This window comes from Gossypium hirsutum, chromosome D02, assembly GCF_007990345.1.
Source record: "Gossypium hirsutum isolate 1008001.06 chromosome D02, Gossypium_hirsutum_v2.1, whole genome shotgun sequence".
In the NCBI taxonomy this organism is placed as follows: domain Eukaryota; kingdom Viridiplantae; phylum Streptophyta; class Magnoliopsida; order Malvales; family Malvaceae; genus Gossypium; species Gossypium hirsutum.
Genome location: NC_053438.1, coordinates 61,527,827 through 61,599,915, shown reverse-complemented (window position 1 = coordinate 61,599,915; position 72,089 = coordinate 61,527,827). Strand labels below are relative to the sequence as shown.

Here is a 72,089-nt window from a genome sequence, read left to right as displayed (position 1 = left end):
CTAATTCATGCAAGCAGTATATCATCATCTATCACCCAGGACTAGGATGTAAAAACTCACTTTATTTCCTTATCCTTGTCGCAATGGCTTGCCCAAATGCTAGTGTCTCATCAGACTTGACACTATTCCTTCAATATTTCTCCTTCTTGGACATCCATGCCTACGACTGCTGTAGTATGCAGAGCCTCCCACAGTTACAGCCTCTTCTTCTTCAAGATGACTAAAGAAGAAGATGATTTTGACGAAAAGAATGTGTAAACAGGATTAAGGAATCCCCCTTTCTCTTGTCCTCCTACCTACATATATATACCTTCATGGCGCGATCTTCACAGACCGTCATTACCACATAGTCCTAATTATTATGTTTCTGACCATGTAACTAGCTAGTCTTAATCTAACCAAACCAGATTTGGAGTCTAACTTTCTCCTAACCAGCCACTTAACTCTCTAAATTTCTCACTAATACCCCTAAACTTTCCATTACTATTCAATTAGCTCCCCAACTCCTCCCTAAATTTGAGTATTTTGGAAATTCGGGTGTGACAACCTTCGCACCTATAAACAAAATTTCTTCCTCAAAATTTTTTCTCGAGGTAAATCTAGAGTAGTCTTTAGGAAAAATTTTCATTCCTTGGACAACCCACTCTTAACTTAGAAGAATACATCCTTATTCCTCAGGTAGCCTAGCATGTTCCCAACATTTTAAACCACTCCGCTTGAGTGGTAGATCCGGACTTTCCGTGAGTAGAGGTCATCCCTCAACAAGTGATTTCTCGACTGCCTAATGGACCATTTAGTGTATAATATGGCAAAGTCACAGGACAAAGTCTATTTAAGCATGTATTACTTTTGACGTATACTTAATAAACGTTTAGCTCTAGCGGACATTTATACTTTTCCCAATTATCAAAGGGTTTAAGAAGAAATTATTTTCGTCTTGTACAAGTGTCAACCACAAAGTTGAGGAATTTGAATCATCTGATTTAATCCAACCAAATTTTCTTTGTACATTTGCCTATTTAAATCAAAGCATGAAGTAAGGAGGTGTCTTGCTTGAAATTCTCCCTTCTTTGTTAATTAGGTTATTTTGAGTTTTTCCATTTACTTATACTTCTCTGTTTCCCACTTCTGAATTAGCTTCCTTCTCTCCTTGATCATCTTTCATAAGTTTTTAGGTAATTTCTCGGCGCTTTCTTTTTTTCCTTTTATTTTTTTTTGTTATTGCCAAAATGGTTAGGATTAAACATAGTCATCGCAAGGGGGTCAGCTATCGCAACAGTAGTAGTAAGAAGGGTCATGGTGGTAATGATGAGGGCAATGGTGTTGGGCCCAATGCCAGTGGAATATATACTCCGGTGGAGATCGTCCCCTTCTGTTGTACTACATCCCATGAGGAAATACGATGTTATTTGAGCATCTAAGGAATTCAACTTCCCAATTTTATCTATGATTGCAGCCTTGTTCAAGGCGAGTGTCGACTGAGCAACTCTTCCAATGACATCCTTCTTTTGTTTCATGTGTTTGAGGTCAAGTTTTATCTCCCCCTTAATTATTTCTTTATTTTTTTTCTTGATGAGTATGGGATCGCATCTAGGCAACTCACTAGATTTTCTTGGTGGACCCTAGTTGCCTATTTCATCGGTTGCAGCCTGAGGGGTAAGCCACCCCTTCTTATTGTTTTCCAACGATTATACTAGTTAAAGCTGAATTCTTGGGGGCCTATAATAGCCCACCCGGTGGAGACTCAATATTCTGTTATTGCTTGGCATATAGATGGTAAAGTTAAGGGTAAAATTGAGTAAGTGAAGTATTTGTCTTGGCTAAAGAGAGTATTCTACGGGACTCGCCATTCAGAGAACTTCTAGGTTGGGAAAACAGTAGGCTTTGGTGGACTCTTCTGTTAAGTATCCATCTACCCCAGATGTTTTGGGTGAACTCATTATGTTCACAGTTTTTATAAGCTTAGTTTATTTACTGCTTGACGACTTAGTTAATCATGTTGGGATTTAATTGAGACTTAGTTAGAATCGAACTAAAATATTGTACATGATTTGACCTAAAACTTGTTAAGTGCGTTTAATCACGGAAATCAAGGGCGTTAGTGGAATTATCTCATTTTTCCACTAAACCTTGTCTCCATGCATGAGTATATAAGGTTATAGTTGGCCAACATTAGTGACCCTTGTATCTTCTTCTTCCTTGAATTTTTCTGTAAGCTTCTGAGAAATCCTTAGTGCAGAGAGCTTCTTCGAAGAGAGTTCGTAGAGTTTAGATAGCATCCACGTTAGTACCAACTTGCTGGTAATTTTTGGTGAACCTTTAGGTTATTACTAATGTAATTCACGTGTTTATTGAATGGTATGCATAGACATTAGATTTGCTTGTGAGGAAGGAAACTTCCTGATTTTGGGTCATGAGTTTCTGATTCTTGCACGCATGTTAAGTTTTAATAGTTTAATGATTCGATAGGAATAATTATCTTTATTTTAGCTCGAGAAACTAACGAGGGTCCAAGTGACAAGGGCAAAGGACCTGCTGTGTAGATCATTGTACTAGAGTTTTCTGGTGAGTTCCTTCTTACTTCCACATGTTGTAATTCCACTATTATATAAATTATGAAAGGTAAGTATTCTCTCTCAGTAACATACGAAAGGTATATGTGTGAGTAATGATAACAGTGCCAACAGTCTGAGTCAGTCTATTTGTGTTACGAAGTAAAAACCATCCTTCATGCTCAAGTCAGTACCACTGGTTTGTGATATATGAGATGTGATAGGTGGTGATGGAAGAGAAGATATGTTTGTGACGCCTCCGGTAGGGTAGCTATATTGCAAACTAGACTGACAGATCACGAGAAAACATGTTATTCTAAATGAAAATTATATGAGGAGTTAAGGGGGAGTATACATGTGAAGAAGACTATAAGATATGCTTCTGATTTTGAATTTTGGGTACAAGGCTGGCATGAGGATGAGTTGACTATGTCGTGTTAAGTTGGCGTGCATTAACTGCCCATATGTCATGTATATTGGCGTATTAAATCTGTCTGTGTTCTAGTATGCCATTAGGGTATTATGTTCATCCTGTGTAACACCTAAAAGATTTGATATTGAAGTTGGAATTAATAGTAAGACTTATATGTACCCATTTATGTTTTGGAACTCACTAAGTTCGTATGAACTTACTCTGTTATCTCTTCCTTCTTAAGCTTGTTAACTGAAGGAAGGATTTCTGTGAAAAGACTACGTCAGAGCACTATTGATATTGTGAGTCATCTGTTTGGTCTTGTATCATACATGATCTTCTGGGGGTCGCGTGTAATTTTTATTTAGAAACCAACTTGTATAACGATCAACTATTTTGGCAGGATACTATTTTATAAGGATCTTTATAACTTCAATGATTGGATTTAAGTTAATATATTTTGCTCTATGATTACCATATTGAACCTTTATGCCAAATGGTTTAATTATCGTTTTAACTACCAATGACATACATTGAAACTTTTGTAAAGTAATAGGCCTTTTCACAATTTATACTTATAAACTTGCAAAGTTTTACAAAGCCTCCACTGAATAAATTGTATTAAAATTTCTTTATTTAAATTCTTTTGATTTTAACTTGTGATATCATACTCAGATCCTATTATTGGGTTAGGTAAGGTATGATACAGGGCCTCGATTAGGTTGGCCCATTTTAGTGTTCATCAAGGGTATGAGCCCATAATTAAAAACTGGGCCTCCAACCTTCATCTCAATAGAAACAAATTTATTCGAGTGAGATGTAAACTAAGGGGTGGGTTTGGGTTCTCGACCCAATGGTCTATTCCTTCAGAGCATGTTTGTAATCGCATGCAACAACTAGATAATGAGGCCACAGAGGATTAGTTCAACCACTTAAGTTGGGACACTCTTTCGTTTATTCCAACAACTGTTGCAACATGCAGAACCTCCCACGGTTACAACCTCTTCTTCTTCAAGATGACTAAAGAAGAAGATGATTCTGATGAAAAGAATTTGTAAACAGGATTAAGGAATCCCCCCTTACTCTTGTCCTCCTACCTACATATATATACCTTCATGGCACAATCTTCACAGACCGTCATCACTACACAGTCCTAATTATTATGTTTCCTACTATGTAACTAGCCAATCTTAATCTAACCAAACCAGATTTGGAGTCTAACTTTCTCCTAACCAGCCACTTAACTCTCTAAATTTCTCACTAATACCCTCAAACTTTCCATTACTATTCAATCAGCTCCCCAACTCCTCCCTAAATTCGAGTATTTTGGAAATTCGGGTGTAACATGACACCTAGAAGATAGAAACATAGATGTAACATACTAGACTGACAGTATATTGGACAAGACCCAAGTAGGATATACCTAGAAGATAGAGACATATATTTTAAGATGTAACTTAATTATAAATTATTAAACCCTTAATTATATATATTTAATTGATCCTTACGTTACCTTGAGATAACTAGAAACGAATTACATGTAGAACAATAAATGTGAAATGAATGAAAACAATGAAATCAGATAAACAGATCACATGCATCGCTAAGTAGAAAACTGACATTAGAATTAATTTAAGGTTCCTCAAATTATTATTTTATTAATTATAATTAAAAATAAAATAAAGTTCAAAGATGGAATTAAATTAATTAGTCATTAGTATAAATGTAAGAATGAGTTAATCTCGGATCAATCAATGCATAAATATTGTTTTCAAGGAAAGAAAATTTACCTATTACAATTTCTAGTAGATCAGTGTCTTCTTTTGCCTTCATTACATACGCTCAGGCGGATACTCTAGAACTTGACTTAATAAAAATTTTCCTTGGTGTTCCTTGCACTAAGCCAGACTTTGTTGTAACTCAAGAACTAGCCTCTTGTTGAAACTTTCGAAGCCCACGAACTGGTTGTTCTATACTTACCTCTATTCTAGAGGGACAATCCTTAACCAGATGATCCTAGAATCCACATCCAAAACATGCTCCAGAATGCCTCCAACATTCCCCTCCATGGTTTCTTCCATAGTGCTCACAATTAACATTTCTCATTACTCTAGATCGACCAGAGCTTGCCATCGAAATAACTGGTCTACTAAATCCTTCACGCCTAAAATCATAGGCTATGAATCTCATCTTGATGTTGAAAAGTTTGATCTCTGGGCTTCTTAAAACTTGTTGGAGGTAGAGGGCTAGACAATCCACACTTCATTCTTTCTCTATCAAAATTCCTGCTTCTGTCTCAAATAATTGTTTCCATTTTATGAGCTTTGGTTGTCATAGCTATTAAACTTTGACATTTTGAAGCTGCTACTAGAGCCCAAATTTCATCTCTTAAGCCCCACTTGAACTTATCACACATTTCTTCCTCTTAGTGGAACATGGTCTTAGCATAACGACCGAGTCTAAGAGACTCTTGTTCATATTCCATCACTGACATCCTTCCTTGTCTAAGATACATAAATTCTTTCTTCATCTGCTCTACATACATTTGGTTCACATACCTTTCTCTGAACTTCTCATGAAAGAACTCCCAATCAATCATCTCTTCAAGGGTCACACTAGTCAATTTTTCCCACCACTGGTAGGCTTCTCCTTTTAGCAATGATATGGCACACAAGAGACTGTCTTCTGACGTGCATTTCAATTCATTTATCACTTTGCAAACTCAAGAAAACCACTGCTCAACCATAATGGGATCACCACCTTTAGCACCCGAAATTCCTTAGCACCCCTCTTACGTATTTCTTTCACAAGGTCTCCGTTAGGTGGAATTACAGTTGGTACTAGTGGTGCAGGTAGTGCTAGGTGAACCACTTCTGGTTGTGCTTGCTGAGGCTGTTGAGGTTGGGACACTTGAGTATTCCTCATAAATTGGTCAAACATTTTTGCCATCATTGTAAAGAAAACATTTCTAAAAGCATTTCCAACTGCTCCCAAGGCAGCTACAAGTCCTTGTCCTGGAACAATAGGCACATGACTTTCAATTTCTTCATCGATCACTTCTTTGGGTGCTTCAAACATTCTTATCAACACTACAAGAAATTTCAAATTAGTTTAAAACACATGGACTAAGTCAGAGTTGTATCATGCATGATGAGGTGTGACATGGCCTTCAATTTTCCAAGAATCAGTTCAACCTTGGCTCCGATACCAAACTTGTAACACGAAAAACTCGACCCTATGATAGGATTTAAGTTTGATGTGTCACTAATCAATATCGAACTAGCTTATAGAAAATCAATTTGGTGAAAGCTTTATAAAATTATTACAAAGTTTTACATATAATCATATGATAGTTGTGGTTTTACTGAATTTTGAATGAAATCATTAACATTTTGAAATAATGTTCAAGTCATTTGACATATAAGTTCAAATATAATTTCATTAAACAAAATTCAAATATTCAAATCCAGACATTGATACTTAATATAAATCTTGTACAAACGGATTCTTTTCAAAATAGAAGTTCTTTATATAGATCATTTCCAAAATACATTTATACGCCACCCCCAAGAGTCATGAATGATACAGAACAAAACAATCAGCTCATAATAGCAACAGCACTCTAGCATAGTCCTTCTAATAAAGTCTTCCTTCAGTCAGCAAGCCTGTGAAGGAAAAGGTAACAGAGTCACTTCATATGAACTTAGTGAGTTCCAAGAAGAAATCATACATACCATTACTTATAACACAACCGAACCTTTTAGGGACACTTACATATAATGAACATAGTACGCCCAATGGGGTATACAGAACATAGATAGACTGAGTATGCCAACTTACTTAACACATGGGTGTCTACTGTATGCCAACTTAACATAACTTAGACAACCCATCTTCATGACAGCCACATATCCAGAATTTAGAATCAGAAGCATATGATACATTCTTATTTTTCATACATTCACCTCCTTAACACCTCATATCATTTTCATTCAAAATAGCATATTTTATCATGATCTGCGAATCCGGTTTGCAATATAGTTGTTCTACCAGAGGCTACACAAACATATCTCCTCTTCACCATCCCCACAAATCAGATCATATCAAACATATCATAAGAAGATGGTAGTGGTTTAAGCATGAAAGGTGGCACTTACTTCATATCACAGACTGATTAAACTCAAACTAATGACTTTAGATAACCATTATCCATACCTTTCATCCATTATAGATAAGGATTACTTACCTTACACGAATTATATAAACAAGAAATTTACAACACATGGAAGTAAGAATGAACTCAACAGAAATTCTAGCATAATCTATAAAGTAGGTCATTTTCCTTTATCACTTGGACCCTCGTTCGCTTCTTTAACTAAAAGAAATATATTTATACATATCAGATCATCAATTTATCAAATCTGAACATGCATGTAAGAATAAACAATACTGAATCTAGAATCAGGAAGTTTCCTTCCTTACACACCATTCTAACATCTATGCATGCAGTACAAAAAACACGTAAATGAATTCAATGATAACTTTAAGGGTTCATTAGTAATTACCAGTGATTTTCTACTAACATATAAGTTAGCTAGATACTGCAAACCTTCACTTTGAAGAAGTCCTCTAAACTTAAGTTTTTCAGAGGCTTTCAGAGGAAATTAAGAAAAAAGAAGATGTAAAGGTGTTCAGAAAGACCACCACTATCCTTATATACTTAAGCACGAGACAAGGATTACTGGAAAAATTAGATAATTCCACTTTCAATTCACGTGATTGACTACACTTAACAAAATTTAGGTCTTATTGTAACATCCCGATTTTGGGCCCAATCGGAACAGTGGTTTCGGGACCACAAATCCGATGAGAAAAAAATTATTTTTACTATATTTTTATTGCCTAAAATTTCACGGAATGATTTCATGAAAATTTGTTCAAAAATTTTGACATTTGGGCACTCAATTTAGTCAAAAGGACTAAATTGTAAAAAGTGAAAAAGTTGAGTTACACATGTTAGAGGTGTCCAATTGTTATGAAATTTTAAATTGGAGGTCTTTATATGGTAATTAGACCATTGGTTAAGTTATGGACAAAAATGGACATGAGATAAGTGAAATAGGAAATTTTTAAGTTAGGGGCATTTTAGTAATTTGGTAATTAAAATGAATTAAAAGGGAAAAAGATGGCAAATTGTGGTCATCTTCTTCATTTAGCCGAAATTAGCAAGGGGGAAGCCATATTTAGGATTTTCAAGCTTCCAATCTCTATAGTAAGTGATTCCAAGCCCCGTTTTTAATGCTCTTTACGTTTTTAAGCCCCCGTAACTTGATTTAGCTTATTCTAGCAATAATTTAACCTAGGGTTCATATTTGGAAAAATACTCATAGGTGAAATGTGTTTATTTTGATGTTTTATGGTAAAATATGAATTCTTAAATTATGTTAAACAACTTTTGCTAAGCGATTTTAAGTGAAAACGAGTAAAATGACATATTAGTAAACATACCTAATGTTCATAAGTAAGTGTTAGAATGGGAATTTGATGTTACCATAGAAGGGAAAAATGTTCAGCATGTTATAAAACATAATAATATGGGATGAAGTTTAATTTCCGAGCTTTGGGGTAAAAGTGTAAATATGTAAAAATTTAGTGGCAAAATCATAATTTTGGAAAAGTTAGAGTCGAGAGCAGTTTTGATAAATGTGAGTATTAAATAAACTAAATTTGCTATTATAGATCAAGAAGAATGAAATTCAGGGTTAGACCGAGGAAAGAAAAAGGTTGAAGACTAAGTTGATAGATTTGGCCATATTTTGTACTGAGGTAAGTTTACGGTAAATAAATGTAATATTTCAATAATTATTATTAATGCTGCTATTTTCCAGTAATTATGTATTTATTTTATGAAATTATTTAATGTTGACTCAAGTATGAGATGATAAAGAATTAGTGTTAAAAAGTCCGGTTGAAACATAAGGAATATATCGGATACAAATGTCATGATATTTGGGTAAAGAGATCCTATGTAAGACCATGTCTGGGACATGGCATTGGCATCATTGAGATTATGAGAGGTCCCATGTAAGACCATGTCTGGGACATGGCGTTGGCACCGAGATGAGAGGTCCCTCGTAAGACCATTTCTCGGACATGGCATGGGCACCGATAAGGGAACTCCCATGTAAGACCATATCTGGGAAATGGCATTGGTAGTACAAGAAACATCTCATGTAAGACCATGTCTGGGACATGGGTTTGGCATGTTATTATCAAAAAAGAGACCCAAGTATCCTTATTATTCCAATGTGACTCAAAGGGCTAGTAAACAAATTATGTTCCATAAAAGTTCAGGTAAAAGCATAAATAGCAAATTCAGGTGAGTTATAAGAGTTAAGAACATATTATGTTATCAATTGAGAACCAACATTTCAGCAAGAGAAGAGTAAATTATAATCATGAGTTATCTAAGTAAACAAGTAAGTGAACGAGTAAGAGATTAAGTAAAGAGAAAATTAGAGATCATGACACTTGAGTATATTTATTTGTGTTAAATGTTGTTATTTATTTGCTTGTAAACTTACTAAGCTTTATGCTTACTTCTTTATTTTCCTTCTTTTATAGTATTGCAAAGCTAATTCGGGGATCTTAAAGACGTCGGAGAGCGCTCACACTATCAACAACAGCAACTCGGTATTTAATGATGATCAATGTTTGAGCTATGGCATGTATAGGGACTTAGTCATTTTGAATGTATGTCCTTATGATATTGCTAAAGGATGATGTGTAAATATGTGATAATTTTCAGCTATTAAAATGGCTAAGTAAGAATATGTTTGGTATTATGAATGCCTAGGTGATAGTTTATACCTATAAATTATGAAAGAGTAAAAACAATTTGCAATGAAACAGTTTTGGAACAACGGTAATGATGTGACTTTGAAAAATCACCAAGGATAGTATAAAATGAATTAGAGAGTGACTGATATATATAATTAAAGCTTATCGAGTCTATTTTCATAAAAAAAATTACAGTGTGGGTAAAGGGAATTTATATTCTGAGATATTTGAATTTTGGTTAGACAGGGTCAGAATGGTTTTTGGAGTCCTCTGTTCTGATTTTAGAAAATCATTAAAAATTGTACAAAAATTATTATGAGTTATAATTTATATGTATAGATTCCTTAGTAAGTCTACTTTTTGTAGAAACAAGTGAGAACACCATATAAAAATCATACGATGAGAAAAGTTATTTTTAGTGAATAAAGGTCAGAACCATCAGGCAGTGAAACAGGGGAGACTTTAATGAATAAACTGTACTAATTGGCTTAACTAAAAATTCTAAAAATTTTATGGTAAGATAATATATGAGTCTAGTTTCAAGAAAAATTTACAGATCTAAATTTTGATATTTGTAACACGAGTTATAATTAAATTAGTGACTGCTGCGCAGGTGCACAACATTATGGTGAACAGTGAAAAAAATTTTAAAAGCAAATTTTTATGCTCCGAACTAATAAGTTAAGTCAAGTAACGCCCCATGCTCAACTCCGGCAACTAATAGTTTAGTTCTGTTCTAACTAGACCTCAACTTGACTAACCAAATCACCATACTAAAATAATAAACAAATCTAAACAACTACGAACTTAACAAATTCGCCCAAAGCATTTGGGTTGGGCTAATACTTAACAAAATAGTCCATCAAACCTTAGAGCTCACCCAAACTAGAAGTTCTTCAAATGACGTATTACACAGAATTATATACTTAGCCAAAACAAATACTTTAGTTACTCAAATATATCATTAATTTACCATCTATACGCCAAACAGTAAATAAATACAGAGACTTCTTCGGGTGAGTTATTTCAATTCTCCTCCAATTAGAAAATTTCATCCTCAAAATTCATACTAGTGAATAGCTAAAGATACTGCTCTTCCATTAAAATTTCTCTTTCCCAAGTAGCTTCTTCTGAATTATGATTTCTCCGTAATGCTTTCACCAATGGAATCTCCTTATTCCTTAGCTCTTTCACCTCTCTTGCCAAGATACAAATAGATTTTCTTTATATGACAAATTTGGTTCCACCTCTAAATCTTCAAAGACCCTTCTTAATTCATCCAAGAAGTGTCAAGATGTATTTAGATTTGAGAAATTTGTACTAGTGGCCTAGAATGAAGAAAGAAATAGCATAATACGTTTCAACTTGTTTGAGTTGCCAACGAGTGAAGGCAAAGTATCAAGTTCCTTCAGGTAAGTTGTATCCTTTGAAGATACTTGAGTAGAATGGGATAAGATTACTATAGAGTTGGTATCTGATCTTCCTCTTAGTCCTTCAAAGAAGGCTACAGTTTGGGTTATCGTAGACCGGCTCATTAAACTAGCTCATTTTCTGCAACACCCCTAACCCGTATCTATTTCCAGAATAGGGTTATAGAGCATTACCGAAGTTTACAAATTAATTTACAGACATTTCATTTCATCAAGCATTCATATTTATAACCAGTCAAAATCAAAACATTAATGAGCTAACATTGGCCAAATTAATTTATACATGCCATTATAACCATAATCAAAACATCCAAAATTACCGATAGAATTAACGGATAGTTTGATAAACATTCATACATCCATTCAATGCATTATTCCCTTTTTTATCAAATATATCAATGTTTCATCAATTTTCATACAATGAACATTCAAATCATATTCACATCAATAACATACATTTCAAGCATGTAAGAATATAATTCAAGTTACACGAACTTACCAAACTAAATTGCAGAAACACAAAAATTTAGGAACATTTTGGTAATTTTTTGTTTTCCTCAAATTTCCACCCAATCTTGATCTAAATTAATATTTCATTCAATTTATTAATTTAAATAATAAAACAATTCATTTCATGCAATTTGGTCACTTTTTGACATTTTTACCAATTTTACCCTTAAAATATTACTTTTATTCAATTTAGTCCATGAACCTAAAACTTGCAAATTGGTCATTTTTAATGAATACTCATGCTAGTTGAATAATCATCTATTTTCCTCCTCCTCATCTCCATTCCACATCCTTAATGTATAATATGCTTATATGTAACATTATCTATAATTCCACCATTTATTTATATATTCATTCAAAGCTGTCCACTCGAGTCATAGTCACTAAATTATTTATATCTTGAGCTACAGAACTCCACATTAAGATCTGCTAAATTCCCATGAAACTATACTCACATATCTTCTTACCATAAAATTTTCAGAATTTATGGTTTAGCCAATAAGTACAGTTTATTCTTTAAATTCATCCCTATTTTGCTATCTGACAGTTTCGACCCTTCTTCACTAAAAATTAATTATCTAATTGTAGAGAATTCAGATGATGTTTTAGCTTATTTCTCTTGAAAATATACTCATTCAAGATTTTATACATCTAAATTTAAGCCCCTAATAATTTTTCTCCAATTTTTTATGATTTTCCAAAGTCAGAACAGGAGAACCCAAAATCATCCTGACCTTATCTCACAAAATTTATTATAACTCATGATTTATAATTCCATTGCTTACACCGTTTCTTCTATGAGAAACTAGAATCAATAATATTTAATTTCATATTTTTTTCATCCTCTAATTCAATTTCTACGATTTTTTGTAAATTTTCAAAATCAGACTACTGCTATTGTCTCAAAACTCTTTTAGTGTAAAATGTTGATAACTAAATTATCAACACCTTCCTTTCCTTTCTCTTCAATCTTTTCCATCACTTTCTCTTATTTCCCTTTACTAACATAACAAGAATATAGAACCTTATATAATGAAACTCTACCTTAACATTAATTTCCTACTTTTTCAAAAATATCAAACTCAAAAGTATATAAAAATCTTGATGTTCTTACCTTGTGCTATTGATTTCAATCTTTAACTTGATTTTCTCTCTCCTAAAACTACTATTTCTTTAATCTAACTTGATATTCTAGCTCCCCATAGTCTCCTTGTTATCTTTCTCTCTTGATGGCTATGGAAATTCTTTTGATTTTTAAGTGAAAATGGTGAATTTTTGGTGAAAGGACCAAATTGTAAAGAAAAGAAAGTTTCTTTCTTTCTTTTCTCTTCATACGTTGGAATGCATAGGAGAAGATGATGATTCTTCATCTTTCTTTCCATATATATACTAAATAAAATAATAATAAAATAATAAAATGTCATTTAAAAATCATATTAAAATATTAATAAACTAATATTTATTTATTTAATCTAAAATATCTCCAACATCATCATTATTTTCTAGATTTCTCTTTTTTCTAATTGACCATTTTACCCTTTAGATCTTTTAAAATTCCATCCTTAAGTCATCACCTAATTTGGAAAAATTACGATTTAATCCCTCATAATTCTTCACCTATTCAATTTGGTCACAATTCATCCATTTTCCTTAATTTCTAGATTATTCCACCCTTAAAATATTTACACTATTGGTCCATTAAATTTTTCATATTTACACTTTAACCCCTTAAATTTTGAGTAATTACTCTTGGGCAACAAAACTTTTCTCACTTTTGCGATTTAATCATTTCTTGAAATAATATGTCATAATATACTTCCCAATGTTGACATAACTCAAAATTACCCTTTTTATCACTTTATTTCCTTATTTTACCATACGAGAGATATTATCTTACTTTCTTACTGTAGTAATTTTCGGGGTATTACATTTTCTGCTAGTACACATCACTTATTCACTGGAAAATTTAGTTAAGCTCTATGTCTATGAAATAGTACGTCTTCACGAAATTTCATCATCTATAGTTTCAGATCGAGATCCAAGATTTACATCATGGTTTTGGAAGCAACTATAAGGATCATTAGGAACCAAACTAGAATTCAGTATTGTCTTTCATCCTCAAACAGATGGTCAGGCTAAAAAAGTAATTTAGGTCCTGAAAGACATGCTGAGAAGTTGTGTGATTTATTTTGGGCTAAATTGGAAAAGATATCTTCCTTTGGCTGAATTTGCATATAATAATAGCCATCACGCTAGTTTGGGTATGTCACATTTGAAGCTCTATATGGAAGAAGGTGTAGATCACCTACCTGCTGGTTAGAACTTAATGAAAAGAAATTGGTAGGTCCTGAGTTAGTTCGAGAAACGGAAGAAAAAGTTTATATTATCAGCAATAATCTAAAAGATGCTCAAGATTGTCAAAAATGAATTTATCTCAAAGAGATTAAGGATATCCAAAAAGGATAACACACTTATGACAAGGTCATTAGATGAGTACTTATTAAGTAGCTTCCATAATGGTATATAATAAAGGATTACTCAATCATGATACTTTAGTAGAATGGCTTCATGATTAAACAATGCTGTAATTAATAGGAATAAGCTGGAACTTAATTACAAAATATTAAACCCTTAATTGTATATGTCTATTTGATCCCTATGTTAGCTCGAGATAACTAGAAACGACTTGCATGTAGCACCAATAAATGTGAAATGAATTAAAACAATGAAATAAGATAAACAAATCGCATGTATCACTATCCATAGTGAATGCATTTTCTCGCTAAGTAGAAAATTGACATTAGAATTAATTTAAGGTTCTTCAAAATATTATTTTATTAATTATACTTAAATAATTGAAGTTCAAAGATTACATTAAATTAATTACTCATTATGAATTTGTTGAATAAGGAAATTAAATATATTTTTCTCAGATTCTATTACGATAAAGTCGCTATAACTTTAACGAAATTAGAATTAAGCTGAGGAAATTATTTAATTGAGAAACTAATTTAGTTAATTTAATTGATAGATTAAATAAAATAATATTTTAGGTAATAGAAAATAAATGTTGGGTTGGATAAATTATAAGTGTTGGGAAAAATTTCAAGAAACACATATAATTAAACTCAATACAAGAAAGGCCCAATACGGCCTATTGTAAACACAATGGGGCAACAACCCTAGTATTTCTACAAGGATGTTTCTACTCCTCACTCTTACAATTAGAATAGGAGTTGTATTTTCTATTAAAATTTTATTATTTTTTTGTGATAAAAATGTTATTATTTAATCATGCCTAATTCAAACAAGATTCTTGTACTTTTCCCTATAAATAGAAACTGTCGTTTACGGAAATTACACGCATCACATACATCGTTGTTTTGCCAGAAAGTAGTAGTAATTTATTTATAAGAATAAATTATATTTTCTAGGATTATAAAATAGTTATCTTTTTATAGAGAGGACTTATTTTCCTATTGAAAGTAAATAAAAGTTTTCATTTTGTGACTTGGTTTGTGTTGCTCAAGCCCATTGATCTGCCACAATTCATTGTAGCAAATTAGACCCAATTCTATACTTAACAAGCTGGTCTTATAGCAAATTAATATGGTTTTTATTAAGTTTCCCTTCTATACCTAAGGGAATACTAACATGTTGATTAAGTGTGCGGGACATCATTCGAGGGCAAAAACACAGTGAATTGCTCTCAATGATACAGCACGGAGTTGGGATGTCATAACACGGCAAGTAGAAAACCCAAGGAGCAGTCTGCCAAGGATGTTGCGGCACATGTGAGATAGTGTCACGACATAGCCCTGAAGACACCAAGAAAAAGAAAACTGCCTTCGATGTCGCGACACAGGCTTGAGGGTGTCGCGACACTGCTGCAACGAGGCCAATTTAATGAGCAAGGGTGTTTTCATCTACAAAACCTAAATTAACATGCTTAGTTGTCTTACTTGACCTAATTAGGTCATAATACATGCGATCTATAAATACTTGCTCAGAACAACACATGAGGGGGATTGATTCTTAGGTTTTTATTTCATTCTTGGTTTTTACTTAAGTTTACGTATTTCGAAGTGAGACTTTTGTGAGTAGAGATTGTTCCGGAGCCACACTTTCATTGAAAATTCCATTGAGCATCTCTTTCCTTTATTCTATTCTTTATATCTCTTTCTTTAACTTTGTTAATTGAATGTTTGTGTAAAGATTAGAATCATTTTATGCTTTATACATATTTCGCATGTTTCAACTACTTAACTGAATTTATTGATTGAAAAGTAGATTTTAATTTGGATTGGTTGGATCTGATTGAATGCAATTAAACCCTAGGATTTACGACCCTAGAAAGTCATTTAGGTAGGAATGAACCTGAAATCGATATTGTCTACCAAGCATCACTCAGCAGATCAGTGGTTAGGGAAAGAAGAACTTAAACCCTAGCTTAACGACCCTAGGAAGTCATATAGCTGGAAATTAACCCAAAATTGGTATTGCGTCTCCGTGAAAACCTTACCCTACCACAATCTAAACTATGTCATCGAAAGGTGAGTAGTTCTTATCGACTAGTTAAGTTAGTAGAAGGTTGAGAACCCCTGCTAGGTTAATTAGTAACCAACTATTTAGAACCCTACATTAATAATTAATCAGGTAAAAACAATTGAATCTAGGCTAAAGGAACTCGCATAGTCAAAATAAGGAATAAGAGAAGCCGATACATGAACTTAAGAGTAGATTTAGGTTTAGTTCAATTCATTTAGTTTATTGTTACTATTATTATCATCTTACATCTAGATTAACACTACTAATTCGTGATTCAAGTAACTAGTAGTTTTTTTTTTTGTAGTTGGCTTAATAGCAGTTTTCCCCAAATTGCAATCCCTTAGGTACACTCCTCAGAGTACTTACTATCCCTAAGGTACGATCCTCGGAGTACTTACTTTGTTGTAACTATATTACAACTTAATTTGTATACTTGCGAAAACCGCCTAACTCTTATATTTGGTTGCAGTATTCATACTCTAGACGTTAGTAAGTCCAAAAGTGGTCACCCACACTCGAGGCTATTCGTGGTGTGAGGATAACAAAGACTTTACCTATAGTTGTTGTTTACTGAATAACATAATAGTTAATGGAAGTGTTTGACTGCAGTGACCACTATGGCTTGGCATTGCGAATAACTATGCAAACAATAACCCAAAGAACACCAAGGTTTGTTTACGCAATTTGGTTTCCCTATGTCTACAAAGCCTAGTTCAATGAGTAGTTCCGCTATCTTTAATATACAATACAATAAGTTAATCACACTCTATCACTCCAAAAGTATAGATATCTCACCTTTGTGCCTAAAGACTAGAACACTCACCTCTAAATCCTCCCCCTATGAATTTAGGCAGTAAACACTAAAGGTTTACAATTCAGTTTGCACTCTCACACAAAACATGTCACATCCCACATTTTTATTATTAGTGGCACAAAAATAAAAATAAGGAAGTGAAGGGGTCAAGTGGCTAAGTGCTCTTAAGCTATCCTAGAGGTCCTAATTTCAAGTCCCCTTGTTCTCATCTTTTTATTTAATTTTTTAACACATTTTCCCATGTGCATTATATGCTTGCCGTCCACCCATCTTGTTACCATGCGAGGAGGATTCCTTCCTCCACCATGATCGACCCTATCACCACCAATCACCGCACCTCTAAGCCATCATTTCTCCTCCTCTTTATCTTTCTCTTTCCCGTCGCCGCCCATTGTCGCCATGACCACCACCACGCCCCACCACGAATTTCTTGTAATGACCCAAAATTCACAAGCACCCGAAAAAGTACATTATCGGGCCTCCGTCTTAGTAAATTGAGTTTGAAAATAATTATTAGAAATATTTACTAGACTAGCTGTGTGTTTAATTAAGTTTTAGATAGGTGAATTTAGCTTAATTAGGAATAATTAGCAAAAAGGGATTAAATTGCAATAGAAGTGAAAGTTTAATTATAGATTAAAAGAAAATAATAGGGACTAAATAGATAATTATGCCAATTGCCAAATTTGAGACGCATAAGTATAAAAATCTGAGATTTTTATGTGTTAAAAAAATTTTATTAAATTATTATTATTAAATTAGTATTATTAAATTATTATTATATTTTAAATAAATAAATAAGTTGACAAATGTATGGTGCATATGAAGACATGTGGAAAAATGAAATACATATATTAGTAATTATTACATATTTACTTATCATTTAAGTAAATAATATTAAAATATATTCTTATTACTATTATCATTATTATTATTATTATTATTATTATTATTATTAACTAGGAATAAAGTAAAAGAAAGAAACAAAGAAGAAAAGAAACAGAATAGCTAGAAAAGAAACAGAGAAAGAGACGAAAAACAGGGGAAGAAAGAAAGGAAACAAAAGAAAAGGGGAAATTGAGATTTTTAAGCTTCAAGTTAATTGGTAAGCTAAATTTGGTCCTTTTCTCTTCATTTTGATGTTTTTTTTTTTGGAACCCTAGAGTGAAATACTCTTGGATTTAAGTTGAAATTTTGAAAGTTAATAGATTTTTTTTAGGGTTTATGTTGAATAAATGATGGAATTGATTATTTATTTGATAGAGTTCTAGTTAGAATTGATAAAAGGATTAAATTGTGAACTAAACTATAAGTTTTGAATTTTAGGGATTAAATTGAGGGAAATTTGAAATTAGTGAAAAATGCTAAAGAAATTAGTAGATAAAATTTAGTTTGGATGAAATTTGAATAGAAATAGAGTGTGAATTAAATTGGAAAAGTAAATAAATTTAGTTAGGATTAAATTAGAATTAAAGTATAAATTAGATAGAAATTCTATTATTATTATTATAAATTAAGGTTGTAAGTGATGGTGTAAATTATTATTATTTTCGTAGCTAACAAAGAACTCGAGGCATCGGCACACAAAGGAAAGGAGAAGGTTATTGAGGAATAATCGAGCAAAATTCGGGTTTGTATTACTATAATTCAAATTTATTTATTATTGATTGTTATATTTTAATTAAAATGCATGGTAAGTAAAAATTAGGTAAGCAATTGGAATGATAATAGTGACTTGAATTGAATCAAATTAAATTGAATGATGGAAATATGTGAATATTTGAAATGTATATTGATTAAAAAGTATTAGTGATTTAAATTTGATTGAAAAATGAATTTTAAAATATGAATTAAATAAAGTGAATTAATTTATGAATATGTGTGAAAATGTGGATTGTGTATTGATAGAAAAGTGAATTGAATTGAATCAAAATATGATTATATGTGATTATTTGAAATATGTATTGGTATTAAATTGTTAATTGACTAGAAAGTGGAAAAGTGATCTTGAATTGGAAATGGAAGAGAATTGAGAATTTAAATACCCTATTAACTAGTCGGGCTAAGTCGGATATAGTTGGCATGCCATAGGATTTGGAAGAGTACGGGATTTATCGGCTTTGCCGATCAGGCACTTTATGTGTCGTATATTAGGCACCTCGTGTGTCGTATCAAGCACCTCGTGTGTCGTTTCAGGCACTTATGTGCCGTATACTGATCAGGTACTATGTACCGTTTTAGGCACAATGTGCCGTACTGGTGTGATTGGGTTGGAATCCGTGTATCCGTCAAAGTCCAGATTGTTAATAGGGTGGATAATTGAAATGAGAACATTAAATGAATTTGATTGATTGTAGTATTGAATATAAGGGTGATTGAAATTGTTACATGTGATATGTGATTGAAATTGAAGAATAACTATAAATTTTACTGTGATTGTTAAGTAATGAAAGTTTATGAATTAATTGATATTTAAGAAATTGGATAATTACATGCTTGGTAATTATAATTCTTTATTGTTATTATAATTTGAATTATGGTAATACCACTGAGTATAAAAATACTCAGCGTACGGTTGTTTCCGTGCGCAGGTTGTAGAAGTCAAGTATTGAACCAGCATCCAAAACCAGACCCGACTTCAGCAAATTTTGGTGATGTATATTTTCTTTTAGAATGTGGCATGTACATAGGATGTGTATAAACGTTATTATGTTTTGAATATAAATAGCTAAAAATGTTAGTATTATAAATCTGAGAATTTCAATGAAAGAAATTTATCCATTCCAAATTAATTAGTACATTGATAAATTTAAATTGATATTGAATTAATTGAGTTTGATTAGAATGTATTTAGAATAGAAAATAAGAATATGAAATGAATTGGTTGAATTGGCTGAATTGGTTATGTTTGTAAAAATTTATGGTTTTATTTGCAGGAGGTTTAGTGTAAAAGTAAGCAGAAATGCTGCCGAAATTTTTATAAAAAAAAGTCAATTTGTAATTTTATATGAATTTATGATTTTATCTTAATATGTTTGATATTTATTTAAGAATTATTGTAAATTATCAGATATGTTCGGTAATGCCTCGTAACCCTATTCCGGTAATGGTTTGGGGTTAGGGGGTGTTACATTTAGTGGTATCAGAGCTATCGGGTTTAGTCGATTCTCGGACTAAATCGAGCTCAGAATTGAGTTTAGATGTACATGCCACAATCGAGTCAAACTGAGTCGGGATTTTTGGATGCTGATATAATTATTTGTTTTGTTTTATAGTTAAAATGTCGAATGAACACGTGGAAGATGTAGATCAAGAAATGTATATCAGAGATAGAGAATTGGATGAAACAGAATCAGCTACACCGAGTGTAAATCCATTAGGTAACCAACCTAATATAGAACGGGAAAATGTTAGAGACAGAGATAACTCCCATTTACTGAGAATTATAGCTGATGCTTTGCAACGAGTAGCGGGAACTGTACCTACTACGACATCTACTCCTACTACTAGATGGGCCCCAATCAAATAATTACGAAAATATGGTGCTACTAAATTTTTGGGTTTGAAGGGAATTGATCCATCCACTACAGAGAATTGGATGGAATCAACTAAACGAGTTCTGCAGCAATTAGAATGTACCCGCCGAGAGAGCTTGATCTGTGCTGTTTCTCTACTGCAAGGAGAAGCCTATTTGTGGTGGGAATCTGTAATACGACATCTGCCTACAGAACAGGTGACATGGGATTTATTTCAAAAAGAATTTCAGAAGAAATATGTTGGGGAGCTGTATATTGAAGATAAGAGGCAGGAGTTTTTGATGTTGAAACAAGGTAACCTGTCTGTTGTAGATTATGAACGTGAATTTTCCAGACTCAGCCGATATGCTTCTGAGTTTATACCGACAGAGGCTGATAGTTGTAAAAGGTTTCTTCGGGGTTTGAGAGATGAGATCAGGGTACAGCTGGCGTCACATCGAATTACAGAATTTATAGATTTAGTAGAGAGAGCGAAGATGGTTGAGCAGGTGTTGGGTTTGGATAAAAAGCCTGAGATAGCTAGATCAACTGGAAAACGGGCTAGCATTACTATTTCAAATCCTTTACCGAAAAGATCTCGAGAATCTAGAGGTGGTTGGAGGTAAAGTTTCAGATCTGATTGAGGGGACAGAAGCCAGGGGAAACAGACGACGGTATCCACTGGTAGTGTAAGAGCTCCACCCCGGGATGTGAAAATTTCAGAATGTGGATATTGCGGGAAGAAACATTTAGGTGAGTGTTGGAAACTGACTGGAGGCTGCTTCCGTTGTGGGTCAACAGAACATTTTGTTAAAGACTGTCCAAAAAATAAAAATGATACTTCCGACGCATCACAGAGATCAGTATCTACTACTCGTGGTAGAGGTTCGGGCAGAGGTAGCTTGGCTTCAAGGGGATGAGGTAGTAGAAGGAGCAGTGATGTTGGTACCCAACAGTCTGAAGCTAAAGTACCCGCCAGAGCTTATGTGGTCAAAACACGAGAAGAAGGCGACGCCCACGATGTAGTAACAGGTATATTCTTACTATATTTTGAGCCTGTTTATGCTTTAATTGATCCTGGATCTTCACACTCTTATATAAATTCAAAACTGGTTGAACTGAGAAAGTTAAAATCTGAAATGTCTAGAATTTTAATAGAAGTGTCTAGCCCTTTGGGACAAACTGTGTCTGTCGATAGAGTATGTCCGAGATGCCCGTTGATGATACATGATAAAATGTTTTCCGTTGACTTGTTGATTATGCCATTTGGGGATTTTGATATAATACTGGGGATGGATTGGTTATCTGAATACGGGGTGATTTTAGATTGTTACAAAAAGAGGTTCAGTATTCAGACAGAGGATAGAGACAGAATTGAGGTGAATGGTATTCGTACTAGTCAATCGACACGTATTATTTCAGCAATCAAGGCTAGTAAATTGCTTCGACAGGGTTGTACAGCATATCTAGCTTATGTTATTAATTCTGATTCGGTGGGTAGTCAGTGTAGTCAGATCAGAACTGTATGTGAGTTTCCAAATGTATTTCCTGAAGAACTACCGGGCATACCACTTGACAGAGAGGTTGAATTTGCTATAGAAGTGTACCCGGGTACAGCACCAATCTTTATACCTCCGTACCGAATGTCGCCCACTGAATTAAAAGAGTTGAAGGTGCAGTTGCAGGACTTGCTAGATCATGGATTTATTAGACCGAGTATTTCACCTTGGGGAGCTCCGGTATTGTTTGTTAAAAAGAAAGATGGATCAATGCGGCTTTGTATTGATTATCGGCAGTTGAACAAAGTCACAATCAAGAACCGGTATCCGTTGCCTCGTATAGATGATTTATTTGATCAGCTAAAAGGAGCTTCGGTATTTTCGAAGATTGATTTGAGGTCTGGGTATTATCAGTTGAAAGTAAAAGAAAGTGATGTGCAGAAAACAGCTTTTTGTACAAGGTATGGTCATTATGAATTTTTGGTGATGCAGTTCGGATTGACTAATGCTCCAGCTGCTTTCATGGATCTGATGAACCGTATTTTTCAGCCGCATTTAGATCAATTTGTGGTGGTTTTCATTGATGATATATTAGTTTATTCGAAGTCAAAGTTAGAGCATGATCAGCATCTCAGAACTGTGTTACAGATTTTGCGAGAAAAATAGTTGTATGGAAAGCTCAGCAAATGTGAATTCTGGTTACCAGAGGTGGCATTTTTGAGACATGTAGTAACGGCAGATGGAATCAGAGTTGATCCGAAGAAGATCGAGGCAATTGTTCAATGGAAGGCACCAAAGAATGTATCAGAGGTACGCAGTTTTCTTGGTTTGGTTGGGTATTACAGAAGATTTGTAAATGGGTTTTCGAAGATAGCTTTGCCGATGACCAAGTTACTACAGAAGAATGTTCCTTCTATCTGGGATGATCGGTGTCAGAGAAGTTTTGAGACATTGAAACAAATGTTGACAGAGGCACCGGTTTTAACTTTACCAGAATCGGGGAAAGATTTCATAGTGTACAGTGATGCTTCTTTGAATGGTTTGGGTTGTGTATTGATGCAAGATGGAAAAGTAATAGCTTATGCATCTCGACAGTTGAAGCCACATGAACGCAATTACCCGACACACGATTTAGAGTTAGCTGCTGTAATTTTCGCATTGAAGATTTGGAGGCATTATCTTTATGGTGAAAAATGTTACATATATACCGATCATAAAAGTCTCAAATACCTTCTGTCACAAAAGGAGTTGAATCTGAGACAGAGACGATGGATAGAACTTCTAAAAGATTATGATTGTGTTATAGATTATCATCCAGGAAAGGCAAATGTGGTAGCAGATGCATTGAGCAGGAAAGCAGCGGTTGAATTACGGCCAATGTTTGCTCGGCTTAGTATTAATGATGATGGAAGTTTGTTAGCTGAGTTAAGAGTCAAGCCGGTAATGTTTGATCAAATCAGAGCAGCATAGCTAAAAGATGAAAAGTTGATGAAGAAAAGAGAAATGGTACAGCTTGGTACGGTGGAAAATTTTAGTATTGACGAGCATAATTGTTTGAGATTTCGGAATCGAATTTTTGTTCCAGCTACTTTTGAGATTAAAGAGTTGATTAAAGAGTTGATTCTTCGAGAAGCACATAATAGTATTTTTGCTTTGCACCCAGGTGGAACGAAGATGTATTGTGACCTACGAGAACTGTATTGGTGGCCAGGGATGAAGAAAGATGTAGTCGAGTATGTTGGTAAATGCTTGACTTGTCAATGGGTAAAAGCAGAACATCAGGTACCGACAGGTTTACTTCAGCCTATTAGTATCCCCGAGTGGAAATGAGATTGTATTACTATGGACTTTGTTACGGGATTACCGTTGTCAGCAAGCAAAAAGAATGCTATTTGGGTGATAGTTGATAGGCTTACCAAGTCTGCTCACTTTATAGCAGTCAGAATTGATTGGTCACTACAGAAGCTTGCCGAAGTTTATATCCGGGAAATTGTTAGATTACATGGTATTCCGGTATCAATAATCTCAGATCGGGACCCTCGGTTTACATCGAGATTTTGGAGGCAATTACATGATTCACTGGGAACTCGGCTCAATTTTAGTACTGCATTTCATCCACAAACTGACGGACAGTCCGAGCGGGTAATTCAGATTTTGGAAGATATGTTGAGAGCTTGTATTATCGACTTTACGTCAGGTTGGGAATGATATTTGCCATTAACAAAATTTGTTTATAATAATAGTTTCCAATCTAGTATTCAGATGGCTCCGTATGAAGCACTATATGGTCGAAGGTGTCGATCACCAGTATGTTGGACAAAATTAAAAGAAAGAAAAGTGATTGGGTCGGAATTGATTCAAGAGACAGAGGAAACAGTTAAAAAGATTAAAGATAGACTGAAAGCCGCATTCGACAGACAGAAATCTTACGCAGATTTGAAATGACGAGATATTGAATATTCCGTTGGTGATAAAGTATTCCTCAAAGTTTCGCCATGGAAGAAAATTTTAAGATTTGGTCGGAAAGAAAAATTGAGTCCACGATTTATTGGGCCGTATGAAATTGTGGAAAGAATCGGACCGGTTGCCTATCGATTGGCTTTACCTCCGGAATTACAAAGGATTCATGATGTTTTTCATGTTTCGATGCTTCGGAGATATAAATCGGATCCTTCTCATGTTATTCCCGCTGAAGATGTTGAAATTCGATCTGATTTAACTTATGAAGAAGAGCCGGTTCAGATACTAGCTCGAGAAGTAAAAGAATTAAGACATAAACGGGTTCCTTTAGTAAAAGTTTTATGGAGAAGCCATAGTGTGGAAGAAGCGACTTGGGAACCGGAAGAGATGATAAGAGCACAATATCCTCATCTCTTCTCAGGTAAATTTCGAGGACGAAATTTATTAAGGGGGGAGAAATGTAATGACCCAAAATTCACAAGCACCAAAAAAGTACATTATCGGGCCTCCGTCTTAGTAAATTGAGTTTGAAAATAATTATTAGAAATATTTACTAGACTAGCTGTGTGTTTAATTAAGTTTTAGATAGGTAAATTTAGCTTAATTAGGAATAATTAGCAAAAAGGGATTAAATTGCAATAGAAGTGAAAGTTTAATTATAGATTAAAAGAAAATAATAGGGACTAAATAGATAATTATGCCAATTGCCAAATTTGAGACGCATAAGTATAAAAATCTGAGATTTTTATGTGTTAAAAAAATGTTATTAAATTATTATTAAATTAGTATTATTAAATTATTATTATATTTTAAATAAATAAATAAATAAATAAATAAGTTGACAAATGTATCGTGCATATGAAGACATGTGGAAAAATGAAATACATATATTAGTAATTATTACATATTTACTTATCATTTAAGTAAATAATATTAAAATATATTATTATTACTATTAGTATTAACTAGGAATAAAGTAAAAGAAAGAAACAAAGAAGAAAAGAAATAGAGAAAGAGACGAAAAACAGGGGAAGAAAGAAAGGAAAGAAAAGAAAAGGGGAAATTGAGATTTTTAAGCTTCAAGTTAATTGGTAAGCTAAATTTGGTCCTTTTCTCTTCATTTTGATGTTTTTTTTTGGAACCCTAGAGTGAAATACTCTTGGATTTAAGTTGAAAATTTGAAAGTTAATAGATTTTTTTTAGGGTTTATGTTGAATAAATGATGGAATTGATGATTTATTTGATAAAGTTCTAGTTAGAGTTGATAAAAGGATTAAATTGTGAACTAAACTATAAGTTTTGAATTTTAGGGATTAAATTGAGGGAAATTTGAAATTAGTGAAAAATGCTGAAGAAATTAGTAGATAAAATTTAGTTTGGATGAAATTTGAATAGAAATAGAGTGTGAATTAAATTGGAAAAGTAAATAAATTTAGTTAGGATTAAATTAGAATTAAAGTATAAATTAGATAGAAATTCTATTATTATTATAAATTAATGTTGTAAGTGATGGTGTAAATTATTATTATTTTCGTAGCTAACAAAGAACTCGAGGCATCGGCACACAAAGGAAAGGAGAAGGTTATTGAGGAATAATCGAGCAAAATTCGGGTTTGTATTACTATAATTCAAATTTATTTATTATTGATTGTTATATTTTAATTAAAATGCATGGTAAGTAAAAATTAGGTAAGCAATTGGAATGATAATAGTGACTTGAATTGAATCAAATTAAATTGAATGATGGAAATATGTGAATATTTGAAATGTATATTGATTAAAAAGTATTAGTGATTTAAATTTGATTGAAAAATGAATTTTAAAATATGAATTAAATAAAGTGAATTAATTTATGAATATGTGTGAAAATGTGGATTATGTATTGATAGAAAAGTGAATTGAATTGAATCAAAATATGATTATATGTGATTATTTGAAATATGTATTGGTATTAAATTGTTAATTGACTAGAAAGTGGAAAAGTGATCTTGAATTGAAAATGGAAGAGAATTGAGAATTTAATTACCCTATTAACTAGTCGGGCTAAGTCAGATATAGTTGGCATGCCATAGGATTTGGAAGAGTACGGGATTTATCGGCTTTGCCGATCAGGCACTTTTTGTGTCATATATCAGGCACCTCGTGTGTCGTATCAGGCACCTCGTGTGTCGTTTCAGGCACTTATGTGTCGTATACTGATCAGGTACTATGTACTGTTTTAGGCACAATGTGCCGTACTGGTGTGATTGGGTTGGAATCCGTGTATCCGTCAAAGTCCAGATTGTTAATAGGGTGGATAATTGAAATGAGAAAATTAAATGAATTTGATCGATTGTAGTATTGAATATGAGGGTGATTGAAATTGTTACATGTGATATGTGATTGAAATTGAAGAATAACTATAAATTTTACTGTGATTGTTAAGTAATGAAAGTTTATGAATTAATTGATATTTAAGAAATTGGATAATTACATGCTTGGTAATTATAATTCTTTACTGTTATTATAATTTGAATTATGGTAATACCACTGAGTATAAAAATACTCAGCGTACGGTTGTTTCCGTGCGCAGGTTGTAGAAGTCAAGTATTAAGCCAGCATCCAAAACCAGACCTGACTTCAGCAAATTTTGGTGATGTATATTTTCTTTTAGAATGTGTCATGTACATAGGATGTGTATAAACGTTATTATGTTTTGAATATAAATAGCTAAAAATGTTAGTATTATAAATCTGAGAATTTCAATGAAAGAAATTTATCCATTCCAAATTAATTAGTACATTGATAAATTTAAATTGATATTGAATTAATTGAGTTTGATTAGAATGTATTTAGAATAGAAAATAAGAATATGAAATGAATTGGTTGAATTGGCTGAATTGGTTATGTTTGTAAAAATTTATGGTTTTATTTGCAGGAGGTTTAGTGTAAAAGTAAGCAGAAATGCTGCCGAAATTTTTATAAAAAAAATTCAATTTGTAATTTTATATGAATTTATGATTTTATCTTAATATGTTTGATATTTATTTAAGAATTATTGTAAATTATCAGATATGTCCGGTAATGCCTCGTAACCCTATTCCGGTGATGGTTTGGGGTTAGGGGGTGTTACATTTCCCTTCTTCTCCATCACTCTTCCTTTCATCTTATTATTCCACCTTTGTTTGTGCCAAACCCTCATCATTTTTCCTTCACCCTTCACCGGGCTGCCGCTCCTCTTGTTGTTGGACCACCGTCGGTGGTTGAATTTTTCCTCTTTTTCTTCTCATTTCTTTGTCATCCTTGTTATTATGGTTGATCTTATACCATATTTGCTTTAATAATTCTTTTAGATCACCCAACTATTCGATCTCGTATCTATGTCGACCCACCGACCATCCCGAATTGATTAAGTTGTGTAAGTGTGGGTTATCCGATCATCAACTTCTCCTCTTAGTGTTTTCCTCTCTTGGCCAAATGGTACATTAGCCATGGAATTTATTTTTATTTATTTACGTGTTAATATTATTCCTTTTGCTCTTTGATGGTCCAATCGATAACAATAGGAGAAATCCTTAACTTTGGTTGGAGATTATCGATTCATATGCAAACTGTGGGGTAAATGTATGGTGAGATTTTTAGTGATTAATCCTTAGTAATAAAACATCTTCGATGGATCCTAACCAAAATATGTTATTTGCCCGTTAGATACGTCTTTTGGGTTTAGATCCAAGCGAAATCACTACTGGGGGATTGTGGCATATCGGATCTACGAAAAAGGTGTGGTGGTTCAATACTATTAGATTAAATATAATGTGGTGTTAAATAAGTATATTAGTAATAAAACTATGATCAAATGCAAGTACATTAAGTACTACAAAGGAGAGTTGAAAAATTGATCGAGAAGAAATATCAAGTAAGTAAACCTAACCAAACAATTCTATGAAAGCATGATATATGTTGTGATGATAACTGTGATTGTGATATATGAGTAAATCTCATCCTTATGATATGTGATACATGGCATGTGTGATACTTTTGATAATTTAAAGCATATGATATTTAAATATATGTATGTGTAAATTTGAGATCCATGATCTAATGTGAAAAGCGTGTTAAAACATGTTAAAGTGATTATAAGTGATCAATAAGTGATATGTGATTATGAGAGCATGTTTACTTGCCTAAGTTTAAAAGTGAACAATATGTGTTAAAAAGTGAAATTGCCATATTGCATGCATGCGGTGGGTTTTGTGAAAGGTGGAAGTATGTGGCAGTTTATCTATAAATCAGTGGTGGCTTGTCCACAAAGTGTTTCAGTGGCAGTATATCTACATATGTGGTGGCTTGTCCACAAAGTGTTATCAGTTGCAGTTTATCTGCAAATCAGTGGTGGTTTGTCCACAAATTGTGTTTCAAATGGACGAGTTATGGGGAACTCAATATTGGTGTGTTGCGAAGATGGGTAGGAAATTTTATAAAATGTGCATTGTTTTAAAATATGCATCGACATGTTCATGCATAAGTATAAGTGTTAGAACTTGTGATTAATATGATGATTGATATTTTGAGATTGATATTTTGATATGTATGCGATTAAATTTGTGTTGATCCCACACTGGAATCTTTAAAGCTCATCCACTTTACTTATGTGTTTTAGATAATCCTCATGGTTAAGACTCAGATATGGTCATTGGTGATGCTCTAAGAAATGGTTTTTAAATAAATATGGACTCTCATTTATGATTTGGATTTTTATGGACTTTATTGTTATTTGGGACTTTTTATGTTAAATTATGGTTCTGTGGCATGGGACTTTTAACTTTGGACATTTTGCATGGATTATACTTATGGATTGAATAAATTGGACTTTTTCTATTAATTAAAGTTTTGAACAATTAAAGAAAAATTGTTTCTTTTACAAACTCACTTTATCGAATTTGAATTTAAAAATCACTAAAGTTGTTTTTTTTTCAAATAATAACAAAGGATTTCTATCAAAAGTTTTTTAACTTAAACTCATTATTTTTAAAATAAATAATAACACATTTTCAAAGATGAATGAAATCACTCCAACTAATATTTTTGACATATCTATGGCCCATGTAATTGCTTAGATTAGGCTGTAACGTCTAGGCTCGGTTTGAGGGGTTACAACATAGTTCATTAATGAACAAATTTAAATGCTCTCTATATGTTGTCATACATAACCTAGACAAGCCTCTCAACATTTATCCATTCTGACTTGCTAGCATACAAATTGAATGAATACAAAGCAACTCGTTAAAAATAGTTATTACAAAACATTCAATAAAAGCATAATCTGATAAATACATGACCTTTCAAAATCAACATCACAATCCTGACCAATTCTTCATAAAACAAGGGTTGTCTTCATTCACTCGAATTCAATCCAATCTTCAATAAACATAGATTGGTTTTCATAGATGGGCTCTAGTATCTTCAAAATATCAACACAATAATTAGTCCAAAGATTTTGCTTCATTAAATTGCCAACTCAAATATGGCAAGTAACTTCCCTATCTCAATGGCAGATTGTAGTAGGCACTGTCAAATGCCACTCAACTCATTATGTAACACCCTCAACCCGACCTGATTCACCGAATCCAGATTTTGGGTGTTACCACATAAAACTTAATCGTTTAATCAAAATTAGTTCAAAATTTATTACTTCTTTAAAACATTTCTTGTGACAATCCAATTGAAATGCTTAATATATGAGGGCAAAGGAAATGCCTTACAATAGTTTATCATGTGAATCTAGATACAAATCTTTACGAAAAGAAGTTTAACGAAATAGACCAAAAAGGGGTATATTCCTAGACCATGCCAAGATCTCCATTTTATCCATAATATCCAACTTCGCCACATCTTAGCGAACTCCTAGTGTTGTCCCTCCAAGCGCAGGTTTTCCTCAAATACCTTAAATGAAATAACAAACCTTGTAAGTACAAGAGTACTTAGTGAGCTCTATATCCATACCTTTTAATGATACTTTGCAAATCTTTTATGAATTTCTATAAGTCAACTATTACCCTGGATCATTTACTTCAGTTGATACCATTACAGTTTTATCACTCTTATATATGTAAGTCGTCAAACCCTTGATATGCTTAATATTTCATATAATTATTAAAATGAGGAAATCCCTTCCATTATTTCATAAATCTTTCGTCCCATAATACTTTCTTAACAGAACATTCCCTCAGAAAACCCTTCCAACTATCCATGTCTTAACCCATGTCCTTATTTCAAATAATTGTTCACTGACATTTATCACGGGCTGATACTCATACATGTTGGTGAATACTTACACAAAAATAATATCGTCAACAACTAATCAATTTATACTTTGGTTCAATACCACACAAACCCATATTGCTATTATGCTACATAGATCCTTTAGATAAATTTCACATCACTCTATTTCAGGACCTAGATACTCAGGATAACCAAAACTTAGATTCAATATGAATTTAGTAGAAATCATTATACAACCAGATATGGCAGATTCCATGTAAATCTAATTCAACCATTACATAACATAGATGAACTTGCATTGACTACTTCTTAGGTCAAACATAACTACGAACACATTCATATTCAACACTAGCAGATCATCATGGCGGATACCTTTCTTAACATAAAGATACACATTTCTTTTCAAGAAATCCCATTTAAGGCTTATTCAATTATAACATGGATGTTATTCAACCCCTGACCTTGGACATATCATAACCTTCTCTCATTAGTAATTATTACAGAACTATCAAAATTTATTCAAAGCTTACCATAAGGGTGGATAAGCACATTTTACCAAAAAGTCTTAGCAGAACACGCCACAAGGGTTACACAGAATCCGCCACATGGGCCATCATATAGAGTACACTGTTAATGCATTCCTTTCAGAGTTTGCCACAAAGGCATTCCCTTTAGAGTCTGCCACGAAGGCATTCATTCATATATTGCCACAAAGACATTCCTTCCATATATTGTCACAAAGTCATTCCTTTCATAAATTGCCACAAAGGCATTCATTTCCTAGCGTGTTTACGATATGGATTTTCCTAAACTCATATTTTGTAGGGTTTTCCTATCATCGTCCTGGGACACGCAGGGAACCCCTTTAGGTAATTGTCACTCATAATTCCTTTTCAGAGGGTACCATACATGTAAGGTTACTTGTCCATGCTAAACCTTTAAAACAATAATAGATTACCAGTCTAAGCTAAATTTGTGTCAGAAGTATCTTTGAGTCCGCAACAAATGTTGAAGCTCGATTTTTAACTAGAATCGCATCATGCTCTGAAACAAACTAGCACAATCATCTTAGGTTACCAACAAACAAACAACATAGAACACATCTTACATCATACATTTCAGACCAATTGTTACAACTATACTTAAATGTTTTAATACTAATACAACAATTGATGTATACCTAAACTTATTAGATTCATTGTCAGAAACACATATTATACTCAACAAACATTCATTCATTCATGGATATAATTCATCATCACAATTACTCATAAACACGGGCTCGTTTAACCTTTCATCAAATTACAAGTCTAATTTTTACCCTTTTTTCTTGATCAAACCTTACCTACATATGCATCATTCTACTTTTCATTCCTGTAATTCTGCACATAGTAACTTGACTTTGCACAATTCTCTTATGTTTTACTCATCTAGTCGATACTCAAGTTTTGTAATTATTTAATCATCTATACCCACAATTTACATGTAAAAGTCAGAGTAGAGACTCACATTCAAGTTGACTAACTCAATTCTTTAATCAAACTATAATTCAATGCATATTTCAACCATATCAACAAGATCACATTTCACAGTATACATTCTGAACAAACACATATGTATTCATGATTAAATATCACAACATTCATGCACAGTTCATCACATACTTAGACTCCACAAATTCTTATCAAATGTTCATGCTATCATCAACGATCATTCATGCACTCATTCATTTCTTCCAAAACTTAGATTATAAAAGACTTATCTAAAAGATTTACAAGAGTCCTCATAAAAGAACTCACATTAGACTAGACTACTTATTCTTTAACTTAATCTTAGCTCAATCCCATTCCTTCACAAATTTGAAATCGCTAGAATTCATATCCCATACACATACTTTCATCCCATTATTCGTATAAGTATGATTTCCATACTATTCATGATTGTAGATTCATAATTTAATTAATTTCATATAGATATATTTCAATATGAACAAAATATGTATAAAAAGGATTAGTGTAGAAGCTCACCTAATCCTCACCTATTGTCGTTCAAAACTTTAGATTCAACCATCTGACTAGAAATCACTGCTCAAGGAACATAGAAACATCATCAAAACCCATTCACATACCTTTAACCATTTCTCAAACATGGGCAACCCTGTACAAAGCCCATTTTTCTTTAATCTTAGCGTTCAACCAAAATTAACAACTTATTCTTCAGAATTCCTCCTACATAACTAAAATACTCACAGGAATACAAAGTAATCTTCTATTTTAGATTCGATATTTAGTTCCAACCCAAGGGTAGCAAACCCTAGACGACTTCCAAATAAAGCCACAACAGCATTGTCAAAGGAAAGAAGAAGATAAAACGTCACCATCTCTCTAACCCATTTAACTAATATTTATTTACAGATAAGAGCCATGTTCCCATAGAAACTTGACACGTGTCACACTCTTTCAAAATATTTTCATTAATGGTCTATAGCTGTAAATACAAATATAAATAAGAATCCAATATGGACAATACCTGGTTACCCTAACCAAAGGGGTCCTAATTACTATACTCATAATACAACTAGCATTGTTACTCTAATAACAAGGCATTCTACGCCTTTGGCAAGCACTCCTTTCAAAATCATCTCTCCATCAGGCTGTTATCTCATTAAACAATAATTGAATACTAGGACCTCATTGAGCTGGCTGTTACATACTCTTAACCACTTAACACAGACTTCTTCTTAATATATTGCAGAAGATCAGGAAATCAAATTCTTACATACTCTTGTGGCGGTTACTATACATCCACACGTATACGCCAAAAAAACTTTTTATTGCTATGCGCCAAAAATTTAAACCCGCCAGAACTAAGGTGTTACACATTGCAACACTCCTTATCTCAACAAGAATTATTAAATATCTTTAGGTGGAACGAGTTGAAACCGAGTAATTTTTTTTTTGGGAGGTCAGTTTTGAATTTTAAATTTTTAAATATAATTGAGCCATATCAAGGCCAACATGGAAGGTATAAAAGTTGGATCAATATTAAGACAAGAATCTTTTATTAGAATAGTTGAGATAAAATTATAAATTGTTGGGGCCAAAAGTAAAATTTATGTAAAAATCTTATATTAATTTTAAAGGTAAACTACACACAAGGTCACTAAATTATTAGTAAGTTTATATTTTGATCACTCAACTTAAAAAAAAGTTACAAAATGGTCATTGAACTATTCCAATGTTTTTATTTACTCACTGGGTTTTAAGTTTTTTATATAAAAAAAAGTCCAACTAGTGAGTTCCAATTGACGATCAGTATGGTGAATCAGTCCTCATAAATGAGTAGGAGAATCTAATTTAGTTTTAAGTTGATCTAACGATTAATGTCGAAGATCGAAAAAGAAAATTATTTGAATTTTGGTTCGCAAGTTCATGTCGTTCAAAGCTATTTCATAAAAAAATTTGAACTATAAAAGAGATGTGAAAAAAGAGCTTTTGATTGGTATAGAATATATGAACAAAGAATGACATACATCAACAATTTAATAATCTAGTGACTTAAACAAAAACTTTTAAATAATTTTGTGACATTTTGTAACTTTTTTAAATTGAGTGAACAAAAAATAAACTTATTAATAATTTAATAATTTTAAGTGTAATTTGCACAAAAGGAAATAAAAAAATAGAGTAGGAGCCAAGGCGCATGGATCTCTATCCCCGAGGGATCTATGGATCAGTGCAAGTAAAAACATTTTCTTGTCATCACTAATACCAATATTGTTAAATGATTTTTCAAAATTGCGGATTCAAGAGAGCTTAATTACGTAATATTCAGAGATTAAAGGGTGATTAAAATATCTTAAAGAAAAGGAAAAAACAAAAATCCCAAATCAGACTAAATGACAAAACGGCCCTTGATACTTTTGTCCTCTAATCCTTTCACTTTTTTAGAAGCTTACCTGCCGCACCTTCGCTCCATCCTTCTCTATAACATAGCAAATGTAAAGGGAATTGGAAACTCCAACAGGACTAAAATGGTGTTCACTGCAACAATCATCGGATCAACTTATTAAATATGGGGTTCCGTAATGCCAGAGTTTCTAATTCCTGAGGTAGGTCAACTAAAACCTTGACTCGGTTACAAGTGTTACAAACTTAGAAGAGTACCTGTTGTTGTTCTTGTTCTTGTTACACCAATTACGAGCTAGTTCCCTTTTTTTTTCATTATTACCAAGTCTTCTACCTAATCAATCCTCTTACTTGTAAATCTTTAGTCTAAGATTAGATTTTTGCCAAACCTAATTGGGTGAACTGAGCTGGGGTTATGTTGTAGGTGCAAGAAATAATGTGCCCATTGCTTGTTCATTTTAGCTTCCTGGGTTCCATATAGGTGACTGTAGTTAGTTTTGGTTCAAGAAAGTTGAAGAAACAGGTGCTTCTAGCATGCCCATTTCCTAAAATGTCTTGGATACAATCTCAAATCAAGCTAAAAGATGGTGGTTTGAGTTACCATCCTCACTCTGTACTTTCTTCTCCTTATTCTTCTTCTTCTTCTTTCTCCTCTCCTCCATTCTCCTACAGTAATGATAACCAAAAGCAGCCAAACTCCCTTTCGTCATCATCTTCAGCTAGTAAAATAAGCCCTGCTGTTTTGTTCATCATTGTTATTCTGGCTGTTATATTTTTCATATCTGGCCTTCTTCACTTGCTTGTCAGATTTCTTATGAAGCATAGGTCTCCCTCATCTGTATCAGAATCCAACAGATACCCAGAAATGTCAGGGTCTGATGCTTTCCAAAGGCAGTTGCAACAACTCTTCCATCTTCATGATTCGGGTCTGGATCAAGCTTTCATAGATGCTCTACCTGTGTTTCTATATAAGGAAATAATGGGGTTGAAAGAGCCATTTGATTGTGCGGTTTGTCTTTGTGAATTCTTGGAACAAGATAAGTTGAGATTGCTTCCTATGTGTAGTCATGCTTTCCATATAGGCTGTATAGACACATGGTTGATGTCTAACTCTACTTGCCCTCTTTGTAGAGGGACCCTTTTCACACCTGGGCTTCCAATTGAAAACCCAGCTTTTGATTTGGAATATCCAAGGGAAGAAAACATGTTATCAAGCAATGGAGGAAGTGGGGTGTCTCTTGGCCCAAAACCTTCAGAGAGTGACATTGGAAAGAGGGTGTTTTCTGTGAGACTAGGCAAATTTAGAAGTTCAAATGATGGAAGTGGAGGAGAAGTAGGAGGTGGAGAAGGTGTATTAAGAGAAGGGGAGACCAGTAGCAGTAATTTGGATGCAAGGAGATGTTACTCAATGGGGTCATTCCAATATGTGGTTGCTGATGAGTTGCAAGTAGCTCTTTGCCCTTCTAGAGGTGGCAATGGTACTGCTAGTATGAAGTTTGTGAAGGGAAGAATTGGACAAACTGGGAATTCATCAAATGATGGTGATGTTAAGGGAAAAAGGATTAACTTGACAAGTAAAGGTGAAAGCTTTTCTGTATCCAAGATCTGGCAATCGTCTAAGAAAGGTAAATTCCTAAGAACTTCAGATACAATAGGCTCTTCCTCAGTTACTGTTGGTTTGCCATGGACTGATAGTAGAGCTCAGGTTACCTAAGGTAGTTACTGTTCCTTTGTACTTCACCGTAGTAATATATATTCAACGAATCTTTTTATTTAAAGCCCTTTCCTTTTAGCTTTTAGCTTTTACTTTCGCTTTTCTTTCAAAGAAATTTGATTCTTTAATAGTGCAACTGCAAGTGCAATGCAACTTCTGTGATTTATGCTTCTTTATGTTCTTACTTTATGGCAAATGGGAATTTACTCCGTCTTTGAGGTAAAATTCCATGTGGTGCCTAATCTTAAAAACATTTGCTTTCGTCTTGTGAAATGCACACATTCAATTGTTGATAAAGTGATGCCTTTTTCTTCTCCCTCTGCCAGCACTGTATACCAGAAGAGAATAATACAGAAAGAAAAGAATATGAGGTCAAATAATCTGGTGCTCTTTCTATGAGAGGCTTTTTAATTTTTATTTATTTACGATAAATGATGAAGTCCATTAAATTGAAGTTGTAAGAACCTTTTTTGCTTGGTATGAATGATGAGGACGGTGGGATCCCAAAAAAGTGGTTTGAAGGACTCTAGTGAGTGTAACCATTATATGAAAAGTTGACATCAGACATAAGTCAGTGGATGGTGGGGTCTTAACAGTGTTTTATCTTACTCTAATTTAAGTTCAGATCCCAAGCTTACCCCATTATTAAATTTCATTAAGAGTAGAAACTTCATTTAACCCACACCACATGTTGATAAACTGATAGCACAGGGTTGGGTTGAACCTTTCTTGAAACTTGAAATTGTTTTTTACTCCTCCCTCGTACCTTTATAGTAAAGGTTAAAAAGCATGATTCTTTTTTCTTTTTCTTTTCTTTTTTTTTTGGTAACATTTTGGTATTCGGATTGGGTTTTGATTATTTTGAAGTTGAATCCGGTGGGATTTTAAAAGAGGGGAAATTTTATCTAGCACTTATTTTCCTTTTCACCCTTAATATGATATGATTAGAGAAGACGAAACTGTATAGGCACAATAGTGATATAATGAGAGAGGACAAAACTGCTGGAGTCCCTGAATGTTGTCTTGTTCATCACAAACATTATTAGATAGGCAAGCGAGAATTGACTTAGATTAGGGGTGAGTTTGGATTGGTGGTGCGTTTATTTACGGTTAGTGTAAAAATAATGGTGACGGTGAGATTAAATACTGTAACAATATTGTAGCGTGAGACAAAAAGTAAACTAAACGCATTATATCGCACCCAATCGTCCATATCTAGATGAAGTGCAGGAGCTGGAGCCAAAGGTGACAGTTATTTGATTGAGCCCAAAGTAAAACAAAAGTAATGGCATGAGCAATGCTAGAGTGGCAGGCATGACGGGGGACTTGGTAAGCTAAGTGATCATAGTAGTACCAACTCCATGAGAGAGAAGCACGTAAGTCAAAAGTACATAGCAATCCAAATCAATCTTTTTACATGCTCAAAGTTACAGTTACAAAGACAAACCGACAGCATGCATTTTTGAGATATTGATAGAAGAATCCAAGGTCTCTTCTGTCACATTTTTAACTACTCTGCTCACCCTCATTTCAATTTACACTTATTATTTTAACCATCTGGTGAGCCAACCCCATTTGAGACTTGAAGCTCAAGATAGCGATCTTAAAGAGTAGCAGCATCTGGCACATGTTTTGGGGAGATAAAAGGCATCCCATGTGCATTTAAAAATAACAATATTGCATTGGGGTTTTACATTTTGAAATGCTCATTGCATTCTTCTCTCCCTAATAAATTTTATATTTATAATAAAACACCTCTGTCCCATTTTTTATTTGTACTAGTATTCATTTGAAATCGAGAAAAAATCACAAAACTCTAGGAAAATTAATATGAGTCAAGTAATTCAAAACAAAAAACTTTTGCCAGCTCGAGAGCTGCCATGTTATATAACTAATTAGGAATACTTTGATATTTACATAAGAAAGTTTATAAATTTATATATGGGCAATACACAATAGCTTTCCTATATTCCCTTTTCTCAAGAGGAAGTCCAAGTTGCAATTAGTAAAAATTGCACATACTATAATCTGAAATCAAATATATTGTACTCTACTTTGAAGGTAATTACAAGAATCAAAGATTAAATTCCAGATTTCCTCTTTTTAGAGTTTGATAACCAAGCTCTAAGAATAGAATGAGAAACATCGTATTAGCAATTAAGATTAAAACCTAATGAAACAGATATAAAAGGCGCAAAACCAAAATTTAGCACTACGAAATTGGAGTAAAGATAATGTTCCCTCGGATAATAACAAGGTAAGAATGAGTTCCATAAATAATTCCGTGCTCAAATTGCAGGAACAGCATACTTTCACCTTGTAATTCCAAATATAACACATTTCAGTTTCTTGTGTTTTTTAAGCCAAAAATTCTATTCCCCACAATTCCGCACCGAAAGGGGTTTAAAGTAATGTACATAAGATCACCTAAAACTGAGAGAATTTGTTAACAAATTATTGCACTAGCATACTACAAATGGTGGGATAAAGCTTCTCAGAGGTAAAACAAGATACGAAAGAAAAGGAAAAACATGACTATATGGTGCACATATCCGTGGATGAACCAACCTCACAAATTTTGGGGGAAATTGTTTATTTGTCTTTCTTCCAAAACATCTTTGTTGTTCGTCTTGTACGCTATCCTTACGCGCATGACCAACAATTTCTGGAAATAAAATACATAAATGACTGATTTAACCTAAAAATAAATAAGCAAAATGGTTGCATACCACACTAAGAATTTCTTTCCAAACACAGGTAGCAAGGCCAAGGGTAAATTAATTGTTAAGAGGTTACAGACAACCTAAAATCCATGGAGATAAATTGTCACCCAAAGCCTAAAAACCGCCTGACTCCTCCATAAAGACGCGAAAAATAAATTGCACATGCATTTAAATTCTTGGCTATAATGGAACTACTACATGCAAGCATCATTTACCATGATGCAGGAAACAAAATCTGCAGCTGCTACTTAGAAGTTCAAAAATACTTTAAATTATAAAATGGAAGAATAGCAACCCAAAAATCTTTAAGTGAAGGATGGCTGCCTCAGTATGGAAGTTAGATCAGAGAGCAACATATCAGTTCCCTAGAGCAACTTTAATTAACTAGAACAACTAGATATATTAGATAGTATACTAAAGCTTTCTCTTGCTAAGATCTCAGATTCAGAATCCATAACATAAACATTAAGAAGACTCAGTAAACATACCTTCCCATGTTGGCTATTAGTGACCTTCAAATTTTGTGTGATGGACCCATCACCGCTTGCAGGCAAAGTGTTGCTGCTAGCTGGATCTAAGTGCAACTGAAGAAACTGCATAAAAGCAGCAAAGTACATATTAAAAGGAGAAGCATGCAAAACCCAATGTAATAAATAGAAATTCAATGGTTATTTTTAGTAAACATAGCAGCTTCATATATTTTGTGAAAATAGTGAAGCCTAGATTTTAGGAACCCGCCAAACGCAGTTAAAAAAGTTCAAGTATCCCCAGAAAATAAAGAACTATTAGTGAGGACAGGCTTTAGTTCACAAACTGAAAAGTCTTCTTTTATTTTCACATGAACCTATGATAAATAAAAAGCAGCAGGAGCGAACAATAAAAGAATGCAAATTATACCTCTAACAGATTGCACTGAAACCCAATTATTTTTTTACTAGAAGTATAGAGTGTAAAAGCAAACTCGTTAAGCAAACATCTTGAGTTACCTTTGGAACTGCTGCCTGGAAAAGAAAATCATTGTAAACATTAGATGACAAATTTGTAAAAGTAGCCTGGATCAACGTTGTTTGAGGGCTCCCTGGTTGCTTTGAAAAGTTGAACATCACTCTTAAGGAGCTGCTCTCGTATGCAACTAAAGATTGATAAGCTTGACCATTTTCCTCTGCCACAGAAAAGAAGACTATAACACCTTTGGCAACTAAAAGGCTACCAAATCAGCCAAACAGATCCCGAAACCTATTAAAACTTACTGGGCTTTTGAGGACCAGGGCCATGCCCATCCAATAAATCCATCATTGGAGCAGCGTTTACGGGAGAAGTGGCATTTGCAGAAAGTGAGGAAAGTGATGCAAGGGCTTTGTCATCTTGACTGGAGGATAATATGTCAGATGCAGACGAGCCGGTTTGCACAGGAAGATACGTTCCGATTGACAAAAGATCCAACAAAACATCTGTACTAGCTTTTGGAGGCTTACCAGCGCCTAACAATTCAAAAATAAATCAAACGTTTTCAACTACAGGAAAGAAGAGATTAGAAACTGAAAATAGTACACTTTTAATCGCAAATGAAACATTATAACATTTTTATGCCCATGCCATACAGAGTTCGCTATTGGAGAAGGAAGGCAGTAAAAGCAATAACTAGGAGATACTTATTTTTCTTTAACATTGTTACACTCTAGAAACTGCCAAATTAATTGACTATGCAACATAACCATATCATCACACCCATTATACTTGCAAACCAATCTAGATTTATACTTATGATTAAAGAAATCAAATTTAAAAGCGACTATCATGTACTTCTATCGAACAACTCAAGAAGTTGGTTTGAATCCAAATGTTTAGAAACCACTAATTTCAATCAACAGGTGTTTGCCTGAACTATTGTCCACTATGGTTATTGTCAAATAGAAATAATTAACTCTGAACAAGTAAAGATAAATTAAAGAGATAAAATAAACATTTGGATTCAACTGACTTATTACTGTGAAAATGCTACTGTTAGCATCACACTGCCAAAAAAACTAAGGTGGAATATCAAGGTATTTCAAAAGTGCATGCTTGAAAAACTAATTTCACTCCTCAAATCAACACCAACTAACCTGATGGTGCAAGAGTTGGTGACAGATCAACACCGAGAAGATCCTGTGGAAAATCACCACCAGAAGAGCTAGGTGCAGGGACATCGTCTGAACTCAGGTCAAGTAAATCTGGAATAGGAGCTGTAGCGGGTTTAGCAATTCCATTTGGAAGGTTAGAGGGTGCTCCAGAAGAGGTTGAAATAGCTGTTGGCAAGGAGCCAGCCCTCCTTCCACTGAAAGTTGCCTCGTCCAAAACTGGCATCCTTTCAACCAATGCAGATCTGTACAAATTCATTCATCAGCTTTGTAATTCACAACTATGCTATGATGCAGGAAACCCTCTTAACGAAAGTAATGAGGTAAAAATACAACACAACTTTTTAATCATATACCTAATCTTTTGATGCTTCTGAAGAATACGATTAAATTCTATAGATCGCTGCTGCAGCTCAAGCACAAGGTTTCCTTTATTTTGGACAATTATACCCTTAATCCTCCTGAGATAGCAATCCATGAAAATTTATTATCTTTTTCATGTCATATAAACAAATAAGAAAATTTTCAATTACTTCAAAGGAACTCCACAATAATTAGGACGTCAAACTAATTTGCCAAGAAATAAATTCAACTGAGATAATGCATATAAAAGGTTCTTTTTAACCCATAGGACGAGGTAAGAAGCAGGTAGAAACATATAATTGTGTGAAGATGAGTGAGATAAACGATAATATGCAGGTTGGCAAGCATCAACATACTCTGAAGAAGAAGGAAAACGAGAAGAGAGCTTTAACAGAGCAATCAGGGCCATTGCTTTAGTAGTGAGATCTGAAGTATGACGCTTAATAGCAACCTCTACGGCATCCACAGCATCACACTCTGTTACCTGCTTAGGAAATAAATTTAACTGAAAACTTTCGAAAAGCATTCATTAATGCAGACACTGAAAAGAGAAAAGGATCCAGACATGGAGAACTTTCAGCTCAGCATATATCATGTTAAGAATCTAATTAGTTTGAGAATTGTAATAAAATTATTTGATTCCAAGGAAAAGACCCAGAGTGACAAAGAACTACATTGCTTAACACCCATTAATACATATGATTAAAAGCAAACTCAAAATATTTCAACAGGAAAAAACATAAAAATACCTAGACAAGATGCTTTGAATAAAATTAGAAGGTACTTTACAATGCCTTGTCAAAAGGGGAATTGAATGATTCCTTGCCTATTTCTACATCTGCAAAATCACATTACCCGTAACCCAAAATCAATGCCATACTTGGTCAAGATTACTTTGATTAATCTGTAAAATAGATTTATAACTAGCTAGCTAAAATTTATTTGATTGTTATAAATTACCACTAAAATTGAAATTCCACAAGAAAAACCTAGAAAATTCACTATTTGATGAAAGCCAAAAAAAAAAAAGGGAAAATAGTTGCATGTTCTTTACTACCAGTTAACAAATTACTTGAATTCAGTTTGATAGCACACAGGATAAGCATCGAAGTAATGAAAATCTTTGCAGAAAAGGTCCTAATCAACATTCTTCAATTAGAAGCTTCCCCCAGCCTGGCTGTTTTCCCCTTTTTTCTTGAGATATAGAAGTGCAACATGACTAAAGACTAGCATGTAAACAATTTCATGAATAAGGATACACTTACAGTTATTGGGTCTTCAATATCAAGCATCCCAACATTATTCACCAACATATCACCATATTCACCAATACACCAAACTGCCACTCGAACAAGAGTTTCCTGATAAAATATCAATGTGCATTTGGATAATTAAGTAGATAAACATATTAAATTTAGATATATAAAATCCACCATGAGAAAAACAAAGAATACCTGTTCTGTTGATGTTAGGAATGCTCTGTACAGTGCCCTGACTGTATATCCATGGAGGTCAGAAGCATTAGATATGACAAAAATAAGGGCATGCCAGACTTCATCTTTCACAAAATTTCCAGCCTATTAAGCAAATGATAAATGTTAGTACTCTTGGAACAAAATAACTTGATAGAAACGTTGAAAGAGCCAAGAAGATAAAGAAAAAAAAAAGTGCCATTATACCCAAAAATGGGAACAAATTAACCTCCCTTTTTCACTACTAAATATTTTGTGATATAAAAAGGAGTACACATCCAGCAGATCAAGGAGATTCATGCACCAGGAAAAGGTAAAAGAACAAGCATTTGATTAGTTGCTTGAATGTTTGTGGCCATTATCCTATTTTTTTATTGGAACTCACCAATAAAATGCAAAAACATTGACACATGGCGAAGTGCGAGTATAGTACACAGTAAGATGAACCATTACTGACTAAACACCTCAATTCCACACTTTTTGGTAAATTGCTGCCTTCATATGGTTTCTACATGCAGTAAACAGTGACTAAATACCAATTTGTCTCAGGAAAGTGTTAGCTTTTCTATTATGCTTCAGGTCCAAAAACCATTGACCACTTTTCTGGATCCAACAGTAGTCCTTAACAAGTTACTGGCTGTGGTGGCTTGAAGTCTTACAACATTATGTCGTGTACTCACACAAAACATTGCATGATCATTAATCAAAGATTGAAATGACATGGGTAATGTGATAAAGAAGTTTTTAGAAAACGTAATGTTCAGCAACACCTACTAGGAGCAAAGACTGAGATGGATGAGACTCAAAGAATAAGCAATATAGTAGCAAAAGAGAAACTTGGACAGCAATGAATTAAGTGCAATATGACAAATGAAACATCTTTATTCCAATCATATGGTGATTCTATGAAAGACAACACATACCTCAGAAAGAACCTTGAGCATTTGATCAATGTACCAAATCTTCTCTGAGGAAAACCTGAGGGATAAATATAATTGTTAATTGACAACAGAATGTTACAAAGTAATTCCAAATTAGTCTTTCAGCATATCCTCGGTCAACAGAAAAATTCTCTGATATACCAGAAGAACATACCATCCAATATTATGAAATGATAGAAGGAGCATCTATTAATCTAAGCAATTCATTAAAATTTACTATATCAAATGGGTTGTGTGCAATAACTGCTTTCTGCAGTAGAAATAACCAATCATTTAAACAGTCCTAAAAATTGAGGTTGGACAAAAGAGTATACACAGCATATACAGCGACATACAAGCACACATGCATACATGAAATTACTGAGGCGAGCAGAGAAAGCATAAAGATGACAATTACAGAAGATATAGAATACAAAAGAAACGTTGAAGTAGCAATTCTCATGTAACTAACAAATAGTATAACATACTTTTCAACAAGGGAGCAAATCTTGGCAGTAAGATCTCCCTTAAATTCTTGATCGCTTACTTCCAAATATTCAATTAGCTCTTTTATCAAGGGCTTTACATTGTTTTCATTCACCAGCAAGTACAAGAGTTCAAGTGCCCTTTTCCGAATTGAAGCATCTGAATCCTGGACAAGGAAATGTCAAATCAAAAACTTTTCAGTTGCACGTGAGAAAACTCACTTTTTGACAACGGCACTTCAGAATCAGATCAGATTCCACATCAAAAGCAATGAAAAAAATGCTGGAAACTATTTTTATTGCTCAGAGTACCAAGGATATCTACCCAGTTCATCATCCAACCAAACCCTGACCCAAGCCCAAGGGATGGTTGTGAGAATTCTTATATCTCCTAAAATAAAATCACAACGAATCTGTCTAATTATCAAGCAAAAGGCAAGAAGAACAACCAACCACAAAAAATCATAACAGTCACATCACATGTAAGACAACTAGAGGGTTCCCTAAATAAAAAATAAGGAGAAGAGAGAGAGACGACAACAGGGTCTTTATCCTTAAGGGAAAAAATAAGAGATCAAGTGATACCAAAAGAGAGAAATTGTTATCGCTGCTTTAGCAAGTGATAAAAGAGTTTTTAATTCCCTCCCGTATGGTGTTAGCCAAGAACAAATAAATACCAGAACCAGATACTTTGGATAGACAAAAGGAAAGCAAAAGCAAACCCCTTGGGTACTGCTTGAGCAAGAACTTCCATCAGAAGCCAATTGAGAATCATCAGAAACAAATTTAAATATCTTCAGATACCTTTACGCAGTCCAAAATTGTTGCCCTGTGCCTCTGCACTGCTTGAGCATCCAACGTTGTAGCCCTCATAAGCATGTTTAATGCAACATATCTGGAATACAGGCGAGGTTCAGTTGCACAATATAGTAGACCAAGAAATATGTAGAAAGGGATATGAAAAAATCAAAATAAGATTTCAAAGAAAATACCTGATATTATTGTCACGATTAGACAAGAATTTCCCCAAGATATTTATAGCAAGCACACGTAAGCCACCATCATCTTCAATGCTCATGATGGTTTCAACACATTCATAAAGAATAGCATTTCCTGCATTTTTATTTGACTCGGTTTTTGTTGCCACCTAAGGAAAGAAAATACAAGAAAAGTAAAATAAAAGAAAGCTTAACCTCATTAAGCAATGAAACATTACCGTAAACCATGAAAGGAGTTATCCAAAACATTTTCAGTTTCTAATTTCACTGGCAGAAATCAGCTTTAGAAGCAATATCCAAAATACCCAATCTAGTATACCATCTTGTCAACTAACATACTTCGAGTAATTTCATTAAGATTTATTAATGAGCAGAAGCAATAATAGAGTGGAATGTCAGATTTATTTTCCAGAAAACATTTTTAGGACTTTGGACATATTAAGAAAAATGATAGGTCACGGAAAAAACATCACAACTGACCTGGGCAAGTATGTCAGTCATACGGTCACTGGCATCAGCATCTCCCTGGCCCAATATCCGCAAAAGCTTAAGTAATCTTATATGAAGGTAAGGATCAGTGATGCCAGAAATGTCATACTCAGGTGAATAGGGACTGTTTACTATATCCCTCAGAGTTCTGACCAAACCTTCTGTGCACTTCTGCAATAATTATAAAATAAGCTACTATCAAAATTACAAAACTGACTGCATTATCCATTTTTGAAAAATTTCTTCCCTCAAAAATTAAAAATATGGTTCAAACCAATATTTACAGGATAAAGGAGCCCTATTTTTGCTCAACTCCAAAGGTCTAACAAGCTCATAAATCCTATTGAAAACAAATTGCAAAATGAGCCTGAAGATCTTAGTATAAATTGAAGGAAATAATAACCAACTGTTTAGAAAAAACACCAGTAAGCTTGATCCTTTCAATCCTTTTTATCATAACTACTCTTCTTCCAGAAACAGAACAAAAGGACTGGTGGTAAAGTAGACAGCTCTGCTCGCATTGGGTGCTCCAAAAAATACCAAAGCAGATACTAAATATTTATAATTTTATATAGGAGCAGACAAGTAAAGCAAATAATTCATGAACTCCATAGAGTGTCTTTCAGATGCTATAGCTATGAGCTGTTGTGCTCATAAGATCAAGACCAGTATACCTTTCTAAAGTATTCAAGGGCTTCTGAGCTGACTTTACATAGATCTGCACAAAGTTGAACTCCTGTTATCAGGACCCCATGATGCTTTTCTTTAAGTAGGGAAGCGGCACAATTAATAAAGTTTTCAGCCAGGTCTGGAACTTTCTTTATGATCCGTATGGAGCACAATGCTGCCTAGAACAAGAGTCAAGAGCTCTTAAAGATTGCAGGCAGATCACTGAAGAAATTGACGTATATATAACCTAAAAATTATCAACAAATGCACATTATGAGAATTCATAACCAAAGCCACTTTGCACACACGGGCAGGAGGGGAGGGATGTGGAAGTGGGAGGCCTGTTTAATTGAATCAATCCTCCAATAGAAAAGTGATATTGCAGTTGAACCAATTCAGAACATTGAAAAATGCCATCATAGAATGGTTGGCAATGATCATTAGATGTCTTTCCCTCCCCATCAAACAAGAAAACTGAAGTTGGCTATCTTGGAGTCACACATCAGACTTAATAGTTTCAATACGTTAGCATTTTTCCCTTGAATGATTGTATGCTGCAAATTCTTCTGGTTAAGAAATGTAGGCAGAAAAAATATCCAGATTTGATAAAAGTAGCTGCCATATGAATGGTGCAGAATATCATTGAACGAATATCACATCATACAGATGGCATCTCAGTTATGCAGTATCCAGTACTTAATCATCAGTTTACACTTTTAACCTTTTAATTGACAAAATTACAAACGCATTGTTGCAAAGAAATAAAGGGCACAAACAGAAATATTTGAAGTGCTCAACAGAATAACCCAAAACTTTCCTACTCCTGCAGAAGAGGACAGAGAAGTTATCATTTAAGAGGGGATACTCAGCATTAAGCATAAGAAATTCAAAAAGTCTGGAGTCCAGTGGCCTCCATTTTCTTCTTTACTTCACATCTATATGTGATGAACATATCTTTGAGTTAAGAATAGGACACACTTACTTTCTTCCTGATATTTGGATCTCGAAACTGCAGCAATCTTTCTACTTCAGGTGAAAGATCACGGGCCATTTCTGCTGAACAAATATTACCCAGTGCACAAAGAGCAAGTCCTACAATGTACTGGTTTGAATGGTTCAGATCTCTGCATATAAGTTAAGGTTCCTGCAAGTAAAGCAAATCTCTCCATTTTCTTATTTTTACACTTGTAATACAACCCTATCAGGCACAATAATATTAACCCAGAACAGAACTGATTAAAGGGAAAAGGAAATGGGAACAAAATAAGCTTGAGAAGAATCCACGCAAAAGATACTGCTTTAATGAGTTTGTGACCAACATGAGAACTTCTTGTCTTTCATCAAGAAGCAACATAAGACCAAGATATCCTATCCTCTTCTCTGGAAATCCAGCAGATGCAATCAACTTCAAGCACTCCATTTGGCCAAAATGAGTGGGATATCCAAGTATCTGAATGAACATGAGTTTTGCCAGGTTACGGTGCCTATAATCTTGATCATCTTCATTAATTGAAGCACGAATAGCAGCACACTCTTTCCTTACAACAGCACGCTCTTCTGCTGCAGTTTTGCATGCACGTATAGCCCGTATCATGTCCCTGCATTGGAGAAGTAAGTTTAAACCATTTTCAATTAATATGTATATAAACTACATGTGCATTTTCTATGCCTGCCATTTTACAAAAAGTGTGTCTAGGTGCACCAGGCATGCACCTCACCTAAAAGGGTTCGAGGCACTTTTGTTTGCTATCTAGTGTTAAGGCGCACGGTGCATGCGCACCTTTGTGGATGCCTTAACGATGCTACATATAATGCAAGACTAGAGACAGTACGACTTGCGTGACCAAACCAGCCAACGTTTTAGTTGTCATCTATGTAATAGTACCTCCTAACAACAATGCTATTTAGTGCATCATTTAATATTATCAACATTTCCAAAAAAAGAAGATCAAGCTACTTTCAAACCAATTATTAAATGGGTATGACACATTTCTACAATTTCATTAATAGTTGCAAGTTGCAACTAACTCGAGATAATAAAAAGGAAATCAAAAGATAATCAGAAGAACCAAATTATGAAAACCCCAAACAGGCTAACATATTACACTTAGCTCTAAATACATACGCAATCATCTTTTAAGTTGCACGAACCACAACTGAACTCCCGAAATTCTAATCACGGTATTAAAAAAAACAGCTCTTATAAATTTTAGTCACAACTCCAGTCCACTCAAATAAACAAACTCATGAGTTGTTGATCTGATCTTCAAATTAAAAGGAAAAAGGAGAAGTAAAAGAAGAAATGGGTAACAGTAGGAATCGGTGCTCACCTTAGACGAGTACCGGAAGAAAAAGGATTCATGATCGTATTAAGGTAGGAAACTCTAGTAGAGAGGTCGACACAGATGGAATAGAAACTAAACCAAATGCTGCAATTAAATCGATCACCAAAATAGCACTATTCAGAATTAAACCGTACTGTTTTTTTTTTCTCTTTTCGCAAGCTTAAAGAATGTGAAATTGAAGATCCAAATGCTGGAATTCGGAGATCTAAGAAAGAGGAAGAAACGGAGAATTGGATCTGAGAGACCGAGAAAACGGAGTCTCTTTTTCTACTTGAGAAAAATGGGAGCAGAGCAGTCAAATTGGCAATTTGTAAGTCCAGTCAGTCGTAAATATTGGGTTAAATTTGCAAGGGGGATATTCGGCTTATTTATTGGTTGGACATGACATGGCAGGATTTCATTGGGCAGTTAGAGAGATTTGTTTGTAGTAATTAGTAACGGCTCTGCAGGCTTCGCTGTTTATTCTTTTAATTTGGTGTATCAACTTCAATTCTTTTCTTAATTTGATAACTAATTTTCTTTGTTTAATTTAGTTTTTTTCTTATTTCATACTTAACTTGTTTTTATCTAATTTAGTACTTAAACTTGTCAAATGATATATAAAATTACATCAATATATTAACAATGTTTTTTTTATGAAGTAGCAATAATATTCAAAATGTATGATCGATATGTGATCAATGATATGGAATTTTTTATATTTTAAATGTTAAATTACTTTTAGTTTATTTTATTTTATTTTAAATTTTACATTTAACCTAATGAATTTATTTTATTTTGGATTTTTAAAACTTTTATTTTCTTCTTCAGTATTAATTTGTGAAGAACGATTCAAAGCACAATTTGTAACATGAATTACCTCTTATAGTGATGATATTTTTATGAAATTAAGGGCTTTGTAAAGATCAAGCCATGCTTTAAGCATGTAATCCATTTTGAATCATTATTACCAATAACAATCAAAGTAATCTCAACCTCAATAAAAACTAAACTTTAAGCATATTGTTTAATGCAACAGAAGAAACTCCAAATAAATGTAATAACTCTTACCATTAAATTTCTTGTCATCTATCACATGTCAATCATACATTAGCTATTTTTGTTCCCTCATGAAAAACTAACATTATGGTAATTTGTATAATATTTTACAAGTTTAGATACCAAATTAGGAAAAAGTGTTAAGTTCAAGTACTGAATTGGGACAAAAAAGCTAGGTAACCACTTAAGAAAAAGAGTCACGTTTAAGTATCAAATTGGGCCAAAAAACCTTAGGTATCAAATTTTAAAAAAAAAGTGTCAAGTCCATGTATCAAATGTTATATTTTTAAGGTTTTTTTTTCTTCTTGTTGTTGTTCAAACTATGAAAATTCTTTGAAAGCAAAGGAATTACAACAAATAAATAAGTTCAGTTGTAATACAAAATACCCAATTTATCCGACAAGAATAAAATATTGTTTCTTAGCAATCCAATCAGCTATTTGATTATTAGGTCAAATCACACGGCTAAAAAAAACATTTGAAACACAAGAAACCATCAAGAGGATATTGGAGATAAATGTTGAAACTTCCAAAGAAGTTGAGATCTTTCCATTAAGCATTTTGATTGTATAAAAGCAATTTTATTTAATGATGATGTGTTGCCATCCATGTAACACCCCAATACCCAACCCGATCGTTGGGTCTAAGCTACAATGTGTCACATTCATTGTCGGAGCAACTACGATCAAACTACATTTGCTTTATACCAATAAATGGTTAAATTTCAAACAATACATACATATGTTACTATATACATTCGTTTTTGGGTCGTATATGAGCTTATGGAAGCTTTATTGCAAAACCGAGGTCAAATTATGACCAAATTATAAAAATTTTAAAATATCAGGTTGATGTCACAGCGTTGAGGGTTCCTTGTCGCGACGCAACATACTAACTTGATCTCATCACAACATTAAAGGACTGACATCACGACATGACCCCTGTTTTACAACAAACTCCAATTTGGTACCTATTTAACTGATCAATACAATTCAATATTCTCAAAACCAATCTTCAAAACCATTAATACCATTTCCAGCATACATTCTCAACATATCTCATCATATATATATGTATACATTTCTTAAACCTATTTGCTAACATCGACACTTGTGCCATTCAACATTCGTTTACACAATTGGCATATACATTTCCCTTATAAACCATAAGTATGCCAACTTTTCATACAATTCATCAAGGTATTATATTCACAATATGTAAATTAACTATTTAGCCATTATTACATTACCATTTTAAGCTTCAAATATAAGCATAATTATCTATTATATCAACAATCTGATTTAGCCTAAGTACATTATGTTTAACAAACAAAAAGACTTTACAAACATTGATGAGTTAGGGACACTTGGCTGGATGCCGGAGTTACTACTTGAGACCTCTAGATGTACCTATACCTACATAGGGGAAAAACAAACCATACGCTAAGCAATAATGCTCAATGGTATTTCCATTATTCAAGTAAATATAACATAGGTTACAATCATTTGCATACAATCAATTTGAATTCTAATGTCAACCAATGTAGATATACAACTCATGCTAAATATCATTCAATGTAATAGCATATATGTATATATATAAATATGCTACCAAAGTACCAATGCATCATTTGAACTATCTAAATATTAGTTCAATTAACAAAGCTAAATGAACTTGTCATGCCAACATATCAATGTCATTAAAGCTACAAATCTATTCAATGTTCAACATTTGATCATAACACATTTCATTTCCGAACCGAATTCATTCATTCATCATTTATATATATCGGCCCTTGACCTACCGCCAAACGTAGTGGTAGTTTTAGTACATTTCGGCACTTAAGGAGCTTTTTTTGTAGTTTTATGTTTAATTATAGCATTTTCAGCTTTCGTAATTTAGATTTAATTATGTGAAAAATAAATATTTTTACACAAGAATTGATGTTAGTTAACCTATTAGGCTAATTCAGGCCTTAGGTAGTTTTATATGTTTAATTGAGTCTGCAGGATGTGTATTTAGCAGCCCAACAGCCTTATGGACGACAGCTGAGGGTAGGACAAGTTTCCCAAGACGCAACACATGAAACCGAAACTCCAAGTGAAAGATAACAGTGTTGTGTCGAGACACAGGTCTGAAAGTGGGAGTCAAGAATCGAAAAGGCTAAAATCATTCATGCAATCAATATTTTTCGAGATTATGGCCTATAATAGACCTAATTAAGGTTTCTAAACATCCCTATAAATAGAAAGGTTATTACTAATATGTAAGCAAGCCTTTAGGAGCCATAGTTAGTAGATTTAGGTTTTAGTTCATTTTATTTTCCATTTCGACATACTTTTTTTCTTTTCGACTAGGTTCAACCGAACCTAAGTCTTTTCTATTAAAGTATTCAGTAGTTTTATTTCATTATTCTTTTTCAAACATCAAGATTAGTTAACTATCAAGAGATTTCGCAACTCCGAGCACATCCGCTTCAATCAACTAAGCAATTTCTTACCCTTTCTGTTAATTTAATTTATTTGTGTTATTTTACATGTTAATTTAAATCTAAGAGTTATCGTGTCTAGATCCATGAGAGGCTAAGTCTCTAGAGAGATTAACGAGTGGATGTGGGAGTAGTTAACGGAGGAATGTGGGTTTCCCATAAGAGATTAGCTAGTTTTAAATTATGTCTACTTAAACCCTAGGATTGATGACTCTAAGAAGTAATCTAGGTTAAACGAGGTTGGGAGATAAGTTTGCCAAGTAAATCATAATTTATCCAGGTGGGAAAGTGAGGTCAAGAGATAAGTGAGTACCTATTGATTAGTTAATTAGTAGAGGCGAAGAGGTAATACTAGTTAATTAATAGTTAATTTCATTTAAACTGAAATTTTAAAGTTAATTACAACCACTGAAACGAGTTAATCTTCTACTTGTTATTCTGATTTAGTTGTTTGGTTATTTTCTGTTTATTTAATTCCTTTGATTTAGTTTACGCTTGTTATCTCTTTTATTGTTTATCATAATATAATTTTTAAGATTTCTTATTTAATTCATCCTCCTTTGGGTACGATCCTTGAAATACTTCCTTGTGTTCCATTGTAAACATCTATATTAAAATTTGACTCGTATACTTGCGTACACCACTTATTTAACTTAATATATTTTTGGTGTGGTATTTTCTAGTAAAACATTCGCACGTTTGGTGGCGGTTAGCCCTCAGGCTTGTTTAACTGATTCGCATGATCTTTCATGTGCTATTGCTAATCAATTATCACATATATGTGCATGTAGAATAATTCCATATCATTTAACCATTTTTTAGCATAATATAACTAATTCACAATTTACACCCCTATTAACATGACTCAAACTTGAATGGATACACAATTTCCAACCAACACACCAATTTGGCACCCAGTGCCTCATGGAACATTTGAAGTAAATAGATTGCGCCCAACGCTCGTCCATTTAACCAAAGTAATAGTTGTCCCAACACTCATTGGAACATCCAAAAGAAAATGCGCCCAACGTTCATCGGCATATATACGAAGTAACCCATACTCAATCTATCCTATTCCAAGCCAACTATATCTAACTCTATATGAACAATTAATAGGGTAACAAATTATCCAATTTATTACATAGCTCAATTCACAATTCATCATTTTCAATTCATCAACCAATTCATCATTTCATCATATAACTTAACATATTTCAGCCTAATTCAGTGCCAATATCATATATTCATCAAGTTATGTTATTTTATATTCTATTCAATTTAGTCCTCTATTTCGATAATCAATGACAATTACAGCAAATATATTCAAATATTCATTGGCAACTCACTTTAATTCCATATTATGCAAAATATCACAAATATGCAACAATTAAATTGATCCTGAATCATAGAAATACAAACCAATAGCTCGCATCACTCGTCGTCAACTCTCGTCTTTTCTTTCTCTCTCGACGATCCTGCGTCATCTTTAGCTACAAATAATAATTCAAAAATACACAATATTAAATTTCATATCAAATACATTAAAATAAAAAGCCAAATATATTTTATAATTTATTCAATTAGTCCCTAAAATTGAGACAAACATAACTTACAATCTAGAGCTTCAAATTATAATCTGATTTCACATATATTCATCAGGGACCCTATACTTCCTATTCCTATCAAAATTTCATAAAAATTTTACATTTTATTCAATTTTCCCCTAATGTACAAAACTAACAATTAAGCTTTACAATTTAGTCATTTCCATAAACTAAACTTAATTTCTAACGATTTCACACAAACTTCATTCATTTCCCAAAAATGGAAACTTACCAGAATTTTACCAATTGATCCATGGGTTAACTTAATCAAGCTCCCATGATGAAAAAAATACATAAAACTCAAAGAAAAAGGGCTACGGACTTACTTGTAAAGATGACCGAAAGTTCAAACTAGATTTTCAAGCTCTCTTCAATGGTGGACGGTGAGTTTAGGGAAGATGATGAATTTTTGTCATCTTTTCCCTCTTATTTCATTTATATAGTATGATTAGTTTAGTTAAACATGATTAAATTTTCTTAATCTTATTTAATTATGCCTTAATTTTTAATTTTTTAAGCTAATGATAATTAACATCCCATCCCACTATCATCTTTTTGAAATAGGTCTATTAACCATTTTAGTGCTAAGGATAATTGTCATTTAAGTCCTCAAACTTTTTCCTAATTAAAAACCTTTAGCGATTAACTTTTACAATTTAGTCTCTAAGCTTTAATTAACCACAAATTTAACTAAATTGCTTAACCAAAATTTAATTCATCAATATAATAACTCTGTAAATACCCCTATTTAATATTTATGAACTTAGTTTATGGAAAAGAGGTCTCGAAACCACGTTTTCCAACATTATTGAAAACTAGGTCCTTATAATCTCTGTCTTTCGATGATAGATTAACCAAGTCTAATTGCTAAGACTTCAACCACAAATGCTTTAGAGGAACACATTTGTAAATTGGTTCCATTAATGGTAAACCCATTATGGTTACGTACAATGGTGGCAATTCCGGGAATGTTATCGTTGTTAAGATACGAGGCTTTACAATTAATTTTGATAACATTAATCGGTGGAAGGGTCCAAGAAATTATTTAGACATTGTTCAGGGTCATGGTATGTGGATTTTTACATTGTTCCATGAATTATTAAAATTCCTCAAAGGTCTTGTTGCAAAATCAGGTAAGCTCTTCTCTTGTTCCTTCGAAAACAAAATTATTTCTAACTTTCTAAATTCCAAGAAAATCCATGCCATTAAACAAGTTCCATTATGGTTACGTGCAATGGTGGCAATGCCATCAAAATTACTATTAGTACGATAGAAAACATCACAATTAGTTTTAATAACATTAATCTGTGAAAGTGCCCAAGAAACCATTTGGACGTTTTTCAAAGTCATGGCAAATGGATTCTTAGTTTGTTCCATGAATTCTTGAAATGTTGCAAAGATTTTGCTGTTCCATAATCAGATAAGGTTTTCTCTTATTCCTTCAAAGATCAAATTATTTCTAACTTTTTAAATTCCCCAAATAATCCATACTATTAAACAAAGGCCTAAGAAAAAACCAAAATATGAAATTAGCGTTGACTCTCAATCCACCAATCGATAAAAGATCCAAAGCCCATAAGAGAAAGAGAGTAATAAAAAGTCGAGGCTTTCTAAATAGCTTGAGACATTGGGCAAAAGAAAATGTGTTCTAATGATTCCACGTCAACTTTGCATCGTAAACAACTTAATAACTAGAAGTGATGTCTTTTTGCCAAATTTCATTCAAGGTAATGGCATTCTAGAAATCTTTCCAAAAAATAGTCAGATCTTGAGAAGTGTTTTAAGATTCTAAATACTAGACCAGTCTATACTGACGCAATTAGTTTGTTAACTTATACCTATAATGGTGCAGTTATCAATGAAAGAGGGCAGTCGATAAGACCCACATTTGGCATTATAAATATTGTTTGAAGAGTGATGCCAACTAAGGTATTCTTTTAGAGGAAAACAATTTATGGGGATTGTTAAGATAACCTCAATATCCCTTTCATTAAAGAGAAAATGAATCAAGTTAGAATCTTACAAGGTTCAGTCATCCGACATGAGATGCTTGATAATAAATGATCCCAACTTGGAGGTCGAGTATTTAATAATTTGAAATTTGACAATGCCAGTATCCATTTGTCATCTTAAATGAGAATGTCCTTGTCATTATTGACATTCTTACGTGTGTCTTTGAGAAGAAAACGGAGGCTACTCCATGCCCAGTAACATGATTTACTCCTTAAGGCTTGCAATAGAGAGCAAAAAGGAAAAATAAAGACATTTGAGGATTTGGGCCCACTTTGATTGTGAGTTTTGGATCATCATCCAAGCTTGCATAGTTAGGAGGGTAACGTTAAAAGCTTGAAAATCTCAAAAACCCTTGCCTCTTTTCTTCTTTTGGGTAGATAGTTTTTCCCAAGACATCTAATGAACACTTTTTTAGAGGAGTCAGTTCCTCCCCACCAAAAATGGTTAAGAATGACGTTAAGTACATTGCAAGATGTAAATGGAACTTTAAAGCATTGCATGATGTACACTTGCATTTTCGACACAACAGCTTTGATAAGAATTTTATTTCCTGCAATTGATAGGAAATTCCCTTTCCATCCTTGAATTAAGATTATATCATATCTCGAATAATGGCGGAGCCATTACTTTGCCTCTACCCCAAATAAAAGGAAGACTGAGATACTTTGAAGATAGTCCATGTGATGGATTCGTAAGTTAAAAGCAAACAATTCTTTGTCTTTTTTAACAATTTTAAGGAAGAAAAAGATGGTTGGTTTGTTAAAATTAATAGTTTGTCTAGTAACAAATTAGAACAAATTGAGGTCATCCATAATAGCATTGAAGTTCCTTTGGCATGCCCTTGAAAAGATTAAACATTCTTCAGCATAAATGATATGGGAAAGTGTTGGGCACATCTGATTGATCTAATACTCTACCAATTCACTTATTTCTTCAACTTTATCAAAAATGAAGGAAAAAACATTAGTGATAATTTTGAATAAATATGGTAAGAATTGATCACTTTGTTCGAGGCCTTATTCTAATGAAATTGAGCCTATTTGTTCTCTATTAATGAACACAGAGAGTAGAGGGTCTTACATATTTCATTATCTGAGAAATCCAAAAGTCACAAAAACCCATTTTACCAAACTTTTTCAAGGAATTCCCAAGAGACTTTTTTTTGTAAGCCTTTGTAAGGTCAAGCTTGTTTGATGGCCATTATTCCTTTATTTCCCCATTTATGCCTCTTGAAATAATGTAAAGCCTTGTAATAAATGTCAAAAGTAACATGTTTTAACCTCATTCTTAATACTTTTTTAGATTATTATTCGATTTCAAATGGTGAATTTTATGTTCATAATCTTTTAAATTCATGTTTCTATACTTAGGAGAGCATTAATCGGAAAATCAAAGAAAGTTTCAAGAGCCACACAGTCCGGACCATTCTACACGGGCTGGAGACACAGCTGTGTGGGCTACACGGGCTGCCATATGACCATGTGCCAAACCGTGTAGATTTCACAAATCATACTCCAAACATGTGCAAAAATGTAATTTTAGGTTCTTTAAGCATTCTAAGACCTATGTATGACACAAATAAGAAGATAGGAAGGAGAATATTCAAGAAAACAACTTGGAAAACACCATTGAAGCTGACTCTGAAGCATATTTCCATCAAGATTGAATAACTCCTTTTGATTTTTTTGAAGTTTATTGTGAGTTTCTTTATTTCTTGTGGTTATACTATCTTTGGGATGTTTTTATTTGCTATCATGAACTAATTTTATAAATACCTAGGGGAGATGAACCCTATGATGCATTCTGTCGTTTGATTTATATTTTTATGCAATAAATTCTTGGATCTTGTTCTCAGTTATGTGTGCTTATTTCTTGGTTTAATATTTTTAGACTATTAATCCATGTTTGATATGCTTAAATAAGAGGAGGAATAGACCTTATTTAAGAGTAGATCTAGCATAATTGAGTGAAGTTGCATGCAATCCTAGAAATAGGATGATATAAATCTACCAGATAAGAGTCAAATCTAATAGAGGGATCCATAGATAGAATTAATGCAACAATAGGGGTTTTAATTAGAAAAAAATTTTAATTAATCAACCTAGAGTCAGTTGCTCTTAATCTTGAATAGAGGTATTAGCATAATTTAGGAATTTCTACGGATCAAGGTACTAATCAAGAAATTACGTAATATAGATTGATAATGACAGATGAATTCTAGGTGGATTATTTCCTGAGTATTGTCTCCTTCTTGGTTGTTAATTGTTTATTTTCCTAATTTTTCTTTGTCGTGTTCTTTAGTTAATTAATTTAGTTAATTTTAGTTTTAATCAATCACTCTAATTTGTCGGTTAAATAATATAAAGATGGTAATTACTAGTACTTTTAGTCCTCGTGGGAACGATATCTTTGCTCATCGTAGCTATACTATTAATTGATAGGTGCACTTGCCTTAGTTAGATTTTTAGTTGGTTTACGACTTACATCACCTTGTGAGCGATAATAATATTGTCTTGAATTTGTTGTCTCAAACCAAAGGCTGATTGAGTTGGGGAGATGAGATAAGCCATAGGATTCTTTATTATTGATGTTAGAATGCTTGAAACTCATGGATAGTTCTCAAATTGGGAAATTTTTTAGATAAGAACAAGATTAATATTTTAAATCCTTGAGGCATTCGACCATCCTTGAAGAAATCGCAAACAAGTCTTACCTCAATTTTTATCAAATCCCAAAAATGTTAAAAAATATTCTCGAGAATTCGTCCAGACTCGATGCTATGAACGAGCCTAAATTAAAAATTTCTTCTTTGATCTCTTCACCCATAATGTCCATTTTGAATGAGTTGTTCATATCGTATATGACAGCTTTTTTAACAAGATTAAGTGTTTCATCCATTCTGTGGCCTCGAATTCTTGTTCTTAGTGTTAAACAATGAGATTTCTAAGGTTTTAAATTTTTGAACCCATTCACCATTATTGTTCTTAAGTATCCTAATAGCGTTTGATCATTGACGTTCAATGGTGAAAGTATGGAAAAATCTTGTGTTACGATGCCCATAATTGAGCCATTTAACATGGGATCATTGGTGCCAATAGTGTATTTCCATTTTCCATGAATGTCCAGTTTTTTCTTTAAGAGAATAATTTCAACCTTGGAATCCATTGAAAGTGGGGATTGTTCTAAAGTAGCAATGCATTTGGGTAGTTCTTCAATCTCCCTCTTCAAGTCACTAAACTTAAAACTATCATTGTAACAGCTCGCCCAGCGAAGTCTCTGTATCTAGTTACTGTTTGATATGTTTTTGGTAAAATAAAGATTGATGTGAGTAAGTAACGTGTTTTTTTTTTGGATTAAGTATAGGATTCTGTGTGTATGCACCATTTGGCGAACTATTTATTTTGGCGTGTTTTGTAGTTTGGCGGACTCTTTTGTTTAGTATCCTCCCAACTCAGATGCTTTTGGTGAACTCAATAAGTTCCCAATTGTTTAGATTTGTTTAATATTTAAGTATGATAATTCGGTTATTTGAATTGAGATTTAGTTAGAACGGAACTGGACTATTATAGATGATAACACCTAAATTAAATTAAGAGTACTTGATCACGGGAATCAAGAAAGTTAATGGAATTATCTGATTTTTTTCACTAATCATTGTTTTCAAGCTTAAGTATATAAGGTTAACGGTGGTTGCTCTAAACATCTTTACGTTTTCTTCTTCTTTCTTGATTTTTCTCTACAACTCTTTGAAAACAAGTTAAGAAAATCTCTTTGAAAGTTCCCAATATTCAGGTAACTTATACATTAGAACTAGCTTACTGGTAATTATTAATAAACCCTAGGTTATTCTTTATGTCATTTACATATTTTCGTTCTGCACGCATAAATGTTAAAATGGTGTGTGATGAGGGAAACTTTCTGATTCTCGTATAAGTGTTGTGACTTTTGCATGCATGATCAGATTTGATAGATTGATGATCTGATATGTTTAATTATTTATATTTTAGCCTAAGAAGATAATGAAGGTTCAAGTGACAAGGGTAAAGGACCTATTTTATAGATTTGTGTTAGAGTTCCTTCTTACTCTCATGTGTTGTAGTTTCTTTATTTTATATTTCATGTAAGGTAAGTATTATTACTTTGTAAAGGATAAAAGGTGTATGAGTGAGAAATGGATGAAAAATATTTGTATGAGTAATGATTGTCTAAAGTCATCAGTCTAAATGCAGTCTATCTGATATATGAAGTAAGCGTCATTTTTTCATGTTTAAGCCACTAACATCTGCTTCTAATATTTATGATATGATATGATATGATATGATATGATATGATATGATATGATATGATATGATATGATATGATATGTGATGAAGGAGAAGTGGAAATATGTTTGTGTAGCCTCTAGTAGGGCAGATATATTGCAAATCGGATAGGCAAATCATGATAAAACATATTATTCTGAATGAAACTGATATGAGGAGTTAAGGGGAGAATGAATGTGAACAAGTTTGAAAGATATGTTTTTGATTTTGTATTCTAGGTACGTGGCTGGCAATAAGATGGATTTGTGTGAGTTATGTTAAGTTGGCGTCCAGTATACGCCAAAGTAAAATGAGTTGGCAGAGTCTATCTTTGTTCTGTATACTCCAATGGGCATACTCTATGTAATACGTGTGTGATCTTAAGAAAAGCTCAGTTAATGTTCGAAGTATTGTATTGTATGATTTCTCTTTGAAACTCACTAAATTTAAATGAATTTACTTTATTATTCCTTTTTCCTTATTAGGATTTGCTGATAGAAGAAAGACTTTTTTCAGGATTACGCTAAAGAACTATTAAGATTGTGAGATGGTTGTTTTGTGTCTATATCATGCATGGCTAATGGGGGTGGCAGTTAAATGTATTTTGAAAATGATGTATATAAATAACTTTTGTTTATTAAGACTCTGTTAAATGAGAATTTTATGAAGTACTAAAATTTGGGTTTAAGACAATACAATATGTTTATAAATTTACCGTATTTGAGTTAATATACCATTTTATTTGTATATTCAATTCGAAGTGACGATATTTCTTTCACCTTAGGAAAATAGTAGTAAAAATATGTTTTACATTTATAAATTGTAAGAATTATTTTCAAAGCTTCCACCGAAATGTTTTTAAGTCAATTTGTTTATAAGTAGTGACACACCATTCTCGGGTCCTAATATAGGGTCGGGTTTAGCGTGTTACGATTCCACTATTTTAAAGTATTTTTGTGGTTTTCAAATGGTCCGTAAGGTTTGGATGTTGAAGAGTTGAGCCAATTTGATTCTAAATCTCATTAATGATGTTTTATCATTCGAAGTGTAGCTTTGGATGACCGATACAGTGCATTTAGCTTACTTTTTGTCACACGTTACTGCATCTAATCCTACTACCTTTGTTGTTTTTACACTAACCGCAGGTAAACACACCACTCATCCAAACCCACCCTAAATCAAGTAACCTTTTAGCTTCAAACATGAAAGAAAAAATTTTTCTTCAGGCATCGGCAATGAAAGAGGATGACAATAGGAAAAAGATGTGAATGAATGGTCAATTTCGCTATTCCATGAGCACTTAGGAAAAGGTTGCTTCACTTGATATTAGAGAAGCATCGATCAAGTTTCTCTTGATGATGGTATTTATACGAACTTGTCATTATAATAAATTCTTTATATATAATAGATGGTCATTGTTATGGTGATGGAAATATCTATAAAGGCTAAAGATCAGATGGTATTACCTTCGAGTGGTCTTTTCAAGGTAAGATGAATTAGTGAAAACGAGAGAGAAAAGTGTACGATGCAGTAACACCTTTAGGGAGTGTCACTACCTTTGGCTACATAATACCAACCTCAAAAGAGGGCTTTTTCTGTAACACTCTAGTTATGGCGTGTGCAAGGTTTTGGCGAGTAGACTCAAATTAATATGTTTGGCGAGACAGTATCCGCCCAAGAGTTTCCTTTGACTTACCAAATGGGCGCATTCCTAAAAGTGTTTAAGTTGAGGGTGGTTTAATGAATGATCATATGTTGGTTGGATGAGATAACAACCAAGAGAATAGATGACTATTGAAGGAGTTCTCGCTTAAGGCGTAGTGTGCCATGTTATTAAAGTTATTGTGCTAGTTGCATCGTAAGTGTAGTTAGGGACCCTTTGGTTAGGGTAACCAAATATTATCTATATTGGATTTTTATTTATAATCGCATTTATAGCTATAGACCATTAATGAAGATATTTTTTAAATAGTATGACACGTGTCAAGTTTCACTACGGGAACATATGTCTTATCTGTAAATATATATTAGTTAAATGGGTTTGAGAAAAGGATTTTTTTCATCTTCCTTCCATTAGGATCTTATTGTAGGCTTCCTTTAGAAGTTGAATACAATTTGCTATCTTTGAGCTGGAGTTGAAGATCAGATCTGAAGTAGGAGATTTTATCATATCCTGGGTGAGTATTTCAATTATGCATGTGGAATCCTGAAAAGTAAGTCTGTTAACTTTGGTGAATAGTAAGATTAAAGGAAAATGGGCCTTATATTGGGGTTGTCAATGTTTGAGAAGAGGGTAAAATGTATATAAATGGGTTTTGATAATGTTTCTATGTTTTTTTAACAATGATGGTTGCTGATTTCAAGTCAAATGTTTGGATCTGGCATTCAAGCTGATGTAAGTGGGTGTCAGGTGAATCTCCACTCTGGCTCCTATTTGTGAATCGTATGCGTAAGATTTACTAAACAGTGATAGATCTGGAGTGATTACTGGACGAGTAAAACTTAGGAAAAATGATACAAGAGCAATGATAGTATATGTAGAACGTTCATGACTTAAAAGCGGATTGATGAGTATGCAGGTAAAGTCTAAGTGCAGAAATATATAAACTTTTCAAGCGAATCCTTAATACGAACGTCTATAATTCTTTTAGGTAAGTGTGTTATTGTAATGACCCAAAATTCACAAGCATGGGAAAAGTACATTATCAGGCCTCCGTCTTAGTAAACTGAGTCATAAAAAATTTATTATTTGAAGTAATTATGAGTTTAGTTGAGTGCTTAATTAGGTATTAATTGGGTGGATTTAGTTTAATTAAGAGAAATTAGGAAAAAGAATTAAATTGAATTAGGGGTAAAAGTTGAATTATAGATTAATAGAAAATAAAAAGGATTAAAATGGCAATTAAGCCATTAATAAGAAATGAGGCAGCATAAGTGATAAAAATCTTAGATTTTTATGTTTTATATATTATATTATATTATATTATATTATATTATATTATATTATATTATATTATATTATATTATATTATATTATTATATATTAAATAAACTAAATAGATGACAAATGTATGTTAAAGATTAAAGACAAATGTAATAGTAATAATTATATAGGTACACTTGTAACACCCCTTACCCGTATCCAACACCGGAATAGGGTACGAGGCATTACCAAAACACATACACTTGTAAACGTATTTAACCGAGTTATAAAATTTCATCAAAATTAAAACTTTCAAAATAATTAACATGTTTCTATAACTTTTCACAATATATCCTCAAAATATTATAATCATAATAATTAGGGCCTGCGAGACCCGATACATACTCATGCAATTTAATGCTTCATTTCCATTTCATTCAATTCGCAATTTCTCATGCTCATAATTTAAATCATATCACTAGCAATTTCCATTTAATTCACGTACAATTCAATGACATCAAATTCAAAACTAATACGTATTTACCATTTAACTCAATGTTTATTGATTATACCATTCAATAACACATTTATGAAATTCTCAATTTAGCAATGAAAATATCACTTTAGTTTGAATAACAACATCGTCCTGATATAAATACACTACCACTTATCCATTTACTTTAATTCTTTTGGGCCCATTTGTCACTTACCATCCTTAATCAAATTACGGAACGGTCACGGAAAATTGAGTACTTCACTTTCACTTTGCCATAGTATAACTATGGTCTTACGTATGATCACTTATCACTTGTCCCTGATCAGATAAGTGTAGCCACCTATCACTTTGTTTCTTGATCAGATAAGTGTAGCCACTTATCACTTTGTCTCTTGATCAGATAAGTGTAGCTAAAGCTATCACTTATCACTTTGTCTCTTGATCAGATAAGTATAGCCGAAGCTATCACTTATCACTTTTCACTTGTCACTTGATCAGATAAGTGTAGCTAAAGCTACCACTTATCACTTTGTCACTTGATCAGAAGTACTCAAATCCGGCGTTCCGCTCAATTTGATCATTTATTCATATATCAGGCTTACCAACATGTGTTAATTCATAAACCATTCATGGTATTATTTCATGCCAAATCATATATTGAATATACCATACACACATACTATGAAACTTTATTTTCACACATGAGCTTAAACCATGACCAATAATGCACAAAAATAAGCATCATTCATATTTCATCGTTTATGAGTTATAATCAAACATATGACCATTTATACACGAATCATTCATATATTTCCCAATTTTCCTCCTCCTCCTCTCCATTCCACATCCTTAATGTGTATAACACACTTAAACAACATTAACCATAATTTCAATATTCACTAACATGTATATTCAAAGCTGTTTATCCGAGTCAGAGTCACTAAATTATTTTTATCCGGAGCTAAAGAGCTCCAAATTAAGATCCGTTAATTTTCCCTGAAACTAGACTCACATATCTTCATACCATAAAATTTTCATAATTTTTGGTTCAGCCAAATAGTACAGTTTATTCTTTAAAGTTTCCCCTGTTTCTCTGTCTGACAGTTCCGACCACTCTTCACTAAAAATTAATTATCTCATTGTACAGAATTCAGATGATGTTTTAGCTTGTTTCTTCTAAAAATAGACTCATTAAGGATTCTAACCATATAAACTATAACTCATAATCATTTTTGTACAATTTTTATTGATTTTCCAAAGTCAGAACAGGGGAACCCGAATTCATTCTGACCTTGTCTCACAAAATCTATTATATCTCATGATTTACAATTCCATTGCTCACATCATTTCTTTTATAAGAAACTAGACTCAATAAGCTTTAGTTTCATATTTTATTCATCCTCTAATTCAATCTCTACAATTTTTGGTGATTTTTCAAAGTTACACTACTGCTGCTGTCCAAAACTGCTTTAGTGCAAAATGTTGATTTCCATTTTGCCCCAAATTTCACAATTTATACAATTCGGTCCTTTCTCAATTAACCCCTCAATTAATCTAATTTTCTCAATTAGTACTTTACTAGACATTATAAGTTGTTACACAACTATTGAAATTCAGAATTTCCACATATAACTCTATCTTCAAACTCTTTTACTATTAGGTCCCAAACATTCACTTTCTATTCAATTCTTTCAATAAAATCAGCATATGAACAATTTAAAGCTCTAATTTCATGCTAAATCATCATATACTTCCAGCACATATTCATATCAACTTTCAACTTCTTTCATAAAATCAAAAACTAATGGATTTAACAAGTGGGCCTAGTTGTAAAAGTCATAAAAATACAAAAATTTCAAGAAATAGTCAAGAATTGAACTTACTTGTAATAAAAATATGAAGAACCAGCTTGAAGAAGCCCTTCCATGGTGTTTTAGCTGATGAGAATTCAGAAAAATGAAGAGAAATCTAGATAATTCCACTTGGGTCCTAACTTTATTAAGCAAATTTTGCAATTTTCCAATTTTGCCCTTAATTCATGCCTCTGCCGTCCAGCCCAAATAGACCTTGGGTCTATTTGCCTTTTAAGCCCTCTTCCTTTTATCATTTAAGCTATTTAATCATTTCCCAAAATTTTGCATTTGTTACAATTTAGTCCTTTTTGTTCAATTAATTATCGGAACTTTAAAATTTCTTAACGAAACTTTAATACTAACTTTTTAACACTCCATAAATATTTATAAAAATATTTATGGCTCAGTTTAAAATCCCCGAGGTCTTGATACCTCATTTCGATTCTAATTATTTTAATATTTATTTCTAGTGCACTATTCACTATTTCAAAAATTTTCCTAACTTCATATTTAACTTATACTTACTAAATTAATAATATTTTCTACCCATTTGTCGAATTTAGTGATCTCGAATCACCGTTCCGACACCTCTGAAAATTCAAGCCATTACATTTTTTTTTCGTCGGATTTGTGGTCCCGAAACCACTGTTCCGACTAAGCCTAAAATCGGGCTATTACAACACTTGTAATAAAAATAAATATATGCTTAAATAATAAGTAAAAGAGTTTTTTTATAATAATATATTATTAATATTATTAGTTAAAATAAAAAGATATAAAGTAAAGTAAGTAAAACAAAAGAAAAAGAAACAAAAGTAAGAACAGAAAAGAAACAGAGAGAGACGAAAACAAGGAAAGAAAAAGGGAAAGAAAAGAAAATGGGAAAATTGAGATTTTAAAGCTTCAAGTTTAATTGGTAAGCTAAATTTAGCCCTTTTTCTCTTAATTTTGATGTTTTAGAAGCTTTAAAACAAAGTTTTGTTGAAATTAAGTGGAGGTTATGGAAGTTCATAGGTTTTTTAACATGATTCATTTTGAACAAGTTGTTAAATTAGGGGTTTAGTTGATAGAATTTCTAGTTAGAATAGATAAAAAGATTGAATTGTAAACTAAGTTATAAGTTTTACATAGTTGGGATTAAGTTATAAAAAGCCTTAAATTAGGGTTTAATTATGAATATTGAATAGTTGAGTTAAATATGGCAAGAAATTAAGTATAAAATAAGTATGAATTAAGTTAGAAAAGTAAGTAAGCTTAGTTAGAATTAAATTGGGAATAAGTAGGAATTGAATAAAATTTAATTATTATTTTTTAATGTTGTAATTAATAGTGAAAATAATTATTATTTTCGTAGCTAACAAGGAAAACGAGGCATCGGCATCCAAAGGAAAAGAAAAGATCGTTGAGGAGTAAACGCGTATTCCGGGTTTGTATTACTATAACTTAAACTATTTACTAAATGCTATATTGAAATTGTAATCATGGGACATTTAAAGTAAGGTAAGTAATAACATTTGAAATTAAGTAAGAATATGTGTGAATATTAAAATTAAGTAAGAATATGTGTGAATATTGAATTATATGTGAATTGAAATAATAGATGTTTTGAATTGTTTGAATATTTGAAATTGTTGTGGAAATGAATTCGAAATTGGAAAAGTAAAATAATACCCTATTAACTTATCGGACTAGATTGGATACAAATGGCGTGCCATAGGATTTATGATGTGATGAGGAGATTTGTAGTTCGGCCGAGAAGATGATTCTGTTATTATATGCTTCGGTTTATCTCAAGAGGCATCTAATGCCTTATTGGTGTGTTTGGGAGGATATGATATATTTGTGTGTTAAGGAGGATTTATATTATTCCGAGTGTGTTTAGGTTGGATATTCTGGTGTGTTTGGGTGGAATCCACGTATCTGTCAAAGTCCGAGCCTTGTTAATAGGGTAAATAATTGAAATGAAAATTTGAAAATGAAATTGATTGATTTGGCACTATTGAAAAGTACGAGAAAGAATGAATGAGTTAAATTACGAATTGAATTAGTATATAAAATATACATATATGAATTTAAGATTTGTAAAGTGATATATAAATATGTATATTTAGTTTAAGTGATGTATAAAGATTATGGTCGATGTTTGAAATTTTATTATCATTAAATAGTTTAATTTATAGTAATACCATCGAGTATGAAATACTCAACGTACGGTTGTTTCCGTGCACAGGTCATTAGAGTTCAAAGTCCAGTTCAGCATCCAGAAAGATCTCGACTCCAACAAGAAAATTTTGGTGATGTATTTCTTCCTTTTGTTTAAGTGGCATGTACTAGGTGATTGTACACAAGTCGTATATATAAATGTAAATATAAATGTTAAATGATCTTGGTTGTAAGTAAATGGTTACTACATTTTTTGATGATAAATATAGTTTAAAGTTATAAATTGGTAAACTTAGTATTAAATCTTGAAATGGAATGAAAGATATGAATTAGTTTGTTTTTTATATATATTAACTTAAACCTTTATAATTAAAGTAGTAAATCAATTTATTTAGCATGATTTAGTAATGTTCTAAGGAATAAAAAAAATTTAGAATATTCGAACAAGTTCCATTTTTTTATATATGTTTTGGGCTTTGAGAGTCCTTTATATGGATTTTGTTATTAAATTATACTATGAATGTCATTTTAATTGTGAATTATTCGTAAGTTGTCTGATAGGTCCGGTAATGCCTCGTAACTTTGTTTCGATGACAGTTTGGGGTTAGGAGGTGTTACAGTTATGAGTTATGATATGGTATTCTAAATGAGGTATATAGATGATTAGTGATAAAGATTTTTTGTGCATTTGACAAAGGATTAGATGAGTCTGAATGCATGATGATTGGTGCATGGGTAATTGTTATATTGAGTTTTATATACATAAATGTGAAATGGATGGTGTATGAGTACTGATGTCAAAGTATGGTTGTATGTTTATGCCTGAATTGTGTGCTATGAGTTGAGTGTTAGTTTAGCTGAATGTTAGTGAATTAAAGTGTTAAGTCTTAAATGATGCCAATGCATGAAGAGTCTGTGAAGTGAGTCTGTGTCTGTTCACCGCGGTGGGGTCTAAAGGGGTTCATCGAGACTAAAAACACGAACATTGATATGAACTTTTGAAGGAAAAGCTCATGACCATGGCACCTTCTGAAAGGAATTAAAGGATGGTGATTACCCAATGGGGTTCATTGCATGTCCCAGGCTGATGATGGGCAAACTTCACGTACTATGAGTTTAGGCAAATTCATATCGTAAACACGACAGGAAAAAACAGCCTTTGTGGTGAATTATGAAAGAATAGTCTTTATGGCGATCTCTAAAAGGAGAACCCTTGTAGCGATAAACTAAAAGAAATGCCTCTGTGGTGCACTCTAAAGGAATGTCTTTCGTGGCGTACCCTAAAGAAATGTTCCTTGTGATGGGTTCTGTAGTAAGTTGATTGACATAGTTAGTATGGTTCTTAAGTATAATCAATAAGACTAGCAAGGTATAATATCTCTATGGTTCACACGGTAAACTATTATATAAGACGATGACTTGATTAGAAATAATGAATTGAATAAAATTAGAGAAAGCACTCGCCCGGATACAAAATTAAAGGTTAAGAGCGATATGATTCGTTAGTTACAATGTGCATGTATTACTCAAGTAAATGATATTTCCCTCACTAAGTTCTTATGAGCTTATCTTGTGTGTATTGTGTTTCAGGTGAGACAATGTGAATCCGCACTAGAAGGGACGATGCCAAGGTTTTGCCAAATGAAATGGCGTACCAGGTTATTATGCATACAAAGCAAGTTTGGTGGCGTGTTCAAAGCCAAAAATGTTACTTAGAAATTTAAACTTTGGGATAACTATAATAGATGAGGATTTCAATTCAAATTTCTTGTAATTAAATTACCATGTGCCGCAGTTGTATTTACCTATTGCGTATGCATATGTAAATTAGTTTGAGTCGGTGTGTAGTTAAGTTGTAATTAATTGTATATTGTATAAGTATATTAAATTTTTGTCTGTATTCATGTAGTAATACCCAAGACCCAGATTCGACAAATCGAATCGGATTGGGGGTATTACATTTCTAATTCGAAAAACACTATTTAATTCATCTTTCAACCTCTTCTTTATGACTTTTTAAAACATATTTAAATTTTAAAGCCATAAATTTGAAATTAATAACAGATAAGCTTTCAACAATAATAAAGAGAATTTGAATATTTCATCTTGACACATTTGTTTTTCTCTTAGATTTTCTTTATTTTTCTTGTACTCTTGATGATTGTGGAACCCAATTCCAATATCAATAGTTAAATATTTAGTTCTTTTAGGATTATATTTTGTTTTTTAATTTGGTGTAATGAATTAATTAGATATAAATTTAATTTAAAATTTTAAAAAATATTTTTTAAAAAAAGAACAAATTATTCAATGGATACTTATATATTTTAAAATTTAATATAAAATCATTTTCTTAAAAAATACCTCTAAAACTTAATTGAAAATTATCCTCCTTTAAAAAGAAAAAAACAATCCTTCCTTTTTCAAAATATTATCTTAAATTTTAAAAATAAAATATATATATATATATGTTTTTTCATAATCCAAACATCCATGAAATCATTCAAAATATTTCTAGTGAAAAAAATATAAATTGAAAGCACAAAATATATAAAAATATTTTCTAAATTAATTTATTCATATGCGAAGATATTCAAGGATGAGTCTATCCTAAATAAAGTTAACTTGATATCTTTAAAATTTTGATTGTGGTCGAACTTGCATATACTTGTTTAAATTCATTATCTAACTGTTTAATGTTTTAGTAATATAGATAAGGTTTAAAATTTAAATTATATAAAAACTATTTAATATTAAAATATTATTGCTTTTAATTTCACGAAACATCTTCAAACTACTATTCGTACTTTAAAATAGTTCTTAAGCTTCAAAATATTTTAATTAAGTTTTTAAAGTATCAGTATATTACCAATCAGGCCATTTCATTAGTCCAATCGTCGATTTGGGTATTAAATGCTAGTTCAAATCTAATGTAGAGTATATACAAAATACCTGAATCAAATTATAAATACATGTGTACCTATTGTATTGATAGTTTGATCTAACGTGTTGAAAAAATAGACAGTACCAAAAAATGTCTAAGAAGGTTCTTTCATTCTTTCTTTTTAGCGTGTGAGATCTTAACTTTTCTTGCAATAGGTACAAATATATTTACAATTTAATTCACGTGTTTTATATATGCTCTACGAAAGACTTGAGCTGACATCTAACATACAAGCAAATGGCTAGATTGATGGAAGTGCTGATTGATACAATAATAATGCAATACTCAATAGTTAACTATATTAATAATTCCAATCATAATCAATAAATATAAGCACTAATAATCAATAATAGACTCAACTTAAATTACTAATTAATTAATCCATAATTAATTTGCATATAATGAAACTTAAAACATGAATGAAGGAAGTCACACTAATATTATAAATTTAAGGCTTAATGGTGTAAAAAGCACTCAAACTTTTTCAAAAAAAAAAAACAATTAAGCCTTGCTTTTTTTGCACTTAATTAGGTACTTGAACTTTCAAAATGCATTAAAAAGGCCTTCTGTAACACCTCACACCCGGCCCGGTCGCTGGACCCGAGTAACAAGATGTCACATCAACCATCGTAACTTACACATATACACATAACATTCAAACAATGCCAAACTTTTAATAACTTAATCAATTACAGAGAAGTTCACAACCTAACAATCATTAATCAACATTAGAAACAATTTAAAACATGCTTAATGACCATTTAATAAATTTCCCAAGAAAACCACATAGGTATTGATACACAACAACAGGTATCGATATTTTAGTATGACAAGTATTGATACTAATAAGAAAACTGATACCATTGTAGCATTATGTTTTTCCAACTCATTTTCGAACCAAAAATATTTTATCGATACATAATCAAAGGTATTGGTATTTTTACCCCGAGTATTGATACTCGTGAAAGGTTATTAATACCAAATTAAGCTATCGTTTTCCTGCTCATTTGTTCCAACACTGAGGTATCAATACTTATGCTTCAAATATTGATACCCTTGTACAATTTGACAAAAAGACAGCAAAACAAGGTATATTTTATGCTCAACATATTCCTTTTCCAACAGGCAATATCCACCACAACATTAAACATCAAAATTTCCCAAAACATATTCCAACATAACATTAATACCTTTTCAGTCCAAATCTATTTTTAAAAAA

General features: G+C 32.7%; 3 protein-coding genes across 4 annotated transcripts; 2 read left to right on the top strand and 1 right to left on the bottom strand.

Annotated features, from left to right (window-relative positions):
• Window positions 1-20,386: 20,386 nt before the first annotated feature.
• LOC107907856 (uncharacterized) lies at window positions 20,387-21,247 on the top strand. Its single transcript, XM_041088350.1, has 2 exons — window positions 20,387-20,584; window positions 20,675-21,247. Exons 1-2 carry the CDS (start codon window positions 20,387-20,389, stop codon window positions 21,245-21,247), a joined length of 771 nt encoding a protein of 256 aa, XP_040944284.1.
• A 13,548-nt stretch (window positions 21,248-34,795) lies between these two features.
• On the top strand, window positions 34,796-36,623 carry LOC107909654 (RING-H2 finger protein ATL47). Of its 2 annotated transcripts, XM_016837270.2 has the most exons (2): window positions 34,808-35,790; window positions 35,881-36,623. In XM_016837270.2, the coding sequence occupies exons 1-2, from the start codon at window positions 35,300-35,302 to the stop codon at window positions 36,461-36,463; spliced, it is 1,074 nt and encodes a 357-aa protein (XP_016692759.1). In that variant the 5' UTR covers window positions 34,808-35,299; the 3' UTR covers window positions 36,464-36,623. The 2 variants fall into 2 exon arrangements, with proteins under 2 accessions (XP_016692758.1, XP_016692759.1); XM_016837269.2 differs by having other exon boundaries at window positions 34,796-36,623.
• A 2,108-nt stretch (window positions 36,624-38,731) lies between these two features.
• Window positions 38,732-49,382, bottom strand: LOC107909653 (AP-1 complex subunit gamma-2). Its single transcript, XM_016837268.2, has 18 exons — window positions 49,033-49,382; window positions 47,998-48,300; window positions 47,685-47,826; window positions 46,708-46,881; window positions 46,025-46,204; window positions 45,539-45,693; window positions 45,351-45,441; window positions 44,550-44,713; window positions 44,065-44,119; window positions 43,124-43,246; window positions 42,935-43,030; window positions 42,026-42,153; window positions 41,663-41,767; window positions 41,292-41,551; window positions 40,437-40,667; window positions 40,173-40,348; window positions 39,675-39,779; window positions 38,732-39,128 (listed from the first exon to the last, which is right to left on the bottom strand). The coding sequence occupies exons 1-18, from the start codon at window positions 49,062-49,064 to the stop codon at window positions 39,033-39,035; spliced, it is 2,616 nt and encodes an 871-aa protein (XP_016692757.2). The 5' UTR covers window positions 49,065-49,382; the 3' UTR covers window positions 38,732-39,032.
• Window positions 49,383-72,089: the final 22,707 nt, after the last annotated feature.

What these genes read in the sequence shown, in the direction of transcription:
- LOC107907856 (XM_041088350.1), top strand. Translation starts at nt 20,387, where the DNA reads ATGTCGAATGAACACGTGGAAGATGTAGATCAAGAAATGTATATCAGA. An exon ending in TGCAACGAGTAGCGGGAACT is followed by an intron (nt 20,585 to 20,674) that starts GTACCTACTACG and finishes TTGGGTTTGAAG; the next exon opens with GGAATTGATCCATCCACTAC.
- LOC107909654 (XM_016837269.2), top strand. Translation starts at nt 35,300, where the DNA reads ATGTCTTGGATACAATCTCAAATCAAGCTAAAAGATGGTGGTTTGAGT.
- LOC107909653 (XM_016837268.2), bottom strand. Translation starts at nt 49,064, where the DNA reads ATGAATCCTTTTTCTTCCGGTACTCGTCTAAG. An exon ending in ATTTGCTCCCTTGTTGAAAA is followed by an intron (nt 44,120 to 44,549) that starts GTATGTTATACT and finishes TTTATCCCTCAG; the next exon opens with GTTTTCCTCAGAGAAGATTT. An exon ending in ATATTGAAGACCCAATAACT is followed by an intron (nt 42,154 to 42,934) that starts GTAAGTGTATCC and finishes TTTCCTAAGCAG; the next exon opens with GTAACAGAGTGTGATGCTGT.